The sequence below is a fragment of the Onychostoma macrolepis genome, chromosome 02, assembly GCF_012432095.1.
Source record: "Onychostoma macrolepis isolate SWU-2019 chromosome 02, ASM1243209v1, whole genome shotgun sequence".
In the NCBI taxonomy this organism is placed as follows: domain Eukaryota; kingdom Metazoa; phylum Chordata; class Actinopteri; order Cypriniformes; family Cyprinidae; genus Onychostoma; species Onychostoma macrolepis.
In genome coordinates, this window is record NC_081156.1 from 33,587,827 (window position 1) to 33,652,932 (window position 65,106).

A 65,106-nucleotide genomic window follows, 5' to 3' on the forward strand; every position below is an offset into this window, starting at 1 on the left:
TGGATTTATGATGATTATGATGAGTTAAGATGAATAATTAATCATACTATGGTTAGCCAAAGCAAAAATCGCTAAATCCACAGATCAAACAAACCAGCAACAACACAAACAACAGCACATGAAGGTTTGTCTCATAGTGTCCGATTATTTCCTCGCAGGATATGACTTCACCTGCTCAGGTATCAGGGTCAGACCCCTAATAAATAAATTCGGAAACATGCACAGAATCCTGATACTGGGAACAAGCTACTGTACTGTACTCTTTTATTCATGAAAAAAGGTGAGCAGTCTAATATGATATGGCATAAGAAAGCTCTGTATGTGCTTGTTAGAGTAGCAGTTCATGATTTTCTCTAATTTTAAAGTAGAGACACTGGGAAGTCATGCGGTGCAGCATCTTCTTCATTGTCTTTCTAAGCTTTCTCAGCCTCACACGGACACAAGGTAAAAAAAAACTGCTGTTGCTGTTTTGCTTGTGCTTCAAAAAATCATGTTCCTTTACAATGCTTTCATATTTGTAATGCTAAAGTTTGAGAAAACATACTCATATGTTTGCACATGAGATTAATTGCACATCTATTAAATAAATGTCTCAGATTTGCCTCAAGGATGTGTAGTTTACCGTTTCAAACAATTGGCAATGTTACAAGGCGAACGAGACGTGAGACGTGCGGATCCATATGCAAGGCTTTATTCCAAGATGTGAGCTGTGTCCCAAAGCTCAGTGTACGCACTTTGGAGTGCATGGACTTCGAAGGACCCTTGTAAGTGCTTGAGACGCTCCGCCTTTGCAGGATTTCCTAATTGCGCCACCAGGTGTTCCGGATTGCTGCTCCTGTCACATAGCAACGGTGCGAGAGGAGAGATGCCCTCCTGACAGGACAGGTGGAGCCAGAGTTGATCATGTTTTTGTTTTACGTCATAAGACGGTGATGTACCTCAGGCTTAGCCAAGACCGAGGCCAGGTAAATTACACTGGTTTGCTGCGGCCTTAATTGCCGGATTACAACTTTAAATGCAGGTACTGCTTGGAGATTACTTGAATAATGGAAAAACTACAAAATACACACACATAGCAGTTCAAATGCTGACTGATATCTTACAAAGGTGCGATTTTATATAGTTCATTGTCTTGACCATGCATATGTAGACAGGTTTGCAACCCGGAATTTTTTAGGCAATTATGCATAAAAACAAAATGGTGAAAAATAAATAAATAGGGCATTGAACAACTCAATGTTCAGCAGCAGCTGTGACAGCTGACCAGTGCCCTGCATGGCCAGTCCGAGTCCTTCCGATGCAGCCTCTGATATAGTTAGCATCAACTTGTTAATATTCTGACAAAATGTTGTTGCTTTCATTTTCAAAATAATCAGTGGTGGACTGCGAGGAAGTATATTTAAGTATTCTCGTACAAATTGTTGTAGATTAAACCCAACAGTATATGAAGTAGGCAACTATAAATTTAACAACCTTGAACATATTCTGAAGTAAAATGCAACACACATTAGTGCAGCAGTAATATTAATGCAAAACCATCCTGACTAATTCTTTTTCAGAACAATACTGTAGGCCTATACCTTTACTCTCAATACCTTAAGTATATTAGAGTATGCAAGATAACACTTTTTAGAGGATAGTTCACCCAAAAATTAAAATTCTGTAATCATTTACTCACCCTCAAGTTTTTCCAGGTTTGGAATTTTCATTTTTGGTTGAACTGTCCCTTTAACTACAGTTTTTTTTTTTTTTTAAATGACCAGTAGTTTTTCCCCAGTGTGGTATTAGTAGTTACTACAAGTAGTTTACTAAAGTATCTCAATATTTCTTCTACCAATTACTTTGTCATAGCTCTAAACAATTTCTCTTTTCCTTCTTTCCCTAAATCAGACCAGACCCCCTGTACTGCAGGATAAAGCTGAATGTGCCAGCGCTGGACAGGTTTTTAATGGTTTTGGGCTGGATCTTCGGAGAAGTGCCACAATCCAGACTCTGGTATTTCTCTTCTGTCTGGCCAGTGGTGCATCATACAGAGTGCTCTCCAGAGTGTTTGGCATGCCTCGTTCAACTGTCCACCGCATTGTCCTCTGAGTCGCTGATGAGGTGCTGGGCTGCGCTCAATATCGATGTTGTAAATAGTTGTGAAAAGTACTTTCAGTAATGTATAGAACAACTGGTTTTGATGTGTAAAACATTTATTTACAGGGTAAAAGAAAAAAAAAAAAAAAGTGTATAGAAGAATGTTTTGTAAGCGAACAAATGTACATAATTACTTCCCTTTTATTTACACATGCGAATATGCATAAAAAAAAAAAAAATGTACAGAAAGTACTTGGGTTCATTTACAAATAAATTACATTACAAAAATGAATAATGTATACTACTTACCATTTCGTTTTTAACTTGCATCACAACAATAAACTACAGAAATTGGTTGTTTCATTGACAACGTGACAAAAGAACATACTGAAAAATTTTAATGTACCCGTTTTTCCAGCATTTTCCCTTCTTGAGAGAAGGGTTAATAAATAATTTATTGTCCCTTTGTTCTCCCCCTGCTCTCCTGTGCTCTTCTCTCCTCTGTTTCTCTGGAGTTGGATGTCCTCTCGGAGTAGCTCCACCAGCTTCCACTCACTCCCTCATCTGTCCCAGGACACTTGCAATCCTTAAACAGAGCAAATAAACCATGCCTGTTAACAACGACAGCACAATGAATTTCAGATTATGTCTAAAAAAAAAAAATAAAAAAAATAAATAAAAAACCACACACTTACTTAATATTTTTTAAGTCCTTCCCCAACAGGTTCATTTTTTCCAGAATAGTTCTAAAACAAGAGAAAATGGAAACACTTCTGGAAAATATTTAGACAGTGGTGCAATCTTTGAAAATATGTACAACATATTTAAACATATGTAAAAATTGGTGCAGCATTAGAAAATATGACAGCAGGGCATGCATACAAAATACTGAAGTGCTCAAGTTTGGTTAAAACATTTGTGGACATGTCACCGGTCGGGGTGGGCACTCAAATGACCGGCCGTCACCCCTGACTTCCACACCACCGTGAGGAGCTGCACCACAGGACACAATAGGCGAGACAACAAAGGTAGGTATAAAAATCTCTTTATTCCCTTTAAAACGATTACTACAGTGGCTTCAACGTTCTCTTCAACAGGATCCGGCGGGAAGAAGAAGTGCATATGCTTCCCAGCTTTAGCAGGCTCTTCACTGGACTCAGATGGAGAGAAGGGTACATCTACCTCACAGCTTTAGCAGGCTCTTCACTAGACTCAGACGGAGGGAAGGGTACATATACCTCACAGCTTTAGCTGGCTCTTCACTGGGCTCAGACGGAGAGAAGAGTACATATACCTCACAGCTTTAGCAGGCTCTTCACTCAACTCAGATGGAGAGAAAGGTGAGTATTTTCAACCACATCAGCGGGCTTTCGCAGCTTTTAGCGGCTTCAGTTACTGCATGTAAACAAAGAGAAAGATGAATGCGTTCGCTAGACCCACCAATGACTTCCGCAATTCGATCCCACACTCGTGTTTCACTTCAACCCACACAGGTAATCACACGTGAAATATATATTTCCTCACTCCTTCCTTCAGCCCGACCTTCTCCTTGCCTAGATCCAAATCTCTCTCTTCTTCCCGAATACTCAACCGCCTCCGAACGCTCCGAGCACTTCCAAGTGCTTCTGAGCGCTTCCGAACCCTTCGAATCCCTCCAGCCTTCGAATCCCGAACCTGAATCACAATGCCCTCTTATACTCCCCCACTGCAGCACACGCCCCAATCACCACTCTATTCCTCTCACTCCCGCACCTGATCGCAATTCCCGTCATCAATTCCGTCATCTGCCCACACACCTGGAGCCAGCAGCCTCCTCGGTCCCCCACCGGAAATGCCCCCTGCGGAAACTCGGGCTCCATTTCCAGTTCCTGCCTGTCCGAGATTCGTCACCTGTGACAGACATATCTTACATGACAGCACTACAAAACACAACAAAAGTAAAGACTATTGCCTTATATAGTGGTTGTCGGTTTGTGGGCTTTGTGTTAAAAAATCCCTGGCTTTTAACACTTGTTTCGCTAGGTATTTGAGTAAATGAAAACAACTTACATTTCAATGTGAATTTCCCCACAGAACTCTCAACCCTCCATGTCCCAGAATTCATAGTGTGCGGACACTATGAATTCTGGGACATGGAGGGTGCAAAGTGTCCATCAGATGGACATTTCATTTTCCTGGGAAAAGGAGGGCGCATTTGACGTCGCTTTAGAATTATGGCAGCCTTCGTTGCGCCGCGGTGACGCAATCAGCCTCGGAATGCGGTCTTCGGAGGGCGCGGTCTGAATTGGGACAGCTTACGTCGTGAAGCTGTGACACAATCGTGCTTGAAATACAGCCCTTGGAGTCCACGCACTTCAGTTTGGGACAGCCCACTGTGACACATTCACACTTAAAATGCGCACTCCGAAGTGCGTACACTTAGCTTTGGGACACAGCTGTGGTCACAAAAAAGGCAAGAGTCAAACAATGGCAAACAGGCAAGGCAAAGAATATTCATAGGGCTAGCGTGGGTCTACGATCAGCGAACAATATCCAGAGGGCATGACGAGGTGTAATCCAAATAACACAAGCAATAGTCCAGGAGAGGTGTAAACACAGTCCGAAACAGCAGGCAAAGGGTTAATCCAAGATACACAGGCAGAATATCAGGAACCAGACAACAAGGCAACACAAAATGACTAGACTTAAACTAGAACTAGAAACTAGGACCGGAAACTTGGAATGGCTCCGTAATGTAGCTATTGCTAGAAGAGTGATATACGCTCAACAACACTCAGCCACTTGAGCAGGATCTGAGTGGGTGTTATATAGTGTGTGCAATAGTTTTTAGGGGAGCGTGTGATTGGTATAGCTGTGTGTAATCAGTGCAATGTATGATGGGAAATGCAGTCCAGGGTGATGTGTAACAGTCTGCATGGTGTGAAAGTCAATATAATGGAAGGGCGACCTCAGGTGGCAATCGGACAGAAGGTCACGGACCGGATTCGTTACAGACAAATTGATTTCAAAGGGGGGAAACAAACCAAAAGAATGGAACGATAATGATAAATAAATAATAATGATAAATTGCATGACTTATTTATCACAAATATGTTTTATTAAATGATTTAGTTAAATTGTTTTAAATGTGCATTAAAATCATTCAGATCCTGTATTATTTTTAGTCATAAGTCATATAGGAGAAAGTGAATGATTCATTTTTTTTTTTTTTTTTTTAAATTACACCAGTCTAGTCAAATGTTTTCTGGAGAGAATGTCCTGGAGACTTCACAAAATCTTTTCTTTTTTTTCCCTTCAATTGCTTAAACACATTTCCTGAAATTATGCCTCTCTTTTTTTTTGCAAAACTCTAAACACGAATCCATAACTTCTAACTCAATTCCCCCAAACTGCCTATATGCAGGTCGAAATGAAGCTCTCCACTCAAAACATCTCAATCTTGTGCTATAGCAAGTCTAACTGAGTTTGTTTTCATTGGGTTTTCTGATCATTTGTATCACCTGTTCCTTGTTAATTTATGCCATTAGTTTCTTTCGTTTGGTTAGTATTTATAGCCCTGCCTTTCCCGTTTCTTTGTCCTGTCTTACATTGTTTGAAGAGGTAGTGTTTTTGCATTCTGTGTCGATTTATTAAAAGACTCTGATCATTTGCATACCTGACTCCTTCATGCTGTATTGAGCTTCAAGCCCCAAAAACCCGTGACACTAACAAATTTGTCCCTGATATTTCCGGCTCTTTTGTAAGAAATAAGAGGAGGATCTTTGACTGTGTCCCTAATGGATGCATCATCTTGCAGAAAATGCCAGTATTCTGCAAGAGCAACAAATGATATCAAATCTAAATGTACACCATGTAACTTTTTTTTGTTTACAATTCACAAAATTTATATAACAAGCAAGTACATCATAAATTCTTCTTTCAAACCATTTGTATTTGTAACCATCTGTATTATCCTGAATCATTACGGTATGCCTATAAAAAGTGTTTAAATTCAGACTATAAGAAAAAGTGACTTTTATGTACAGAACAGAAGGTACAAACTAGAAGCTCTGAAAATGGTCTAAAACAAACAAAAAAAAAAAAGGTCAGGTATTACATGTTGTACCACTTATTCACCAAAACCTTTTAATATAAATAATGTGGTGGGAAAATTCTGATATATTCAGAAATATGATCCATCCCTAAAGGATACATTCAAAGATCTTGCTCTTATTGCTTACAATAGAGCCAGAAATATCAGGGACAAACTAGGTAAAGCATGTTCCCCAAATGAGTCTGGAACCAAGACCCTTTCAGGAATAATGTATCTCAGCAAAAATATGAAAAATGCCAAATGCTTTAAACATTAGATTTATAAAGATGATATGAACAGTACATGCTTTATCACATGCAATACTAAAAATGGCAGATATTTAAGCATTTATGAGAAACATCTTATCACTTAAGAGATCATATCACAGAACACAGGAGTTTAAATAAAAAGGTGATATAACAAAACCAGCAGCTAAACCCTTTAAAGAATGCCATCATCCTGTCCTTTTTTTTTTTTTTTTTTTTTAGTATTGAGCACATAATTAATTTAAGCTGATGTGATATTGCTCTAATTTTAAAAGAAAAGAGGCATTTTGGATCTTCTGTTTGAAGAGGTTGTTTTCTACTGGGATGAATAAAGAATTGGCTTTAAAAAAAAAAAAAAAAAAGCTTTTGTTGTTATAAAAAAATACTTTTCATAAAAAAGAGTTCACCTCTCCATATTTCTCTAATGATGCTTGCTGGTTACTGGACATTTTGTGTTTTCTTTGCATTATAAATAGGGATGCACCGATACCACTTTTTCCAGTACTCGCCCGATACCGATACTTTTATTTTTGGTACTTGTCGATACCGAGTACCGATACCGAAATTTTCATTGCATTTGTGCATTTTTTAAATATTGGATACAGAAACCAACAGAGTATGTATAATGTTAGTTGGTTAACTTAATTTATCAAATAGATACAGTCAAACCAACATTTATTCAGACACCTTCAACATTTCTCACATTATCACAGTTTATTTGCTATAGTTTATGGTAGTAAAATATGACAAGAACTCAGAGTTAAACTGTGTCAGAACAAATTCAGCTCGATAATATCAGATAACTTTGATAGAAAGGTATGAAATGGATTACAATCAGCCAAAATTATTCAGACAGCTGTTAGTATGACAATATTTACACAACTATCAATACTTTGTCAGGCAACCCTTAGCCTTAATGACAGCCTGTAGTCTCCTGGGCATGCTGTCAACCAGGTTCATGCAAACCTGAACTTCAGTTTTTTTCCCAGACTCGGTCTGAATAATTTTTGGTCCCAAATTTGTATCAATTTTATTGGTAGTCCAGTGTATGAAGAATTTTTGGATATAATGTGTCACAGTTTACTTTATTTTGCTATCCTCGCTTACATAAATTAACTATAGTGTCCTGCACCCACTAGTAAAAAATATAAAAAATTATATTTGGTCTCTGAATAATTTTTGGTTTGACTGTATATCCTTCGGTTATTTTCACACTTAATTATGCACATCAAAATGTATTTTACAAGTTTTTGTTACTCTCACTGTTGTTGTTTTTTTTTTTTTTTTTGCTCTATGGTACATCATCTTTAATTCAGTTGCATTAGAGCTGCTAAAATCACGCGTTTTGCTGTAATAATGCAGGGAACCACTCGTTATAAATCTCCTAACTGTGATATTTTCAGAAATAGAAGTCGCTTTTTTCTTTGCTTTTCTTTCTAATGCAGAAACACTCATGAAGCAAGCAAAACATGCACAACGCGCGCACCAACATGATCTCACAGAATTCCGTGTAATGTTCACGGACTTAATTAACCTCCGAATCTGTGGTGGCATCACAGAATCGCCGAAAATTCCGTGATGGACTCACAGAAAAAAATCCGTGATGGGCTCATAGAAGTGATACCAATGTAAGTCAGTGACAGGCATCAGCCGGATCCACTGGTTCAACACTTTCAATATGCCGACGCGATAATTTCTCGTCATCATTATTGTTCAGAACTGGGTAGGTTTAGGGTAGCGGTGGGGTCAGGTACTCCAGTGAAAGTATAACTGCGTCGGAGTCACTCTTTTTACGTGGTCCGATGCAGCGCTGGTGTTGAACCAGTGAATCCGTGCATGGACCACGGCTGATGCCTTCTGTGAGCCCATCACGGAATTTTCGGCGATTCCGTGATGCCACCACAGATTCGGGGTTAATTAATTCAGTCTGTCCGTCTGCAGATTTCATGTTTATTGCAAGAATCTCTCTCTCTCTCTCTCTCTCTCTCTATATATATATATACTGTATATATGACCTTGGGTCACAACACCAGTCAGGGTCAGTTTTTAAAAATTGAGATTTATACAAAAAGTCTAAATATTGAGAAAATCTGTCTAAATGAATTCCTTAGCAATGCATATTTTGATATATTTATGGTAGGAATAAATTCGTGAAACATGATCTTTGCTTAATATCCTAATGATTTTTGGCATGAAATTTTTTTTTTTTTGACCCATAAAGTGTATTTTTGGCTATTGCCCGTGCTACTTAAGACTGGTTTTGTGGTCCAGGGTCACATACTGTGTGTGTATGCAGTGTATGATTGGCATGGAGCATGAAATAATTTGTTTTGCTGTAATGAAGATTACTAGGTTGAACATTTTGTTAAACAAATTGTCAAAATATCTTCAAGTTCAGCTGTTTTGGGGCGAGATGTTCTGACCAGTGACAACATGCAAAGCCGTCTTCAATGAAAATGAAGTATTTGAATATCAAAATATTTTGTACCTTGCCATCACAGAAATCAGCATATGTTTTTATTGTGTTTGTCATGTCTGTGGGCAAAAGCATTTAATGCTACAATGTTCTTTACGTAAACAAATAAACATTTTAGACTTGAACTTTTAGAGAAAATAGCATTATATTATGGTGCAGACTGAACCTCCTCATCTAATTCTGATGCTTATTCTGAAGTTTAAATGTTAAAAGGAATATCATTTAGTGAGAGGGAAAATCAGTTAAATTATGTGGATTTAAACATGGTAAAAGGAATTGATCGGTGTAGAATTGAGGGACAGGATTTGTTAGACTAATTGGCTGAAGGTCAAGTCCACAATACAGCTTATTTTGTTCTTCACACTCTCAGAAATAAAGGTACAAAAGCTGTCACTGGGGTGGTACCTTTTCAAAAGGTACATGTTTGTACCTAAAGGGCCCATTTTGGTACCTTAAAGGTACATATTAGTACTTAAAGTGTACATATTTGAACCTAATAGGTACAAAGGTGTACCTTTGAAAAGGTACCGTCCCAGTGACAGCTTTTGTATACCTTTATTTCTGAGAGTGCATGGCCAAGAACTTTTAAGGGTGTGTTTATTGGAAATGGACCAAAAAGAGTGGGGAGTGTTGAATACGCAGTGATTTATAACATCATTAGTTTAACCCCATAACTGTCACCCACAGTTTTGAACATAGACATTATAGTGCACTATCCAAACTTAAATTTTTATAATTCATGAATGAAAACATTTTGTAACATGATTTTGATGTACCATTTCCATTGTAATGCAATGTCTGATTTTAAAATGGGTTTCAAAGGATGAATTTTGAGATTTTAGGTTTTCAACTGATATATAATTTCTTATGATTTCTAAAACGTGATAGAGAAAAAAGCAACTAAGAAGACTTTCTTTGACAAAGGTCAGAACTCCTGTTATGATGTAGATTTTTCAGGTCCACTCTTGTCATAATTTAATCTATTACTTTTCCTACATAATTTTTTAACAAAAAAAAGTAGTAAAATACCTATTTAGGAGTCTTGAACCTTTCCAATGATATATAGTTTGTCATGATTAGATTAGGATTTAATTGTAAAATAGTGAAGTAAACTTAGGCGTCCCACAGAGGGGACAGTGACAGTTAAGAGGTTAACCAATTAGAAACTAGATAAAGGGTTAAACTCACTCCTTTTCATGTCCATCACCCTCCTGAGGTGACAGTAGCAGTTGGAAGACTTACAGGACAAAAATAAATTAGAGGTAAGTAATTAAAACATCACATGTAGCCATAATTTGATTTGTGATCATGTTAATGGATGTTAATTGACAGTTAGTCATCTGAATCTTGAATTCGATATAGAAAAACCTTACTCGTTTGGTCATTTCTTTCTAAAATCCAGCAGAGAGGATCTGTGTGAGCAGCCATGCACGGGAGTCTGTTTGTGCTGCTTGTGTTGTCAGGTTGGTGTGGTCGTTTATAATCTGTATTGATGATGATGTGCTCATGTATTGATGGTTTAACATCTTAATGTGAACAGGGCTCTTCTGGAGCAGTTCGGCTCTTTCTCGTCAGTACCACTATATAAATGCGAGCATGTCGTGGCCAGAGGCTCAGAGTTTCTGCAGAGAGAGATTCACCGATCTGGCTACTGTAGACAGCATTGCTGATGTGAACAGGCTGGTAAATATAGTGGATGCTGGATACAATGGATCAGTGTGGATTGGACTGAAGAAGGGGACACAGAAACGCTGGGGTTGGTCTAACGGAGATGCATTCGGTCAGTACAGTAACTGGGCCAGCGGTGAACCACAGAGTGCAAACGACTGTGCTATGATTTCAGTTATTATATGGAGGAGTTATGGATGCTCATATTCCACTCGCTTTTCATGTTACAATGGTGAGTTAAGAGTTTATGTGAATAAATATATTGTTTAAGTGAAAATAAAGTTGAGATCTGATTGAATGTTTTTTTCACTTCTTCATAGAAAGCACTGGACACCTCAGGATAGATTTGTCGAAGAATTGGACTGATGCTCAGAACTACTGCAGAATGTATCACACAGATCTGTCCACCATGCACAACAGAGAGGATTCATCTCGTGTACATAAACTTGCTATATATCCAGAGGTTATGTGGGTTGGTCTGTTCCAGGACTCTTGGGAATGGTCTGACAACTGTAGCCGCTTCTTCAGATACTGGGCAGCAGGTCAACCATCCAAGAGTTCAGGATCTGGTGACTGTGTTGGCATGTCAAGAAATAATTCTGGGAAATGGACTCAACACAGATGTGATCTACGGCAGCCTTTTGTCTGCCATGGAGGTGAGTTTCCCCAGTTCACAGAAGCAGATTATTCAAATAAAAGGTTTGTAGATCACTCTTGAAACAAATATTACAAACAACTGTGATATGTTTACATGTATTTTATATGTTGAGGATGACTTTAGCTCTGTATTTCTCTAGATGAAAAGTTTGCTAGAAAACAGACTGTCAAACTGAAATTGTCCTGTAATGGAAAATGCGCATTGAATGATCATTCAGTACAGACGGCCATTCTGAATGAGGTTTGTATCTGCCTTTAACACTGTGTGTAGTGTCATTGTCAAATTCTGGTGCAGAGTATGTACTGGGCTTTAGGAAAACAATAATGTGTTAAAATACATTACATTACAGCTAGCCAGCACTGCTCATATCATCAATATTGTTGCAGCTTGAGCTTAATGTTGATATGTAGCCTGACATGATTTTTCATTTTTCATTATTTTTAAAAAATATTTCTTTCTTGCTGGTCTTCCAGATAAGAGAAAAGCTGAAGAGCATGGGGCTGGGAAATGACAGCAAAATAAGCTGGAGAAGGTTTGAAGGTGAAGAGGTGTTTCATGAAGAGATCAACCGTATGCCCAATTCTAATAATACATATAGAAAACCATAATCTTCAATGCAAATCTTTTAAAGTAAACTATAAAACTGACTTAAAGAATGTAAAGTTAAGTGTGAACTATATTGTTTAGAGGAAATGGGAACTGCTCATAATTTAAAAATCATGAATGGTCATATTATGTAAAGTTTAGTTCAGTAATTACTGTACATTAATGAATCTAACTTAATTTTAACTACAAACAGTTGCATTCTTACAATAATAAACTTTTATTTGACTAAATTTACCATTTAATGCTCTCTTTTTTCTAAAATCATTAAAAGTATAAATAGGACCTTTGAGATATGTAATCTAGTGATTATCTGTATTTGATATGTACTGTAATGCCATTCTAATAATACATTTTGAAGGGAATTAGCATATTATTCCCATTTTCATGATTGCTAGATATAATACAATGATGTGTATGCAGTACATTTTATGCTTTTGATTATGCCCAAAATATTTGAGGAAAATCAGATTTGTATTGTAAAATCTGGAGAACTAAAGGATCGGATTGATTTCATTATGGAAGTAACACTTTTCACATTTAGACTAACTAATAATAGTGAATGTACGGCGGAAAATGTTTATTCTGATTCTGCCCAATAAATTACTAGCATGGAGCATGAAATTATTTTAGATTTACTGAGGGTTAGATTATTCAGTGTCAATATCTTCTATATCAAGATGAGACATTTAGGACAAGATGTTCTGCCCAGTGACAACATGCAAACATGTCTTCAATGAAAATGAGTTCTTTGAATATCAAAATGAATCACGTCTTGTGATTAAAAAATGTGCATATAATTTTATTATGTTATGCCTACATGTGGGCAAAAGCATAAAATGCAACAATGTTCTTTTGGTAAACAAATAAACATTTTAGTTTGCTCTCCTGTTTCATCAGGAGAGCAAACATCTGATGAAACTAAAATAGTAAATGTAATAAACAGTAATCTATGTACCTCTTTCAAGTGAACTTTTTAAAACAACTTATCCTGAATGATCCTGACTTAAACTACAAAATAGCTGCATTCTTAAGTCAAATGTATAATTAAATTTTTATGTGCACTCTGCGTACAGTGCGCATTAATCAAATTTCATAATCTGCATAGTACTCATACTGTAAATTAACTATTTTATTAAATAAAACATTAAATAAAGAAGTAAACTGCAGTTGAAATCTTCCAGGGTATGTAGAGAGGGGTTTGAGCTAGTGTGTGCAATATGTAAAGTATGATCATATTATTCTTATAATAGATTTCATTAAAATCAAATTTAAATCAAATCGTGCATTTTTCCCATTTTCAAGTGATGCCTAGACATGACAAAATGTGAAATTTGGTTTTAAAAGTGATGACTAATAGTATGACTTAAATATAATATTTTTTTGCATGCCTTTAACATTTGAGGGATTTCTACATTTAGATGTAAAAGCTTGAAAATAAGTTTAATAGAAAACTCCTTAATTGATTGTTTTATTTAGTAGTATTTCTTTTACGAAGTACTATTGTTGACTACCTGAACAATGCACATTGCTTTTTTCATTTCAAGGGCAAACAAACCACAATGGCTACTTAAACAGTGTTGTGATTGTCTAGACCTTCGCTACAGTACAACTCGTAATAATTTAGAAAAAGTGGTAACACTTTACAATAAGGTTCATTAGTTAAACATTAGTTAATGTATTAACTAACATGAACTAACCATGAGTAATACATTTGTTACTGTATTTACTAATCTTCGCTAACGTTAGTTAATAAAAATACAGATGTTCATTGTTAGTTCATGTTAGTTCACAGTGCATTAACTAATGTTAACAATATTTTAATAATGTATTCGTAAATGTTGAAATTAACATTAACAAAGATTAATAAACGCTGTATAAGTGCAGTTTATTATTAGTTAATATTAACTAATGTAGTTAACTAATGAACCTTATTGTAAAGTGTTACCGAAAAAGTTTTTCATTCGTAGTAATAATCATAATCTCTATAGTAGATGTAGGCAATAATTATAAACATTTATGATGCATCTTCATTAGGTGATGGTCACATGAAGTTTATTTAATTAGTGATATGATTATTTGTTCAGAAGCGTACCTCCTTACACATTCTGAAGTTTAGTGCTTAAGGTTTGTTCAGATTACTCCACTGTGACATAATACATTTGAAATATTGAACTAGTTTTATCATACTTTTTTATTTTTGTGTGTGTTCGAGATATTCTTGACAGTTACATTGACAGTGTAACTTAGTCAACAAAATTGTGAAAACTGAAAGAATATATGCAGTTCATGGTTTCATTTGAAGCTGAAAGAAACTTTGCTTGACCTAGGATTACTCTAGGATTACACATCCAATCCACATGTGCCTTGCCAGTAGTATGCGTTCGGAAAAAAGATGGCAGTTTGCGCCTGTGTATTGATTATAGGGAGTTGAACCGGAAAACGCATCCTGACAGGCAGCCTATTTCACGCATGCAAGACATAATGGACGGCTTGGGTGGAAATTCCTGGTTTACGCTTCTCGACCAGGGGAAAGCGTATCATCAGGGCTTCAAGGCAAAGGAGAGCAGACCCTTAACAGCCTTTGTGACCCCTTGGGGGTTATACGAGTGGATTAGGATACCGTTTGGCCTGATGAACGCACCCTCAGCTTTCCAGCGTTGCATGGAGGAGTGTCTTGGTGAACTAAGGGATACCATCTGCGTTCCTTACCTAGATGACACATTAGTTTTCAGTCGAACCTTTGAAGACCATGTGGATGATGTATGGAAAGTCCTGCAAAGATTGAGACAACATGGGATAAAACTGAAGTGTGAATTGTTTAAACGTGAGGTGCGATACCTTGGGAGGATCGTCTCTGCAGAAGGTAGTAAGATGGACCCGGCCGATACAGCTGCTGTGCGAAATCTGAAAGACAAAAGACCAAACACAGTGGGACAGTTGAGAGTGGTCATGGGTCTGTTGAGCTACTATAGACAGTATATAAGAGGTTTCTCCAAAATTGCGAGTCCGCTGTACGACCTGCTGAAAGAAACGGAGACAGGGAAGGAGGAATGTAAGGAGACAAGAAACCGACAGGCTAAAGGAAAGAAAAGAGGAGTGCCTTCTCACAGACCGATTGTGTGGACAGACAAGCACCAGGAAATATTGGAGGGGCTGATAGATTGTTTGGTTGAGCCACCAGTACTTGCATTTCCGGACTTCTCACAGCCGTTCGTGCTCCATGCTGGCGCATCAAATCAAGGTCTCGGGGCAATTCTATATCAGAAGCAGGGTGGAAAGCTTAGGGTTATTGCTTATGGGTCCCGGGCACCGACGGCTGCAGAAAAGAAGTATCACCTCCACTCAGGGAAACTGGAGTTTCTTGCCCTGAAGTGGGCGGTCAAGGAAAAATGTAGGGATTACTTGTACTATGCCCCTATGTTTACCATGTATAGCGACAATAACCCGCTCACTTACGTCTTAACCAGTGCAAAGCTAAATGCGACAGGATGTAGATGGGTGGCAGAACTGGCGGATTTTCATTTTAATATCAAATACCGACCCGGCAAAGAAAATGTGGACGCAGACAGCCTATCAAGAATGTCTTTGGATATCGAGACACTAATGAAAGAATGCACAGAGGAATTACTATCTGACTGCGTCGAAGCAACCATCCAATCAGTAGAGGTACCGCATCCCAACTTGTCCTGGACTGCAGTGATTTCTCTTGATGACACCGTGGCAACCGAGCATGCAGGTGAGCCATTACCTGTAGAAGAGATCATACAAGCACAGCAAAATGATGATCACATTGGACCTGTCTTACAGTTTAAGCTTTCAGATGAAAAGCCAACAAGACATTTGTTTAAGACCATGAGTGCCAAAAGTAAATGCTTACTGTGTAGTTGGGACAAACTTTTCCTAGGAGACGATGGCATCCTCCGTAGGAGGACGAACACCCAGACACAGCTAGTTCTACCTACGAAGTACAAGCAGTGTGTTTTGAGAGAACTACACGATAACATGGGTCATCAAGGTCTTGATCGAACCATGTCTTTAATCAGAGAAAAGTTCTATTAGCCACAAATGCACAGTGATGTTGATCACTACATCACCAAGAGTTGTGTTTGCCTGAAACAGAAGAAACCGGGTAAGGAGACCAGAGCACCACTCCAGAACATTGTTACTACTCACCCGTTCGAGCTAGTTTCCATCGACTTCTTACACCTGGATAAATGTAAAGGAGGGTATCAGTATATCTTAATCATTGTTGACCACTTCACACGATTCGCACAAGCCTACGCAACTACCTCAAAATCGGCTAAAACTGTTGTTGACAAGTTGTTTAATGACTACGCTCTGAAGTTTGGGTTCCCTCAAAGAATCCATCATGACCAAGGAGGGGAGTTCGAAAACCAGCTGGTTGCTCAGTTGAAGAAGAGTTGTGGAGTTGTTGGATCAAGAACCACGCCGTACCACCCTCAAGGAAATGGGCAGGTTGAACGTTTCAACCGAACGTTACTTCAGATGTTGAAGACGTTGACTGAAAATCAGAAAACAAATTGGAAGGAATCCCTAAATAAACTAATTTTTGCATATAACAACACAAAATGTGAAGTTACAGGATTTTCACCATTCTACTTACTGTTTGGAAGATCCCCAACACTACCTGTTGATCTACTGTTCGGTTTTACATCTGGAACAGAAACTATTGATTATAAGGAGTATGTGAAGAGATAGAGACAAGAGATGCAGGAAGCATTGGAAATCACCAGACAGACTGCAAAGAAGATGGCAGAAAGGAACAAGAGGAACTATGATGGAAAAGTGCGAGGTTCTCTGTTATGTCCTGGGGATCGCGTCTTAGTGAAGAACTTGACACCTAGAGGTGGAACTGGGAAGCTTCGAAACCACTGGGAAGATGTTGTACATACAGTAGTCCATCAAGTGGGAGGAGAGGGCCCGATTTATGAAGTGAGACCAGAACAGGGTAAAGGAAGATCACGTATTCTCCACCGTAACCTCTTGATGCCTTGTGAGTATCTTCCATTGGAGATTGATCTTGATAAAGAAGGAAAAACAAAGGGGCCAGTGAAAAGATCAAAACCAGTAAAAAGATGTGAACCAGGTCCAGAAGAAGAGGAGGAAGAGGATGAAGATTATCCTTACTATGGTTACTTACCTGTCATCCAGCCTCAGAACCCTGGGCAAGAAAGCGTCGAGCTCGGAGATGAAAATGTATCTGAAGTCCAGTTTCAACAACCTGAGGAAGGAAACAGAGGGTTAGTAAATTAAGTGTAATATTTGTAAGGTTTTATCCTTCATTTATAAATTTTAGCTTTAGGGAACCAAATCATAGAAATTCGGTTTTGATCTGATTAATTGATATTAATCAAAATTGTATAATTTATACCTTATTAACGACTCGTCCAGCGAGTATTAATACGGTATAATTCAGCAATGCTTCTTATTGTTGATAAGAATACAGAATTGATTGGGAAATTTGCCTGAGCAACAGGTAACACGATCTATGGCAAATAATTTAAGATTTGAAAATCAAGGCACCAGACTATTCATTAAAAATGAATCGAGCGTTTATTTACTATTCTAGGGTACAACACAAATAACCAAAACACATACACACACATACACATATTATGGCAAGATCAAAGCAGTTTGAAGGAAGGTAACTATTCTCTTTTCTAGAGAATTAAGGACGACCTTATTGGGACGTCACAAACGGAAGACTCAGTTATTGTTATCTTTTAACGATTCATTCAATTCAACCAGCTTCAGTGAATAAGAGATTTGTCTGTTTTACTTGATGTGAGTTGAAGTTGAAGGCTGTACTTAGGGGTTGCTGGAGGGAAACCCAGGACTTTTCCTGCTGACGTGTTGTCGCGTGACATCACTCGGGATTCCTCCTTTGGATTGGATGACTCTCTGGCAGCGCGCGAATAGTGAGTTTGAAGTTCTTACGCAGCAGCTTTGCAAGTTTTTCTTTGGTCAGACGTGGCCAGGGTGTCGAAGTCTTTTGATGATCAGCCAGATGTTTCACAGCACGATCGAGGGGCAACGCCCAGACTTTCAGCCATGTTTCTTGCAGTTGCACCAGTTGTTTCACCCCGTTCTTTGTTCTGAGCACTGTTCAAAGTTGGGGTGTCTGTTTTATCGGACAGAATTAAGTCCATCCTAGTCACTGTCTGACCCAATCACATTGTCTCTGTAGGGCGGAGCCCCGCCCCACATGGCTAATATTTAGTGCATACATTATCTGCTCATAAATATGTCACCTGAGCCACAATATACTAGCAGATTTCTACAAAGTGTTATAATCATACCTTGTGAGGCTAAAAGTCAACATTCATCTATTTCAATGTACTGGAATCAGCATAACGTGAAATTTAATACCAAACATGAGATAGTTATATATTGAATACCTATAATTTTACCTACTAAATGGTTTAAGTCACAGATTAAAATATCCTAAGTTCTGATAACTACAGTCAGATTTATGAAACAAAATACCACATTCATATACAAATATCGTCTCTTGAGTATATTGCTTTTTAATAGCAGCAGTCTTTTCCGGATTGTCCTTTTGAAAGAAACTCTGTGTGACTAGAGTTTCTTTGTTGTCCGAGCACAAGAGGCGGCATCGTCTTGGAATGCAACTTGGAAAAGGGGGTTTGCTCTGAGGTCACCAGGATGTCTGTGCTGTAGGTTTGTTCAAGTCTGGTTAACATATATCTGTCTTTCCTTGTTGATACCATCATTGAATTATGGTCAAAAGCAGTCAGGGGACTTAGGGAGGGTCTGAGCTGGAACATGTCCAGATCCCACGTGCTTTGTACTGTCTGTTTATTCGACTTTATTTATGGTAAACTGGTCAAGACCAACATTGAAAATCCTGTGCTTCAAAGAATGGCCAGATGTTCTCCTCCCAGCTTCATGAGATGATAAGGAGAACAGACAGGAAGCTTAGTCAGATACCTTGGCGTTGGGTTGGTCATTTGTAACTTTTACGAGCTGATGAAGGAAGGACTCAGGAATGTTCTTGAGTTAAGATTATGCGTGTGCGTTCTTTTCGACCAGGTTCTACAGAAGACTTACCATTTATCCAGTCTGGTGAACCTGAAAAGGAAAGAGAAGAAATTAGCCAAGAGGCAGAAAAGGATCATGGAAAAGAAGTCCAAATGGAAGAGGAGGAGATACCTCAAAAGGAAGTTGATGTGAAGGATGGAGGAGGAACAACCTGGAGGGAGATTTGATGACATGGAAGATGAACATGTAACACCATGTGAGAATAACAGGGAGGCAGGACAGGAAAACAGATGGCCTCAGAGGGAAAGGAGACCTCCAAAGACATTTACTTATGATTGTTTGGGCACTCCGGCATGTTATAATGTTGGCCGTGCAAACACAATGGTGTTCCAATCCATGCCATATGGGATGCAGAACTTAACTCCATGGATTTACCTAGCACAACAGTATGAGCCAGTGTACTCGTATGTATATTGAAGAAACTGAGGTAATGGAGAAAAAGAATGACATTAAAGAAGAAGAAAGACTGTGTAGTTCCCAACATATGCCTCTATTCATAACATGCAGTGCACACAAGCAGTGAGACATTGCATACAAACAGTAGGGCATTGATATCACAAGATATTGTCAAGAGAAATAACATTTCTTAGTTGGGTTAAGAAAAGGGAGAGTAATGTCGGGACGACATTTATCTTGACGGGGAGAGTGTAGTAGTTACAAATAATAGAAAAAATAGAAAAGAAAAAGAAAATTGATTTCTTTCTAAATATGTCGTTGTTGTCACGAAAAAAAAGAAAAGAAATTAAATGTCATTAATGTGTGATCTATATTGTGTATTAACTAAGTATGATCTTTGTGGACAACGATTAATACTCCCTGCCGAGAATGGTATGGACGATCGATTACTTCTGTCTTTGGACTCGTTCACCTGCTGGGGAAGGGGGGCGCGCTGCTCAAACAATACACAGACTCAGAAGGTGAAGCAGTAGCTCCGTGCCTTTATTGTCTTAATATCTTCCCTCACCGGGTATGAAAATGTATAATGTCATAGAAATTCATTTTATATATGTTAGTGGTGTGAAAATGGCAAATGTCATACACTAAAGTGTGTAAATAGTCCTAAATAGATGTTTAAAAGTTCGGTTCAACCACACGTGTACCACGCGCTCCACATGTGAATGCTAAGCTAATGGCGGATACCGTGATCACAGAAATGTGAAAATGGAGTGAATTTACTGATATATAATGTGTTTTGACGGTTAATATAACACATAAGAGGTATACGTTTCAAGTGAAAAGTGTTGAAAATAGAAATCAGTTGTTTCAGGAGAAAGTGTAATGAGCAAGTAGTGTATAAAAAGATATAATTATTTTTGCTAACATGTGCAATAATTCCAGGGCTCATTTAAGTACTTTAAGAGAGTTGAAGACATGGAACTTGGTACATCAGTTAAGATGTTAAGCAGTATTCATAATGTACTTTGCATTCCAACTGTTTACTAAAATGATATGTTTAATTGGTGGAAAACAGTACCTGATGAGAATCTGTATTTGAGTAATTTCTGATTTTTCTGCATATTGTGACTTTTGCTAAGGAGATGTTCCTGTGTTCTATGTTTATTAATATATGAAAATGTAGAAATAATTGCATTAATGAAAAAAAAAAAAACAATACACAGACTCAGAAGGTGAAGCAGCAGCTCCGTGCCCTGTGTCTTTATTGTCTTAAAGGGGTCATATAATAGTACATGCACTTTTACAAGTTGATTGTACTGAAATGTGTGTTAGCAGTGCCTGTACACAACCATCATAAAATGATAAAAATCCATCCAGTGTTTTTTTTTTTAATCTCCTTATTTGTTTTACCCTGTCTCAAATCAAGCCGTTCGACCGTGTGACGCCACACGGTCGGATGCCCCTCCCACGATGGTTGATTGACAGCAGTGTTTCAACACAGACCCGCCCTTGCTCGTGAGCGAACTGTCAATCATAGTCCGCGCGTCATTGTTGATATACGCTGGAGCTGTCTATGAGCAGAATGGCGTCTAAGCGATTGTGGTGTTCTGTTCTCGGGTGCAATAATGAACACAGCAGTCATTTTGATGTTCCTAAGTCCGAACCGCTGAAGACACAGTGGCTGAGTTTCGCTTTTGAAGGGAATATTCCCCACGAGCAACGTCAATGTTTTCATGTTTGCGCGAATCATTTTTCACCAGACTGCTTTATAAATGAAGGTCAGTATAAAGCTGGTTTTGCTAAGAAGCTGCTCCTGAAAAAAGAATCGGAACCAACTATTCGTGTTCCTGCTGAACCTCCAGAAGAAGTGAGTGTAACGTTTAATTAACCTTTATATTAATCTTTATATTAATCTTTGCAAATCGCTAGCACGCTTCACGATGTATGTGGCTAATGTTTACATTCAGGGTACATGCATGTTTTCTATTTACGACGTTCTCAATATAATTAATAATCCCACGTTTTTAATGAACAAAACGTTACGGTTGCACAGTATCCTCAGAGACTCCCGCTGCCATTCTTCAAAATATACCCTCAACTGTTGTCAAGGCAACACTCCAAGTGTGTTGTGTCAAAAACGCCCCACAGAACAGAGGGGCGGGGCGAGCAAAGCTCATTAGCATTTAAAAACACACGCACTAAAACGGTGTGCTGAAAACAGAACTGTTTGTGAGCAGGTAAAATGAGTGTTTTCTTACAATACTAATGAGAATTTTTAATTAAAGTATATTACAAACTTTCAATTTAGACCCTAAAGAATCATATTAGCTTGTACAAAAATGGCATTATATGACCCCTTTAATATCTTCCCTCACCAGGCCGTGAGGGCGCTACATACGCACTTTGGAGTGCATGGACTTCGAAGGCCACGCCTCTGAAGTGCATGAAGGACCCTTGGAAGTGCTTGAGACGCTCCGCCTTTGCAGGATTTCCTAATTGCGCCACCAGGTGTTCCGGATTGCCGCTCCTGTCACATAGCAACGGTGCGAGAGGAGAGCTGCCCTCCTGACAGGACAGGTGGAGCCAGAATTGATCATGTTTTTGTTTTACGTCATAATGGAGGAGACTGCCAGGTAAATTACACTGGTTTGCTGCGGCCTTAATTGCCGGATTACAACTTTAAATGCAGGTACTGCTTGGAGATTACTTGAATAATGGAAATACAAAATACACACATACACATAGCAGTTCAAATGCTGACTGATATCTTACAAAGGTGTGATTTTTATATAGTTCATTGTCTTGACCATGCATATGTAGACAGGTTTGCAACCCAGATTTTTTTAGGCAGTTAAGCATAAAAATAAAACGGTGAAACATAAATAAATAGGGCATTGAACAACTCAATGTTCAGCAGCAGCTGTGACAGCTGACCAGTGCCCTGCATGGCCAGTCCGAGTCCTTCAGATGCAGCCTCTGATATAGTTAGCATCAATTTGTTAATATTCTGACAAAATGTTGTTGCTTTCATTTTCAAAATAATCAGTGGTGGACTGCAAGGAAGTACATTTAAGTATTCTCGTACAAATTGTTGTAGATTAAACCCAACAGTATATGAAGTAGGCAACTTTAAATTTAACAACCTAGAACAAATTCAGAAGTAAAATGCAGCACACATTAGTGCAGCAGTAATATTAATGCAAAACCATCCTGACTAATTCTTTTTCAGAACAATACTGTAGGCCTATACCTTTACTCTCAATACCTTAAGTATATTAGAGTATGCAAGATAACACTTTTAATTAGAGGATAGTTCACCCAAAAATGAAAATTCTGTAATCATTTACTGCATCCTCAAGTTTTTCCAGGTTTGGAATTTTCATTTTTGGTTGAACTATCCCTTTAACTACAGTTTTCTTTTAAATATGACTAGTAGTTTTTCCCCAGTGTGGTATTAGTAGTTACTACAAGTAGTTTACTAAAGTATCTCAATATTTCTTCTACCAATTACTTTGTCATAGCTCTAAACAATTTCTCTTTTCCTTCTTTCCCTAAATCAGACCAGACCCCCTGTACTGCAGGATAAAGCTGAATGTGCCAGCGCTGGACAGGTTTTTAATGGTTTTGGGCTGGATCTTCGGAGAAGTGCCACAATCCAGACTCTGGTATTTCTCTTCTGTCTGGCCAGTGGTGCATCATACAGAGTGCTCTCCAGAGTGTTTGGCATGCCTCGTTCAACTGTCCACTGCATTGTCCTCTGAGTCGCTGATGAGGTGCTGGGCTGCGCTCAATATCAATGTTTTTCTGATGTTAAACCTAGGCTATGTTGTAATTAGTTGTGAAAAGTACTTTCAGTAATGTATACAACTGGTTTTAATGTGTAAAACATTTGACAGGGCAAAAAAAATAAGTGCATAGAAGAATGTTTTGTAAGCTGCATTAAAAATGAACAAATGTACATAATTACTTCCCTTTTATTTACACATGTGAATACGCATAACGAAAAATACAAGATGTACAGAAAGTACTCGGGTCTCATTTACAAATAAATTACATTATTCATTTTTGTAATGTATACAACTTACCATTTCGTTTTTAACTTGCGTCACAACAATAAACTACAGAAATTGGTTGTTTCATTGACAACGTGACAAAAGAACATACTGAAAAATTATAATGTACCCATTTTTTTCCACCATTTTCTCTTCTTGAGAGAAGGGTTAATAAATAATTTATTGTCTCTCTGTTCTCCCCCTGCTCTCCTGTGCTCTTCTCTCCTCTGTTTCTCTGGAGTTGGATGTCCTCTCCGAGTAGCTCCACCAGCTTCCACTCACTCCCTCATCTGTCCCAGGACACTTGCAATTCTAAAACAGAGCAAATAAACCATGCTTGTTAACAACGACAGCACAATGAATTTCAGATTGTCTCTAAAAAAAAAAAAAAAAATGTCTAACTTCCTTAGTATTTAAGTCCTTCCCAAACAGGCTAATTTTTTCCAGAATAATTCTAAAACAAGAGAAAATGGAAACACTTATGGGAAATATTTAGACAATGGTGCAATCTTTGAAAATATGTACAACATATTTAAACATATGTAAAAATTGGTGCAGCATTAGAAAATATGACAGCAGGGCATGCATACAAAATATTGAAGTGCTCAAGTTTGGTTAAAACATTTGTGGACATATCTTACATGACAGCACTACAAAACACAACAAAAGTAAAGACTATTGCCTTATATAGTGGTTGTCTTATTGTTTGTGGGCTTTGTGTTAAAAAAAAAAATCCCTGGCTTTTAACACTTGTTTCGCTAGGTATTTGAGTAAATGATAACACAAAACTTACATTTCAATGTGAATTTCCCCACAGAACTCTCATCAGTGCATTATGAATTTTGGGATATGGTAGGGTGCGAAGTGTCCATCAGATGGACACTTCATTTTCCTGGGAAAAGGAGGGCGCATTTGACGTCGCTTTAGAATTATGGCAGCCTTCTTTGCGCCTCAGTGACGCAATCGGCCTTGGAATGCGGTCTTTGGAGGGCGCGTTCTGAATTGGGACAGCTTACGTCGTGACGCTGTGACACAATGGCACTTGAAATACACCCCTTGGAGTCCACGCACTTCAGTTTGGACAGCCCACTGTGACACATTCACACTTAAAATGCACACTCCGAAGTGCGTACACTTAGCTTTGGGACACAGCTGTGGTCACAAAAAAGGCAAGAGTCAAACAATGGCAAACAGGCACGGCAAAGAATATTCCTAGGGCTAGCGTAGGTCTATGATCAGCAAACAATATCCAGACGGCTTGACGAGGTGTAATCCAAATATCACAAGCAATAGTCCAGGCGAGGTGCAAACACAGTCTGAAACAGCAGGCAAAGGGTTAATCCAAGATACACAGGCAGAAGATCAGGAACCAGACAACAAGGCAACACGAAATGACTAGACTTAAACTAGAACTAGAAACTAGGACAGGAAACTTGGAATGGCTCTGTAATATAGCTATTGCTAGAAGAGTGATATACACTCAACAATACTCAGCCACTTGAGCAGGATCTGAGTGGGTGTTATATAGTGTGTGTAATAGTTTTTAGGTGAGGGTGTGATTGGTACAGCTGTGTGTAATCAATGCAATGTATGATGGGAAATGCAGTCCAGGGTGATGTGTAACAGTCTGCGTGGTGTGAAAGTCAATATAATGGAAGGGCGACCTCTGGTGGCAATCGGACATGATTTATTAATCACAAACCTGTTTTATTGAATGATTTAGTTAAACTGTTTTAAATGTGCATTAAAATCATTAAGATCCTGTATTTTTTTTTATTTTTTATTCATTATTTTTTCATTATAGTCAAAGGTTTTCTGGAGAGAATGTCCTGGAGACTTTTACAGTTTTTCTCAATTGCTTAAACACATTTCCTGAAATTATGCCTCTTTTTTTTTTTTGCAAAACTCTAAACATGAATCCATAACTTCTAACTCAGTCCCCCCAAACTGCCTATATTCAGGTCAAAATGAAGCTCTCCACTCAAAACAACTCAATCTTGTGCTAAAGCAAGTCTAACTGAGTTTGTTTTCATTGGGTTTTCTGTTCTACCTGCCCTGACCTAGTTTTCCTTAGTTCCCTGATTATCATTTGTATCACCTGTTCCTTGTTAATTTATGCCATTAGTTCCTTTCGTTTGGTTAGTATTTATAGCCCTTCCTTTCCTGTTTCTTTGTCCTGTCTTACGTTATTTGAAGAGGTAGTGTTTTTGCATTCGGTGTAGATTTATTAAAAGACTTTGTTCATTTGCATACCTGACTCCTTCATGCTCTATTGAGCTTCAAGCCTCAACAACCCGTGACACTAACTAGTTTGTCCCTGATATTTCCTGCTCTTTTGTAAGAAGTAAGAGGAGGATCTTTGACTGTCATCACATCATCAAATATGCCAGTATTCTACAAGAGCAACAAATGATATCAAATCTAAATGTACACCTAAATGTAACTTTTTTTGGTTTACAATTCACAAAATTTATATAATAAGCAAGTACATCATAAATTCTTCTTTCAAACCATTTGTATTTGTAACCATCTGTATTATCTTGAATCATTACGGTATGCCTATAAAAAGTGTTTAAATTCAGACTATAAGAAAAAGTGGCTTTTATGTACAGAACAGAAGGTACAAACTAGAAGCTCTGAAAATGGTCTAAATTAAAAAAAAAAAAAAAAAAAAAGGTCAGGTCTTACATGTTGTACCACTTATTCAACAAAACCTTTTAATATAAATAAGGTGGTGGAAAAATTCTGGGATATTCAGCAATATGATCCATCCCTAAAGGATACATTCAAAGATCTTGCTCTTATTGCTTACAATAGAGCCAGAAATATCAGGGACAAACTAGGTAAAGCATGTTCCCCAAAGGATTCTGGAACCTCGACCCTTTCAGGAATAATATATCCCAGCAAAAATATGAAAAATGCCAAATGCTTTAAACATTAGATTTATAAAGATAATATAAACAGTACATGCTTTATCACATGCAATACTAAAAATGTCAGATATTTAAGCATTTATGTCAGAGAAACTTCTTGTCAAGTAAGAGATCATATCACTGAACACAGGAGTTTAAATAAAAAGGTGAACCCTTCAAAGAATGGTCATCCTGTCCTTTTTTTTTTTCTTCTTTTTTTTTTAGTATTGAGCACATAATTAATTTAAGCAGATGTGATATTGCTTTAATTTTAAAAGAAGAGAGGCATTTTGGATCTTCTGTTTGAAGAGTTTGTTTCCTACTGGGATGAATAAAGAATTGGCTTTAAAAAAAAAAAAAAAAGGACTTTGTTGTTATAAAGAAATCCTTTTCATAAAAAAAGTTCACCTCTCCATATTTCTCTAATGATGCTTGCTGGTTACTGGACATTTTGTGTTTTCTTTGCATTATACAATGGGGCAAAAAAGTATTTAGTCAGCCACCAATTGTGCAAGTTCTCCCACTTAAAAAGATGAGAGAGGCCTGTAATTTTCATCATAGGTATACCTCAACTATGAGAGACAAAATGAGAATAAAAAAAAATCCAGAAAATCACATTGTAGGATTTTTAAATAATTTATTTGCAAATTATGGTGGAAAATGAGTATTTGGTCAATAACAAAATTTCATCTCAATACTTTGTTATATACCCTTTGTTGGCAATGACAGAGGTCAAACGTTTTCTGTAAGTCTTCACAAAGTTTTCACACACTGCTGCTGGTATTTTGGCCCATTCCTCTATGCAGATCTCCTCTAGAGCAGTAATGTTTTGGGGCTGTCGCTGGGCAACACGGACTTTCAACTCCCTCCAAAGATTTTCGATGGGGTTGAGATCTGGAGACTGGCTAGGCCACTCCAGGACCTTGAAATGCTTCTTACGAAGCCACTCCTTCATTGCCCGGGCGGTGTGTTTGGGATCATTGTCATGCTGAAAGACCCAGCCACGTTTCATCTTCAATGCCCTTGCTGATGGAAGGAGGTTTTCACTCAAAATCTCACGATACATGGCCCCATTCATTCTTTCGTTTACACGGATCAGTCGTCCTGGTCCCTTTGCAGAAAAACAGCCCCAAAGCATGATGTTTCCACCCCCATGCTTCACAGTAGGTATGGTGTTCTTTGGATGCAACTCAGCATTCTTTCTCCTCCAAACACGACAAGTTGAGTTTTTACCAAAAAGTTCTATTTTGGTTTCATCTGACCATATGACATCCTCCCAATCCTCTTCTGGATCATCCAAATGCTCTCTAGCAAACTTCAGACGGGCCCGGACATGTACTGGCTTAAGCAGGGGGACACGTCTGGCACTGCAGGATTTGAGTCCCTGGCCGCGCAGTGTGTTACTGATGGTAGCCTTTGTTACTTTGGTCCCAGCTCTCTGCAGGTCATTCACTAGGTCCCACGTGTGGTTCTGGGATTTTTGCTCACAGTTCTTGTGATCATTTTGACCCCATGGGGTGAGATCTTGCGTGGAGCCCCAGATCGAGGGAGATTATCAGTGGTCTTGTATGTCTTCCATTTTCTAATAATTGCTCCCACAGTTGATTTCTTCACACCAAGCTGCTTACCTATTGCAGATTCAGTCTTCCCAGCCTGGTGCAGGTCTACAATTGTGTTTCTGGTGTCCTTTGACAGCTCTTTGGTCTTGGCCATGGTGGAGTTTGGAGTTGGACTGTTTGAGGTTGTGGACAGGTGTCTTTTATACTGATAACGAGTTCAAACAGATGCCATTAATACAGATAACGAGTGGAAGACAGAGGAGCCTCTTAAAGAAGAAGTTACAGGTCTGTGAGAGCCAGAAATCTTGCTTGTTTGTAGGTGAACAGATACTTATTTTACCGAGGAATTTACCAATTAATTCTTTAAAAATCCTACAATGTGATTTTCTGGATTTTTTTTCTCATTTTGTCTCTCATAGTTGAGGTATACCTATGATGAAAATTACAGGCCTCTCTCATCTTTTTAAGTGGGAGAACTTGCACAGTTGGTGGCTGACTAAATACTTTTTTGCCCCACTGTAAATCTTATTAACTAATTTAGAGTCGCAATAAAAATAAATGTATTGCATATGGATTTGGATAATGCATGTTGATTCATTAAATGTCTTTGTTGTGTATCTCTTAGAAGAGACCTGCTGTCTGCTGTATGTCAGTGGAGTTAGACTGTCCATAAAGAAAGAGTAATCAGCTACAGAAGACAAGAACTGGACGGACGCTGCAACATCCCAGCTGTTGTGTAAGTGACATCAGTCTGTCCGTCTGCACATTTCATGTTTATTGCAAGTCTCTCTTTCTCTCTCTCTTTCTCTCTCTCTCTGTGGGAGTGCATGGTGAGGGTGAGTGTGTTTGTAGCTGTGTGCTAAAAACTTTTCTATCTTCTATCTTTTTTATGTGTGTTTGTCTTTTATGTGTTGGTTTGTTTGGTGATTTTTAACATTTAGGGGTGTTTGTGTCTGCAACCAGCATTGTGCTGGGAGGCATGACGAACCAAAACACAATGAGTTTTAATGATTTAACCCGCCGTTATGGAGTGAAGGTGGAGTCTAAAATCAATGTGGAACAGTGTTGTTTAGCGGTGGGAGAGATTGTGGGACATGGGCAATTGTTCTTTTTTTCGGTTGAAAAGGCAAATGACGCTGTACAAAGTGGCGTGGTGTTGAATGGTTCACTTGTGCCTGTTTTGCCTTTGAGTAGCCCGTCTAGAAAGGTTGTACTGTCCAACGTACCTCCGTTTATTAAGGACGACGTATTGGTGCAAGAGTTATCTCGTTATGGGAAACTGGTTTCCTCTATCAAGAAAATCCCTCTCGGGTATAAGTCGCCGTTGGTGAAACATCTAGTCTCATTTAGAAGACAAGTTTTCATGGTGTTGAAAAATGGAATAGATGAGATCGATCTGGTTTTCAAGTTCAAAATTGATGGGTTCGACTATACAGTGTTTGCAACATCTGATACAACAATTAAATGTTTTAGTTGTAGTAAAATCGGACATCTTGTTCGTGATTGTCCTAATAAAAAGGACAGTGTGGGAACGAACATAAACTCGGAACGAGTAGGTTCTGCTCTTTCTCCGGCTGAGATCGCGGGTGACGCGGAGACTGCCGGTACGTCTGCAGTAGAAGCCGATGAACATGAGCCGATTGAAGTTTTACCTGCTGAGATTGAATCTGATACAACAGAGATTAATAAATCTAGTAAAAACGATACTCTCCTCCTGATGTTTGATGAGCAGGTTGAACATTCTGAAAAGTTGTGTGTGGCAGACGCTGATGAAATAGATGTCGAAGACATTGTTGTTGATTTTGAGAAGGAAGCAGAATCTGTCTTTAAAATCCCAATAAAGAAAGAAAGAAAAAAAACTGTGGAAAGGCTATTAAACAAGTCAAGAAAGATGATGGTGGTAGTGAGAATGTGGGATCAGACAGTGATAGAGATTGCTCCGATTCAAATATATCTCAGTGTTCAAATTTGTCTAGTTCTCAAAACGAAAACTTGATTTGTTTGTATAGAGCTGAAGACATTAGCAGATTTCTGCAAGAAACAAAGGGAATGAAAGGAGTGCAAATTGAAGATTTTTTCCCTGATTGTAAACAATTCGTAAATGATGTGACATATCTAATGAAAGAGGGTGCTTGTCAAGATGTAGAGGTTTACCGTCTTAGAAAAATTGTGAACAAACTTAAAAAAATTACTAAGGATGATGATGATGTCAACTTCTAAAATTATGCCAAAAATAGTTTCTTTGGCAGCTTTTCTAATCTTCTTCTTTTTTTTCTTTTTTTGTTTTTGTCTCTAAAATAAATATGACAAATTTTAAAATCGGAACTTTAAATTTAAATGGTGCCAGAGATGGTCATAAAAGAATGATGTTATTTGAGTTTATTAGACAAAAGCAAATTGATATTGCATTTCTACAAGAAACACATAGTGATTCTAAAAATGAGATTGATTGGAGAAGAGAATGGGATGGACAGATTATCCTAAGCCATAAATCCTCTATTAGTGGAGGTGTTGCTGTTTTGTTTTCAAATAATTTTTTACCTTTATCCTGTGAAGTTGATGAAATAATTTTTGGTCGGTTTTTAAAGATTAAAGTTAAATTTGAGAAAACTACAATAGTACTTATGAATTTATATGCAACTTGTAATGTCAATTCCTAATTCATCTGATATGCGATTCCCTGATCAATCCTCTAGCAGACACGTGAAGAAGAGGTCAGATAAAATAGAAGTTGATTTTGATGATTTTTTAGTTCAAGGGATACAAAGAGACTGGAGTAGGGAGGTCAAGAAACAGGAGAAGAAGGAACGCCGCAGAAGGGCCCAAGAGAGAGCGAGAGGACCAGAAGATCATCTTCAAAATGAAAGCAATATTGAAACTGATGAGAAAACAGGAAACGACGAATAAGAGAATAATGAAACTGATAAGAGAGATGATTAAATTATGTCATTTTTCAGCTGAATTGCAAAAGTTAACAAATGAATTAGAGACAGTAAAACTTTAAACTTCTGTTATAAAAATATGAGTGTTGAAAGCTGTGTATAAATATATCCTATGTTGAAACCATAGATGATGATAACTGTGTATGTTTAACGGTTATATAGTTGCTGTGCTTATTTTGTAACTTAACGGTTAAAAGCAAGAAGATGCATCTTGCAAAGATATGCGAGATGGAATTTCTAGCTAACCATGGCATAAAATGCTCATAATGCCTGCTAGAGGTGTTAAATTGTGGTTTAGGTATATAGGCTTATGTATGGCTTATGTTATAGAAAGGTGTCACAATTTTTCCTATAGTTTAAAATAGAACCAGACACCTGCGCTATCTAGAGATGTAGTAATATTTCCTTTTGAACTTTTGACATTACTTTGTGCAGACTCTGACTTAAAAGGTCATGCTTCCTGCCTGGGATGGAGGAGGCAGTTACAAGCAGTAACGGAGAGAACTATATAAATGCTTGTTAGACTTTTGGTCAGGGACGACATTTCGTGGTGAAGACTATTCGCTATTATTTTGTTGTTATTTGCTTATGAGTTATTTGTTTTTTAATAAAACGAAACCAATGCTTTGGTGATTCGTTAACCTTTTTAAACAAGTCTCTGAGTGATTAATTAATAATAATAACTTGTTATCTGAACCTGAATACATTCTAAACGAGCTCCAAGAGGTACGAATTTGACTGAGCCAGGACGGTCACCGGCGGGGAAGCATCCAGAATCATTAACAGCATCCATCCAGATAAGAGGTAAATATGCATTCGCTATTTATGAGGTGCTTATGGATGACGAAGATGTGAATTATGAATTTTTGGATCTTTTAACCGGTATAGAAGCACGACAAACTACAAAAGGTTTAGAAAGAGTTCTTTTCTTTAGAAAGGTAGATGCTGTTTTGAAAGAATTAAATCCAGATGAGTTGTTATTTGTAGGTGGAGACTTTAATTGTAATGCTAATGATAAGTTGGATAGAAATCATATAGAACCACATGCTGCTTCTCAGAAAACACTAATACAACTGATTGAAACCCATGATTTATGTGATATATGGAGAAGTATGAATCAAGATGTCAGACAGTATACATGGGCTCATAGTACTGAACATTCTATCTCTTTGGCACGACTTGATAGAATTTATAGTGTTCAGTATCAACGTAATATTTTTAAAGTTTGTAAAATTATTCCAGTGGGGTTTTCTGATCACAGTTTAGTTTTGTGTAGTGTGTTAATTAAGAGTGTTAAGTGTAAGAGTGCATACTGGATTTTTAATACTTCATTATTAAGTGATAAAAATTGTATAGATAATTTTAGTTTTTTTTGGGAAACTTTTAAACAGCAAAAACATTTTTATGTTTCTTTACAACAATGGTGGATTGTGGTAAAGTTCTTATAAAAGATTTTTGTCAAAAGTACACTCTGAATGTTACTAGAGATATAGCCCAGTCAATGAAGATTTTAGAAATGGAAATTGTTGCCTTACAAGGTGTAATAGCATCTATAAAAAAAAAAAAAAAGTATATTGATGACCTGTTGGGAGTTAGAGCGCAAGGAGCTTTAGTTCGCTCACGTTTTCAAACTGTGGCTCAAATGGATGCTCCTTTGAAATTCTTTGAAATTCTTTGAAATTCTTAATTTGGAAATGAAAAAAGGTCAAAGTAAAATTATTCATTCTTTACGGTCAGCTACAGGACAAGAATTTACTGAGCCTGTTGATATACGTTGCTGTGCTGTAGATTTTTATTCTGACCTTTATAAATCTGAACTTGTGGTATTCCTAACAGGTCTATTTTTGATAATATTGCTTTAATTAGAGATGTTTTGGATGCTTCAAAACTTTTGGGAATGAACTCTGGGTTGATTTCTCTCGATCAAGAGAAAGCTTTCGACAGGGTTGAACATCTGTTTTTATGGAATACTTTGGAGGCTTTTGGATTTAGTCCTTCTTTTATTTCAATGATTAAGGCTATGTACTGTAACATTGAGAGTGTTCTTACGATTAATGGTGGTTTGAGTGCTCCTTTTATAGTTCAGAGGGGAGTTAGGCAGGGATGTGCCATGTCTGTATGCTGTATTCCCTAGCCATTGAACCTTTACTTCAAAAGTTGCGAGATAATTTAAAAGGTCTGGTTTTTCCTGGTTGTTATAATCCATTATATCTTTCCGCCTATGCTGATGATGTTATTGAGAGTGGGAAATATGGAAATGGATTTAACATTGATTTTAATGGATCATAAAAGATTGAATTTTACTGGAATTCCTGCTTTTTATCAAAGCTTATTTAAAGTGTGGGGTCTTTTTAAAAATCGATGGATGGAACCAGCAATTTCTCTTTATTGGTTGCTGGAAAAACCACTCATTTTTGGAGCTCTGTTTGATGTTTCGGGAGAAGATCTTCCTGGCTTAACAAATTTATGGAATAAAAAGATTTTTAAGCTAAAAAATATTATAAATGAATCAGGATATGATTTACACAGACCTGAACAAATTGCTACCCTTTTAGGGGTTCGATCAATATGTTTTGCTAAGAAGTATCTCAATAAATTGAATATGATTTTAACTGATGAAGAGAAGACACTTTTAGAAGAGTTTGGTGCAGGAACTTTAATTCCTGACAGTAAAGATATTTTCCCAGATATTGAAATCTCCCCCACTATAGATGGGTCTTGTTTTATTAGCCCTCTGTTAAATTTAATAGTTAATGAACACATTGATTTTTGTACAGTAGAAGGGAAAATGCTGTATAAATGCATTGTGAAAGTTATTCATCAACGCAATTTAAGTATTAAAACAGATACAGTATGGAGAGAAAAATTAGGGATTAATTATGAAATAAAGCCTGTTTGGAGAGCAATTTACAAACCACCATTAACAAAACAACTTGGTGATTTACAATGGCGGATTTTACATGGAGCTATTGCTGTGAATGCTTTTGTATCTATTTTAAACCCCACTGTAAGTGACAAATGTCCTTTTTGTTTGGAACGAGAGATTATTTTTCATTGTTTCATGGACTGTAATCGACTTAACCCTCTTTTTGATTTGTTAAAGTTTTTTTTTTATTATTTTAACATTTGTTTTACAAAGCAAGATTTTATTCTTGGCTTTTTTTACAGTCCAAAACAAAAGTCAAAATGTCATGTTATTAATTTTATTGTGGGACAAGCAAAATATGCTATCTGTATTACCAGAAGAAATAAGATGTTGTTTTTATTTTTAAAAATATGGTAAAAGCAAGAATTATTATTTTAATTTTAATTTTAATTTTAATGAGTACGACGAATGTCTTTGAAATTCAGTGGTGTTGTAACACTTTATGTTCAGTTGTTAATGGGAAAATTGTTTTTATAGGAGAGCTGATATAAATATGTCCTTTTTTGTAAAGTGATGTAAATGGTTGAAGAACAGTTGTTTTATTAAAGTGAATGTAAAAATAAAAATCTCTCTCTCTCTCTCTCTCTCTCTCTCTCTCTCTATATATATATATATATATATATATATATATATGACCTTGGGCCACAACACCAGTCAGGGTCAGTTTTTCAAAATTGAGATTTATACAAAAAATCTAAATATTGAGAAAATCTGTCTAAATGAACTACTTAGCAATGCATATTACTAATAAAAAATTACATTTTTATATATTTATGGTAGGAAATTTAGAAAATAAATTTATGAAACATGATCTTTACTTAATATCCTAATGATTTTTGGCATGAAAAAAAAAAAGATAATTTTGACCCATAAAGTGTATTTTTGGCTATTGCCCGTGCTACTTAAGACTGGTTTTGTGGTCCAGGGTCACATACTGTGTGTGTATGCAGTATATGATTGGCATGGAGCATGAAATAATTTGTTTTGCTGTAATGAAGATAACTAGGTGGAACATTTTGTTAAACAAATTGTCAAAATATCTTCAAGTTCAGCTGTTTTGGGGCGAGATGTTCTGACCAGTGACAACATGCAAAGCCGTCTTCAATGAAAATGAAGTATTTGAATATCAGAATTGTTCGTACCTTGCCATCACAGAAATCAGCATATGTTTTTATTGTGTTTGTCATGTCTGTGGGCAAAAACATTTAATGCTACAATGTTCTTTACGTAAACAAATAAACATTTTAGGCTTGAACTTTTAGAGAAAATAGCATTATATTATGGTGCAGACTGAACCTTCTCATCTAATTCTTATGCTCATCCTGAAGTTTAAATGTTAAAAGTAATGCCATTTAGTGAGGGGGAAAATCAATTAAATTATGTGGATTTACATTTACATTTATCAGACGCTTTTATCCAAAGCGACTTACATTGCATTCAAGTTACAGTTTTTACATTTGATCAGCTCTTGCTTTCCCTGGGAATTGAACCCATGATCTTGGCGTTGCTAGCGCCATGCTCTACTATTTGAGCTACAGGAAAGCCCTGTAGCTCAAATAGTAGATTTAAACATGGTAAAAGGAATTGATCGGTGTATGCGAGGGACAGGATTTGTTAGACTAATTGGCTGAAGGTCAGGTCCACAATGCAGCTTATTTTGTTCTTCACACTCTCAGAAATAAAGGTACAAAAGCTGTCACTGGGGTGGTACCTTTTCAAAAGGTACATGCTTGTACCTAAAGGGTCCATTTTGGTACTTTAAAGGAACATATTAGTACTTAAAGTGTACATATTTGAACCTAATAGGTACAAAAGTGTACCTTTTGAAAAGGTACCGCCCCAGTGACAGCTTTTGTACCTTTATTTCTGAGAGTGCATGGCCAAGAACTTTTAAGGGTGTGTTTATTGGAAATGGACCAAAGAGAGTGGGGAGTGTTGAATACGCAGTGATTTATAACATCATTAGTTTAACCAATTAGAAACTAGATAGAGGGTTAAGCTCACTCCTTTTCATGTCCACTGCCCTCCTGAGGTGAAAGTAGCAGTTGGACGACTCCAAAGGATTTACAGGACAAAAATCAATTAGAGGTAAGCAATGAAAACATCACATCTAGCCATAATTTGATTTGTGATCATGTTAATAGATGTTAATTGACAGTTAGTCATCTGAATCTTGAATTTGATATAGAAAAACCTTACTCGTTTGGTCATTTCTTTCTAAAATCCAGCAGAGAGGATCTGTGTGAGCAGCCATGGACGGGAGTCTGTTTGTGCTGCTTGTGTTGTCAGGTTGGTGTGGTCGTTTATAATCTGTATTGATGATGATGTGCTCATGTATTGATGGTTTAACATCTTAATGTGAACAGGGCTCTTCTGGAGCAGTTCTGCTCTTTCTCGTCAGTACCACTATATAAATGCGAGCATGTCGTGGCCAGAGGCTCAGAGTTACTGCAGAGAGAGATTCACCGATCTGGCTACTGTAGACAGCATTGCTGATGTGAACAGGCTGGTAAATATAGTGGATGCTGGATACAATGGATCAGTGTGGATTGGACTGAAGAAGGGGACACAGAAACGCTGGGGTTGGTCTAACGGAGATGCATTCGGACAGTACAGTAACTGGCTCAGCGGTGAACCACAGAGTGCAAACGACTGTGCTATGCTTGGAGTAAATACATGGAGGAGTTATGGATGCTCATATTCCACTTGCTTTTCATGTTACAATGGTGAGGTAAGAGTTTATGTGAATAAATATATTGTTTAGGTGAAAATAAAGTTGAGATCTGATTTAATTTTTTTTTTCACTTCTTCATAGAAAGCACTGGACACCTCAGGATAGATTTGTCAATGAATTGGACTGATGCTCAGAGCTACTGCAGAATGCATCACACAGATCTGTCCACCATGCACAACAGAGAGGATTCGTCTCGTGTACATAAACTTGTTATATATCCAGAGATTATATGGTTTGGTCTGTTCCAGGACTCTTGGGAATGGTCTGACAACTGTAGCCGCTTCTTCAGATACTGGGCAGCAGGTCAACCATCCCAGAGTTCAGGATCTGGTGACTGTGTTGGCATGTCAAGAAATAATTCTGGGAAATGGGCTCAACACAGCTGTGATCTACGGCAGCCTTTTGTCTGCCATGGAGGTGAGTTTCCCCAGTTCACAGAAGCAGATTATTCAAATAAAAGGTTTTTAAATCACTCTTGAAACAAATATTACAAACAACTGTGATATGTTTACATGTATTTTATATGTTGAGGATGACTTTAGCTGTGTATTTCTCTAGATGAAAAGTTTGCTAGAAAACAGACTGTCAAACTGAAATTGTCCTGTAATGGAAAATGCGCATTGAATGATCGTTCAGTACAGACGGCCATTCTGAATGAGGTTTGTATCTGCCTTTAACACTGTGTGTAGTGTCATTGTCAAATTCTGGTGCAGAGTATGTACTGGGTTTTAGGAAAACAATAATGTGTTAAAATACATTACATTACAGCTAGCCAGCACTACTCATATCATCAATATTGTTGCAACTTAAGCTTAATGTTGATATGTAGCCTGACATGATTTTTCATTTTTTTTTTTTTAATATATTTCTTTCTTGCTGGTCTTCCAGATAAGTGAAAAGCTGAAGAGCATGGGGCTGGGAAATGACAGCAAAATAAGCTGGAGAAGGGTTGAAGGTGAAGAGGTGTTTCATGAAGAGATCAACCGTATGCCCAATTCTAATAATATATGTAGAGGACCGTAATCTTCAGTGTAAATCTTTTAAAGTAAACTATAAAATAGACTTAAAGAATGTAAAGTTAAGTTTGAACTATATTGTTTAGAGGAAATGGGAAATAGTAGTAGAAATTCATGAAATTTAAAAATCATGAATGGTCATATTATGTAAGTTTTAGTTCAGTAATTACTGTACATTAATGAATCTAACTTAACTTTAACTACAAACAGTTGCATTCTTACAATAATAAACCTTTCTTTGACTAAATTTACCCAATTTAATGCTCTCTTTTTTCTAAAATCATTAAAAGTATAAATAGGACCTTTCAGATATGTAATCTAGTGATTATCTGTATTTGATATGTACTGTAATGACATTCTACGTTTTGAAGGGAATTAGCATATTATTCCCATTTTCATGATTGCTAGATATAATACAATGATGTGTATGCAGTACATTTTATGCTTTTGATTATGCCCAAAAGTATTTGAGGGAAATCAAATTTGCGTTGTAAAATCTGGAGGACTAAAGGATCGGATTGATTTCATTATGGAATTAACACTTTTCACATTTAGACTAACTAATAATAGTGAATGTATGGCGGAAAAAGTTTATTCTGATTCTGCCCAATAAATTACTAGCATGGAGCATGAAATTATTTTAGATTTACTGAGGGTTAGATTATTCAGTGTCAAAATATCTTCTATATCAAGATGAGACATTTAGGACAAGATGTTCTGCCCAGTGACAACATGCAAACATGTCTTCAATGAAAATGAGTTCTTTGAATATCAAAATGAATCATGTCTTTTGAAAAAAAAAATTTGCATATAATTTTATTATGTTATGCCTACATGTGGACAAAAGCATTAAATGCAACAATGTTCTTTTGGTAAACAAATAAACATTTTAGTTTGCTCTCCTGTTTCATCAGGAGAGCAAACATACGGTGAGCTCAAATAGTAAATGTAATAAACAGTAATCTGTGTACCTCTTTAAAGTGAACTTTTTAAAACAACTTATCCTGAATGATCCTAACTTAAACTACAAAATAGCTGCATTCTTAAGCCAAATGTATAATTACATTTTCATGTGCACGCTATGCGTACAGTGCACATTAATCTAATTGCATCATCTGCATAGTACTCATACTGCAAATTAACTATTTTATTAAATAAAACATTAAATAAAGAAGTAAACTGCAGTTGAAATCTTCCAGGGTATGTAGAGAGGGGTTTGAGCTAGTGTGTGCGATATGTAAAGTATGATAATATTATTTTTATAATAGATTTCATTAAAATCGAATTTAAATCAAATCGTGCATTTTCCCCATTTTCAAGTGATGCCTAGATATGCCAAAATGTGTAATTTGGTTTTAAAAGTGATGACTAATAGTATGACTTAAATATAATATTTTTTGTATGCCTTTAACATTTGAGATGTAAAAGCTTGAAAATAAGTTTAATAGAAAACTCCTTAATTGATTGTTTTATTTATTAGTATTTCTTTTACAAAGTACTATTGTTGACTACCTGAACAATGCACATTGCTTATTTCATTTCAAGGGCAAACAAACCACAATGGCTACTGAAACAGTGTTGTGATTGTCTAGACCTTCGCTACAGTACAACTCGTAATAATTTAGAAAACATTTTTTTATTCGTAGTAATAATCATAATATCCATAGTTCACGATGTCAACATATTTTCTAGATGGGCTTTTGGGCACAAGATGTTGTGATCAGCAACAATGTGCTGAAACAGCAATGAAAATTAGCTATTTGAATATCAAAGTTATTCATGTTTTGTCATCACAAAAAAACAGCATGATTGACCGTGTTAGACATGTATACAGGCAAAAGCATTTAATTCTAAACTGTTCTTTACGAAATGCCTTTAACTGAAAATTTAGTGTTTAATCTTTGATACTGTAAAGTGCTTTGACACAATCTGTATTGTTAAAAGCGCTATATAAATAAAGGTGACAACTTTACATGAACAGATAGACTTTTACTTTCAGAGAATAGTGACATGTTATGGTGCAGACTGAACCTCCTCATCTCATTCTAAATACAGGTGCATCTCAAAACATTTAAATATCTTGAAAAAGTTCATTTTTTCTTGTAACTTACTGTATTTCAAAAAGTGAAACTTTCATATATTCTATATTCATTACATGTAAATTAAAACATTTCAAAAGTTTTGTTTTGTTTTCATTTTGATGATGAGAGCGTACAGCTCATGAAAGACAAAAATCCAGTATCTCAAAATATTAGAATATTTACATTTGAGTTTCATTAAATGACCATCCCTACAGTATAAACTCCGGGTATCTCTTGTTCTTTGAAACCACAATAATGGGGAAGACTGCTGACTTGGCAATGGTCCAGAAGACTATCATCGACACCCTCCACAAAGAGGTCATTACTGAAAGGGGTGGCTGTTCACAGAGTGCTGTATCAAAGCATATTAAATGCAAAGTTGACTGGAAGGAAGAAATTGGGTAGAAAAAGGTGATGACCGCAAGCTTGAGAATACTGTCAAGCAAAGCTGATTCAGACACTTGGGAGAGCTTCACAAGGAGTGGACTGAAGCTGGAGTCAGTGCATCAAGAGTCACCACGCTCAGACATCTTCAGGAAAAGGGCTACCAAGCCACTTCTGAAACAGAAATAATGTCAGAAACATTTTACCTGGGCTACAGAGAAAAATAAATGGACTGTTGTCAGTGGTCCAAAGTCCTTTTTTCAGATAAAAGTAAATTTTGCATTTCATTTGGAAATCAAGGTCTGGAGTCTGGAGGAAGACTGGAGAGGCACAGAATCCAAGCTGCTTGAAGTCAAGTGTGAAGTCTCTGAAGTCAGTGATGATTTGGGGTGCTGTGACGTCTGCTGGTGTTGGTCCATTGTGTTTCATCAAGTCCAAAGTCATACCATAGCCGTATACCAGGAGATTTTGGAGCACTTTATGCTTCCATCTGCTGACAAGATTTATGGAGATGCTGATTTCCTTTTCCAGCAGGACTTTAGCACATGCCCACAGTGAAAAAACCACTTCCAAGATCCAAATACACACACATAAAAAGAAAACAAGTGTAACGTCACGTGTCAGCTAAAGAGGCGCACGACGATGAATAGAACAAATGAAAGTCTTTTATTAATATTCCACAGTTGAATTCCAGGAGAAAGGAGTAGCAAAAAACGTGGTTAACTCAATAGCAGACAAAGAGTGGAGGGAGAACACAGGCTTTAAATAACCAATGTAATCAAAGGGGAAACAGAAACAGGTGAGGAGCTAATTAACCAATAAGGGAACTAAAGAAACTAGGTCAAACATGTGACATAACACCCCCTCACGGAATGGCACGTCCCCACGCCGACAAATATAGTCCAACAGAGGAGGGAGGGTGGGGGTTCTGGAGGTGGGCGTGGAGCAAGAGGAGGGCAGGCAATGGGAAAGGGGCAAAACCAAAAGTCAGTCCAAGGGGGAGTGGAGGGTGGGAGGAGCCTGAAGCAGGAGAAGCCAGGTGGTTATCCAGAGGCCAGCCAGGATGGCGGCCCATGGTGGAGTTGACGGTGGGAGGAGCCATGGTGGAGAATGGGCCGACGACACCAGGGGGCCAACTGACGGAGACTGCACTGCTGGAGAAGGAGACCCAGGTGGAACGGGGCAGGCGGAGAGCCGGGGTGGAACTGAGGATCCGGAGGGCCAAGGCGAAGCTGAAGGCTCAAGCGACTGTGGCGGAGGCGGGGATCCGGAAGACCACGGTGGAGCCGGTGCGACTGAGGATGCAGGTGGAGCCGGAGGGAAGGAGGAGCCTGACAGAGCCGGAGGGATGGAGTGACGAGGCAAAGCCAGAGGAGTGGAGTCCTGATGGCGGATGGTCGACGACTGACCAAGGTGGAGCCGGAGCCAGTGGGAGCCAATGGGTCGGAGGACCGAGGTGTAGTCGAGGGCTCGGAGGCTGGGAGTGGAGACAGGGGATCCGCACGTCTGGGCAGAGCTGGAGACTGGAAGTCCCGAGGCGGCAGAGCAGAGCGCATGGCAGGCGCTGACTGAGGGTGAGCTGAAGGACTGACAGGCATCAGCGGAGCTGGAGGCGAGGAACTGGCTGGCTTGAGAGGAGGCGGGAGAGGGAGGCTGGGAGGGAACACAGGAGATTCAGGGCTGGACGGAACCAGCGGAGACGCAGGAGATTCGGGAGCACAGGTCAATTAGGTCCATCTGGAAGATGTCCTTCCGTTCCTCTTCATAACATCCAGAAACCAGTTGTAGCTCACCCTCAGTTGTAGGAGTGTGGCCGGGGGCTTCCCTCCAGGTCCTCGAGCACCACTAAGACTCCCTCGACGACGGACGATGTTGCCGGCTCATGCACTTGGTCAGTGGATGGTAGAGGCTCAGTCGCAGCGGGCTCAGGCTCTCCGTCTGAAGTGGGCTCAGGCAGTATCTCCGTAGATCGGGGTGACGGCTGGCTGGTCTCTGGTTCAGGAGTGGGGCTGGAGTCGTCCTCGGCAGGGCAGACAGAGAAAAACAGTCCATTATTCTCCAGCACCCACTCCACACAAGCGGCGAAATCCTCTTTGGGACCGTTCGCTGGCAGGCCAGATCGAGAAAGTCCCTTGTATGGTCCTCCAGTGAACGGTCCATCTGCTTCAGGCATAGGAGTTGGACGGCGGGCAGATCCATTCCGGGAGAGGACAGAAAAAAATAAAAAATAAACAAAGAAAAATGCCGCTTAATTATTCACTGTTTCGGTCTGCTATTCTGTAACGTTACGTGTCAGCTAAAGAGGCACACGACGATGAATAGAACAAATGAAAGTCTTTTATTAATAATCCACAGTAGAATTCCAGGAGAAAGGAGTAGCAAAACACATGTGGTTAACTCAATAGCAGACAAAGAGTGGAGGGAGAACACAGGCTTTAAATAACCAATGTAATCAAAGGGGAAACAGAAACAGGTGAGGAGCTAATTAACCAATAAAGGAACTAAAGAAACTAGGTCAAACATGTGACAACAAGTAGACAGAATAGAAAAAGAATATAGAAAGCTAGTGTTAGATTTTTATTTTTTAAGAAAAACAAGCAGTTGGAAAACTAATAGAGAGTGCAAGTGATAGAAGGTCAAGTGTTTTTTTTTGTTTGTTTTTTTTAATAACAGCATTTACAGAAAATTATGCTTTGTTTTTTATTTGTATTTTTTTAGTAACTTTAGATCTTGCGATTTGGGTAGCGTTTCCCAAAAGTATCCTAGGTATTTAAGTCTAAATTTAACATAAAAACCATTGTCACCTATGGCTGCTATGTTCAACTTAGGCTTTACTTTTGCTTCTCTCTTGTTAGACAATATCTGTCTATTGGTCTTGATAATGTAATCTATTCTTTTTGTGCATATAAAAATAATATGGCTGTAATCATGTAACATTAATCACACTTTACAAGAAACCTTCATGCTTTTTATTTTTCCATGTTTTGTTTCACAGGCAGATAAAACCATAGAGCAATACAATGAGGGGAGCATCGTCTGTGCTTTCTTTTTATCTTAACAACATTTCAGCATTTTTAATAAACGCCCTGAAATGTTAATGTAATGTCAAATTAAGCTAGCCTACTGTCAATTGCGTTAACTACTTCTGAAGGTATAGTTACAGTATTAGTTATAGTTACAGTACAGTATTAAGATGGCACGAGGCAAATTAGAAATACTTTTGTCTAACTAAATGTTTTAAATTGTAGGCCTACTTTAAAAATCACTTTATAAAACTACAAGAGGCAAATGTTTGATAAAACATGTTTATAGCAGTAGCCTAAATAATGGCATATAGTCATGAATCAAATTAGACCATTAAAGCGTTTCATCAAAAATGTTCTAATCATGCTGACAAGAACTCTTCATAGTTCAAAAGGGTAGGTTTAACATAGATCTGATTTTTTTTTTAAATGCATTAACTCCTGAGGTGCTAAATAGTTGATCACCTGGAAGTTATTTACAGATTTAAATTAACATGCTGCCAAAAAAAAAAAAAAAAAACCTTATCAAACTTGGAAAACATGGCAGCATCAGTTTTCATCTCCCGTAAATTACTTTCATAACACTTTTTCAAGACCCTTCACATTCCATTCCATGTTGTTCTTTTAGTCAAAAATTCCATCACAAGGTGAATAAATGTGGTGGTACTCCTTGCACTTCAAAAAACTTGCTGCATTGGCTTCTTATATCTCCAAAAAAAAAAAAAAAAAAAAAAGATAGTTCCATGCTATTGTTTTGTTAGTTAATATAAACTGAGCTTTTACATCACAAGTGATGTGTTATAGTTGTACTAATTGATGTTTCATTGCTGGTGCTGTTTAGATCAAATGATGCTGGAAGCCTTACATCTTATTCACAACTTCCCCTATATGATCAGGAAACGAAAGTAGTGATTCATATTTTTGTCTCGTATTTTGACACATCTATGTGCAACGGATTGTCGGGAAATTGTACATCTGTAACAAACAACAACTGTTGGACAGGGACTTGGTTCTGTCAGCTGCTGTTGACGGGAATTCGAGATGTGGGCGGCCGCGTTACCCTCAAATATATTTCAGACTTTTCCTGTAATTTGTCAGAATTTTCACATTATTGTAAGACACAATACATCAGCATTACTTAATTTTTTTGGTTAATTAATAATTTCTTTCACATTAACAACTTAATTAGTTAATGCTGGTTAATGCTAAAAAATATTAAGTAATGCTGAACAGATATGTTGTTCATTGTTAGTTCATGTTAAGTAATGCATTAACTAACATTAACTAATATAGCCCTATTGTAAAGTGTTACCAGTTTGTTTTACTGCAAGTAATGATAATGCTAACATAATTAACTAACATTAGATAACACAAACTTATAGTAAAGTATTACCAATAAACTCTAACTGAAATAAGCTTATTTTATTTTAGCTAGTTTAGGCTACATTTCTCATTTTCATTCAGTTTAACTTAATGTACTAATTAACTAAATCTAAAACTGAAATAAAAATAATAAAATCTATATAATCTATATATCTATAATCTATATATAAAATAGTAATAATAAAAAGACAAAATTCTAAGTTCTAATTCTAAAATTTTAACTAAAACGGAAACTGTTAAAAATACAATGAATTCAACATTTTAATAGTATCTTAGTGATACTAAATAACACTTGATTTGAGGTCATTGCATGTTAATATCTGTAATGTCTTTGTCAATTAGATGAGCACTGCTGCACGCATTATGTCCAGAGTTAGACTCTCCATAACAAAATGACCAGCTACAGAGGACAAGAAGCAATTAAATTATGACAGTCTTTAAATTAATATAAATGATTAAATTATACTTCTTTCTCAATTGGAGACCACTTATAAAATAATAATAATAAGATAAGAATATGTTTTAAAAATTGGTCTTGCTGTTGCTGAACATTTTGTGTTTTCTTTGCAATGTAAATCTCAGCAACTCTCCAACATGCATGTAGCCTACTTTAAATAGTCACTGAATTCCATTCGACTTCTGTGAAAATCATCTGGAGGGGGTGGGTTCTGCTAACAATAGGCTACTTATGATGATGAACATCTGTTGGTTTTCAGTCTTTTCACAGTTCTCTTTTCACCTTCCACATGGCACATGTGTGATATGTGATAGGAACGCGTTAGAGAGTCAGACTCATAACCCAAAGTTTGCGGTGGGGGGAGTGAATGTACAGCGCTCTCTTCCACCCTCAATACCATGACTGGGTGGAGACCCTTGTGCAAGGCACCGGACCCCAAATTTAAAAGACATTTTGAACATGTAATGCATGTTAGTATACATGTTACTATAACATGTTTAATGTTACTATTTTAATGTTTATGCAAACAAAAAGTGCATAGTGCTGCTAATTTTTTTTATTATTTGTTGGTTTTTAACATAAAATTTGGTGAAGTGATTTTTGGAGAACTTCTCCAATTCCAGCGCATTTTAATAATACTATGACATATGGATAACTGTGATAATTTTGGTCACTATAATGGTGAAATTAAATTTTTGTACAGTTTCATTTCTAGTAAGTCATTGTATTTCATTTGGATTTGCGTCAATGCATGTCAGCTGTCACGATCTGTGCAGGGAGGAACGAGGAGATGTGGAATACATGAAACAATCTTTAATGAAGTCCATAAACAGGGTACATCCAACAGTGGGAATCGCAGGAAACACACGAACTGAACAAGTAGACCTGACAAACATGATCTGAATGGACTAGGGCTTTAAAACACATGACAATCAGGGAAAAACGAGACACACCTGGAATCATTCTAGCAAGATGGAGCCGGTGTACATGGCGTGCCGTCTACCTGCTCTGTGTGTCTTTGTTTTGTTCGTCAGTTGTTAGTAAACTGGCTACACAATATGATCGTTTTTTAATTTTAGGCGATTTTAATGTACACTTGTGCTGAGGGCAGGATGTGATGTCTAGAGAACTGTTAAATGTGATTAACTCTTTTGATTTGACACAATGGGTTAAAGGACCAACTCATAATTTGGGACATACATTAGACTTAATTTTATCTTTTAACCTGCAAATTCAGAATGTTGTGATTGATGAGGTGTTTTTTTCTGACCATAAGCCAGTGTTTTTTAATGTCTGTTTTGATAAGAAGTTGAGAGTGATTGTACCTGAAAAAATATGGTCTAGAAGAATTAATTCCGTGACTAGTGGAGAGTTTGCCTCATTATACAGAAATCATTGTGAAACTACTCTATTTGAAGAGGCTTTGAGGAATTTAAGTGTAGATGAACAGGTTAATCAGTTTAATGCTGTTTGTGCTGAAATTTTGGAAAGTGTTGCTCCTCTTAAAGTTAAAACATGTAAAGGCAAATATCAGCCATGGGTAAATGATTCTATACGGATACTTAGACAAAAGGTTCGTCAATCTGAGAGGAGATGGAAAAAACATAAATTGCAGGTCTATTATGACATCTTTAGAGAGTCTTTATTGACGTTTCAGAAGGCTGCTAGATGGGCTAAAAATAAAAATTACTCTGATGTGATATCGCAAAATGTCAATAACCCTAAAATTTTGTTCAAAGTTTTAAATGCAGTCATAAATCCTGCACAATCTAGGTATCTTGATTCTTCCACTACTAAGTGTGAAGAATTTCTTTTTAATAGGAAAATTGTCGATTTACATTCCAAGATACCAAAATCGCTAGCAGTTCTAAAAGAGACCAAGGAGGTGACAAAGGAGGGAGGAGCCAGGGAAGAGACAGGAGGGACCCAGAGCAGCAGGAGTCCAGCTGGACCCAGGCCACAGCCATGATGTCGACCCAGGGTGGAGCCGACAGAGGGAGGAGCCATGGAGGAGGGATGGCCGTCAACTCCAGGGGACCGACCGACGGCGGCAGAGCAGGTGGTGGAGGAGCCCGAGACGGAGATGGAGAGCCGATGAGCCGGAGCGACGGGGAGGATCCAGGGGACCAAGGCAGAGCAGATGGCGCCAGCGCCCGAGGCGGAGACGGGGATCCAGATGGCCGCAGTGGAGCTGGAGCGACAGAGGACAGAGGAGGAGCCGAAGGGATAAAGGAGCCTGACGGAGCCTGACGGAGCCGGAAGGACGAAGGGACGAGGGAGCCTGGAGGATGGCAGTCCCACGGGGTTCGGACTATACTGATAGGGGGCTGAGGGCGAGCAGAGGGGCTGCCAGACGACATGGTGAACTGTCTGGTTCAGCTCAGCTACCAAATCTGCCCTCAGTAGACTACAGAGGGTAGTCCGGACTGCTGAGCGAATCATTGGTATAACCCTCCCCGCTTTCCAAGAACTGTACTCATCCAGAGTGAGCAAAAGGGCTGGCAAAATCACTCTGGACCCCTCACATCCAGCACACTCCCTCTTTGAACTGCTGCCGTCTGGTTGACCCTACAGAGCTCTGAGCACCAGAACGGCCAGGCACAGGAACAGTTTCTTCCCTCAGGCAATCCATCTTATGAACACCTGACAATAATTGTGGAACACACAACACTATTCATACACTTATTTATCTACATCCTCAGTTTACACTTTGAATTTGCACATAATATACCTGTACATACAAAACTGTCCATTGTAATATACCTGTACATACAATTGTCAATTTGTATATTGTTATTCCCTATTTACTTGTTCTATTTTTATTCTTTTATTATCTGTGTTTTTGTCCTGTCACTGTCCTTCTGTTGCACTGTGGAAGCTTCTGTCACAAAAACAAATTCCTCATATGCGTAAACATACCTGGCAATATGTGGCATTCTGGCATTCTGGCATTCTGATTCTGATTCTGACAAGGCTTGCAAACAATGGTATTCTACCACCTTCTATTACATTCTATACATCTTGAGAACAGATTTGAAGCATTAATGAATGTGGGTGAGGAATCCCCAAATGGGTAAATGTTGTATTTACCCTGTAACTACATGGAATAAGGGAGGAACAAGTTGGGCTTAAACACAGAAGAAGTGTATATTTGCACATTAATTACAAGAAAAATATTGCACTAGATTTAATTTAATTGTTTGATGGCCAAAATAAACCCTCTTTTTTTTTTTTTTTTTTTTTGCTATAAAAACATCACAGTATACATCCACTGAAATACAAATGTTGTATCATGTATTTTTTTTCTGTGAACAGCTGGACAGAGGTAAGCTTGTTTTAAGCTGCATTGAACCTTGATGGTATAACATGCAAAGTTATTTGGTGATAGTGGTGTTGGGAAGTTGCTGGTGTGAAGTTGCTGAGATCGACGAATAAGCTTTCATAAGGTATGCTGACTTGTGAATTATAAATCATAGCTGAAACTCATTAACTCATTTCACTAGATGTCCAGTTTTGTTGTTCAGTAATCTCCATCATGTTTCCTTTAATAATAGAATGGTTAAAAATACCTAGGCCTATAATAAAATACAAGTATAAAATATCGTCTTTCTAAATCACTCCCAAACAGAAGATTATTGTTTAGGCCATACATACCACGTAATATTAGAATAGGTACCCCTTAGTTTCAAAATACTTAAAGTATAAATGATTTGTAATTTTACAGGCTGTTACCCCTTTATTTCCCAAACATCGCCATATTATTCCCCTATACCTACATGAAGGTACACTATAATTACAAAAAATTGAACGCAGTTCTTTGCAGGTCGCATATCTGGTTGTTACCTCCTTATTACCCAAACGTAACACATTGTTCCCTTATACCTACACGTACGTTCTTTATAGGTAAACTATAATTACAGAAATGTACACTGTAAATTCAGTATACTTATGCAGTTCTTTGCGGGTTGTAATCTAAAGCGTTACCTGTCTATGTTGAGTGACCAGTTACAAAAAACAAGGCCTGGACGGAGGCTGCAACCTCCCAGATGTTGTGTAAGTAACATCTGTCTGTCTGTAAATTTAGAACTATTAAAGTTGTTTGAAACTTGTACATACAGGCATGTATGAATCAAATCAAATCAAGTAATGTAAAGATATGCTTCCCAGAATAAGTTTCATTTTTATTATTATTATTTTTTATCAACTGTATGATTATAGGACACACACATCCACCATTTGCATTTGAGTTATAACTATCCAAAACCAGAAAGTTTTAGGATAAAAAAAAATCAACTTTTTATTCAGATTGTTACACAGATAATATAATTTGTAATAAATTGTTTATCTGAAATTAGAATTTGACCCCACAGTATGGAAAAACTTCAAAGTGCCAATTATTAATTTTGTATGTTTTTTTCGTACGAATTTTAATGATACTCATATTCATGCATATCTTACAAATAGGAAGTGTTTCCAATAAATGTTTGCACACCGAGTGTCTGTCTTTGAAATAATTACTAGATAAATGGATTGACGTCGCTGGAGAGGAATGGAGAAACAGTACACACACTGATGCAATAAAATGCCTTAAACTGTAGTGAATATAAGAAGCTCTATATATGAATCTTTCAGACATCACAGTTAATAATTAATGATGGTTAATGTAATTGTCTCTCTGTAGATTCACATTGGACAATGACCATGAGTTCTGTGCTGATCCCAACGAAACATGGGTCCGTGAACTCATGCAGAGGGTAAACAGACTGCCAGATTTATGGTCTGGGTGGCCTTGGGTGTCTGAAACACCTCAAACATATGAAATGCCTCAAACTCCTGAAATGCCACAAACACCTCAAACATCTGAAATGCTTCATACTCCTGAAATGCCACAAACACCTGAAATGTCTTATATGCATAAAATGCCTGAAATGCCTCCAAGACCTGAAATACCTGAAAAGCTTGGAACACCTGAAATTTCTGAAATGCCTCAAACGTCTGAAATGCCCAAAACATCTGAAATGCCTCAAACGTCTGAAATGCCTAATTCTTCTGAAATGCCTCAAACATCCGAAATGCCTTATACTCCTAAAATGCCTTATACTTACGAAATTCCTCAAACATCTGAAATGCCTCAAACACCTGAAATGCCTCATACTTCTAAAATGCCTCGAACATCTGAAATTCCTCCAACATCTGAAATGCCTCATACTTCTGAAATTCCTCAAACATCTGAAATGCCTCATACTTCTAAAATGCCTCGAACATCTGAAATTCCTCAAACATCTGAAATGCCTCATACTTCTGAAATTCCTCAAACATCTGAAATGCCTCAAACACCTGAAATGCCTCAAATGTCTGAAATGCCTCATATTCCTAAAATGCCTCAAACATCTGAAATGCCTCATACTTCTGAAATGCCTCAAACGTCTGAAATGCCTCAATCACCTGAAATGCCTCAAATGTCTGAAATGCCTCATATTCCTAAAATGCCTCAAACATCTGAAATGCCTCATACTTCTGAAATGCCTCAAACATCTGAAATTCCTCAAACATCTGAAATGCCTCATACTTCTGAAATTCCTCAAATATCTGAAATGCCTCAAACACCTGAAATGGCATGAACATCTGAAATGCCTCAAACATCTGAAATGCCACATACTTCTAAAATGCCTCATACTTCTGAAATTCCTCAAACATCTGAAATGCCTCAAACACCTAAAATGCCTCAAACGTCTGAAATGCCTCAATCTTCTTAAATGCCTCGAATGTCTGAAATGCCTCAAACATCTGAAATGCCTCATACTCCTAAAATGCCTCATACTTCTGAAATTCCTCAGACATCTGAAATGCCTGAAATCCCTCAAACGTCTGAAATGCCTCATACTTCCGAAATTCCTCAAACATCTGAAATGCCTCATACTTCTGAAATGCCTCAAATGTCTGAAATGCCTCATATTCCTAAAATGCATCAAACATCTGAAATGCCTCATACTTGAAATGCCTCATACTCCTGAAATCCCTCAAACGCCTGAAATTCCTCAAACATCTGAAATGCCTTATACTTGAAATGCCTCAAACGCCTGAAATGCCTGATACTTGAAATGCCTCGAACATCTGAAATGCCTCATACTCTAAAATGCCTCATACTGAAATGCCTCAAACACCTGAAATCCCTGAAACACCTGAAATGCCTCTTACTCCTGAAATCCCTCAAATGTCTGAAATGCCTCATATTCCTAAAATGCCTCAAACATCTGAAATGCCTCAAACGTCTGAAATGCCTCATACTTCTAAAATGCCTCGAACATCTGAAATTCCTCAAACATCTGAAATGCCACATACTTCTAAAATGCCTCATACTTCTGAAATTCCTCAAACATCTGAAATGCCTCAAACACCTAAAATGCCTCAAACGTCTGAAATGCCTCATTCTTCTAAAATGCCTCGAATGTCTGAAATGCCTCAAACATCTGAAATGCCTCATACTCCTAAAATGCCTCATACTTCTGAAATTCCTCAGACATCTGAAATGCCTGAAATCCCTCAAACGTCTGAAATGCCTCATACTTCCGAAATTCCTCAAACATCTGAAATGCCTCATACTCCTGAAATCCCTCAAACGTCTGAAATTCCTCAAACATCTGAAATGCCTCATACTTCTGAAATGCCTCAAACGTCTGAAATGCCTGATATTTCTGAAATGCCTCGAACGTCTAAAATGCCATGAAATTCCTCAAACGCCTGAAATTCCTAAAATATCTGAAATGCCTCAAACACCTGAAATGGCACGAACGTCTGAAATGCCTCATTCTTCTGAAATGCCTCGAATGTCTGAAATGCCTCAAATGTCTGAAATGCCTCATATTCCTAAAATGCCTCAAACATCTGAAATGCCTCATACTTCTGAAATGCCTCAAACATCTGAAATGCCTCATACTCCTGAAATCCCTCAAACGTCTGAAATTCCTCAAACATCTGAAATGCCTTATACTTCTGAAATGCCTCAAACATCTGAAATGCCTGATACTTCTGAAATGCCTCGAACGTCTAAAATGCCTCATACTTCCAAAATTCCTCAAACATCTGAAATGCCTCATACTCCTAAAATGTCTCATACTTCCGAAATTCCTCAAACACCTGAAATGCCTCATACTCCTGAAATCCCTCAAACATCTGAAATGCCTGAAACACCTGAAATCCCTCAAACACCTGAAATGCCTCTTACTCCTGAAATCCCTCAAACATCTGAAATGCCTGAAACACCTGAAATCCCTCAAACATCTGAAATGCCTCATACTTCCGAAATTCCTCAAACGCCTGAAATTCCTCAAATATCTGAAATGCCTCAAACACCTGAAATGGCACGAACGTCTGAAATGCCTCATTCTTCTGAAATGCCTCGAATGTCTGAAATGCCTCAAATGTCTGAAATGCCTCATATTCCTAAAATGCCTCAAACATCTGAAATGCCTCATACTTCTGAAATGCCTCAAACATCTGAAATGCCTCATACTCCTGAAATCCCTCAAACGTCTGAAATTCCTCAAACATCTGAAATGCCTTATACTTCTGAAATGCCTCAAACGTCTGAAATGCCTGATACTTCTGAAATGCCTCGAACGTCTGAAATGCCTCATACTCCTAAAATGCCTCATACTTCCAAAATTCCTCAAACATCTGAAATGCCTCATACTCCTGAAATGTCTCATACTTCCGAAATTCCTCAAACACCTGAAATGCCTCATACTCCTGAAATCCCTCAAACATCTGAAATGCCTGAAACACCTGAAATCCCTCAAACACCTGAAATGCCTCTTACTCCTGAAATCCCTCAAACATCTGAAATGCCTGAAACACCTGAAATCCCTCAAACATCTGAAATGCCTCATACTTCCGAAATTCCTCAAACGCCTGAAATGTCTCAAACGTCTGAAATGCCTCATACTTCCGAAATTCCTCAAACGCCTGAAATTCCTCAAATATCTGAAATGCCTCAAACACCTGAAATGGCACGAACGTCTGAAATGCCTCATTCTTCTGAAATGCCTCGAATGTCTGACATGCCTCAAATGTCTGAAATGCCTCATATTCCTAAAATGCCTCAAACATCTGAAATGCCTCATACTTCTGAAATGCCTCAAATGTCTGAAATGCCTCATATTCCTAAAATGCATCAAACATCTGAAATGCCTCATACTTCTGAAATGCCTCAAACATCTGAAATGCCTCATACCCTAAAATGCCTCATACTCCTGAAATTCCTCAAACATCTGAAATGCCTTATACTTCTAAAATGCCTCAAACGTCTGAAATGCCTGATACTTCTGAAATGCCTCGAACGTCTAAAATGCCTCATACTCCTAAAATGCCTCATACTTCCAAAATTCCTCAAACACCTGAAATGCCTCATACTCCTGAAATCCCTCAAACATCTGAAATGCCTGAAACACCTGAAATCCCTGAAACACCTGAAATGCCTCTTACTCCTGAAATCCCTCAAATGTCTGAAATGCCTCATATTCCTAAAATGCCTCAAACATCTGAAATGCCTCAAACGTCTGAAATGCCTCATACTTCTAAAATGCCTCGAACATCTGAAATTCCTCAAACATCTGAAATGCCACATACTTCTAAAATGCCTCATACTTCTGAAATTCCTCAAACATCTGAAATGCCTCAAACACCTAAAATGCCTCAAACGTCTGAAATGCCTCATTCTTCTAAAATGCCTCGAATGTCTGAAATGCCTCAAACATCTGAAATGCCTCATACTCCTAAAATGCCTCATACTTCTGAAATTCCTCAGACATCTGAAATGCCTGAAATCCCTCAAACGTCTGAAATGCCTCATACTTCCGAAATTCCTCAAACATCTGAAATGCCTCATACTCCTGAAATCCTCAAACGCCTGAAATTCCTCAAACATCTGAAATGCCTCATACTTGAAATGCCTCAAACGTCTGAAATGCCTGATATTTCTGAAATGCCTCGAACGTCTAAAATGCCATGAAATTCCTCAAACGCCTGAAATTCCTAAAATATCTGAAATGCCTCAAACACCTGAAATGGCACGAACGTCTGAAATGCCTCATTCTTCTGAAATGCCTCGAATGTCTGAAATGCCTCAAATGTCTGAAATGCCTCATATTCCTAAAATGCCTCAAACATCTGAAATGCCTGAAATCCCTCAAACATCTGAAATGCCTCATACTCCTGAAATCCCTCAAACGCCTGAAATTCCTCAAACATCTGAAATGCCTGAAATCCCTCAAACACCTGAAATGCCTCATACTCCTGAAATCCCTCAAACATCTGAAATGCCTCAAACACCTGAAATGCCTCATACACCTGAAATGCCTCATACTTGAAATTCCTCAAACATCTGAAATCCTCAAACACCTGAAATGCCTCATACTTCTGAAATTCCTCATACTCCGAAATTCCTCAAACGACTGAAATGCCTCATACTCCTGAAATGTCTCATACTTCCGAAATTCCTCAAACACCTGAAATCCCTCAAACACCTGAAATGCCTCAAACACCTGAAATGCCTTATACTTGAAATTCCTCAAACATCTGAAATGCCTCATACTCCTGAAATCTATCAAACATCTGAAATGCCTCATACTCCTGAAATGTCTCATACTCCGAAATTCCTCAAACACCTGAAATGCCTCATACTTGAAATTCCTCAAACGCCTGAAATGCCTGAAACATCTGAAATGCCTCATACTCCTGAAATGTCTCATACTCCTGAAATGTCTCATACTTCCAAAATTCCTCAAACATCTGAAATGCCTCATACTCCTGAAATGTCTCATACTTCCGAAATTCCTCAAACACCTGAAATGCCTCATACTCCTGAAATCCCTCAAACATCTGAAATGCCTGAAACACCTGAAATCCCTCAAACACCTGAAATGCCTCTTACTCCTGAAATCCCTCAAACATCTGAAATGCCTGAAACACCTGAAATCCCTCAAACATCTGAAATGCCTCATACTTCCGAAATTCCTCAAACGCCTGAAATTCCTCAAATATCTGAAATGCCTCAAACACCTGAAATGGCACGAACGTCTGAAATGCCTCATTCTTCTGAATTGCCTCGAATGTCTGAAATGCCTCAAACATCTGAAATGCCTCATACTCCTAAAATGCCTCATACTTCCGAAATTCCTCAAACATCTGAAATGCCTCAAACACCTGAAATGCCTCAAACGTCTAAAATGCCTGATACTTCTGAAATGCCTCATACTTCTGAAATTCCTCAAACATCTGAAATCCCTCAAACGTCTGAAATGCCTCATACTTCCGAAATTCCTCAAACATCTGAAATGCCTCAAACATCTGAAATGCCTCATACTCCTGAAATCCATCAAACATATGAAATGCCTCATACTCCTGAAATGTCTCATACTTCCGAAATTCCTCAAACACCTGAAATGCCTCATACTCCTGAAATCCCTCAAACATCTGAAATGCCTCAAACACCTGAAATGCCTCATACACCTGAAATGCCTCATACTTGAAATTCCTCAAACATCTGAAATCCTCAAACACCTGAAATGCCTCATACTTGAAATTCCTCATACTCCGAAATTCCTCAAACGACTGAAATGCCTCATACTCCTGAAATGTCTCATACTCCGAAATTCCTCAAACACCTGAAATCCTCAAACACCTGAAATGCCTCAAACACCTGAAATGCCTTATACTTCTGAAATTCCTCAAACATCTGAAATGCCTCATACTCCTGAAATCTATCAAACATCTGAAATGCCTCATACTCCTGAAATGTCTCATACTCCGAAATTCCTCAAACACCTGAAATGCCTCATACTTGAAATTCCTCAAACGCCTGAAATGCCTGAAACATCTGAAATGCCTCATACTCCTGAAATGTCTCATACTCCTGAAATGTCTCATACTTCCGAAATTCCTCAAACACCTGAAATGCCTCACACTCCTGAAATCCTCAAACATCTGAAATGCCTCATACTTCTGAAATTCCTCAGACATCTGAAATGCCCGAAACACCTGAAATCCTCAAACGTCTGAAATGCCTCATACTTCCGAAATTCCTCAAACATCTGAAATGCCTCAAACATCTGAAATGCCTCATACTCCTGAAATCCATCAAACATATGAAATGCCTCATACTCCTGAAATGTCTCATACTTCCGAAATTCCTCAAACACCTGAAATGCCTCATACACCTGAAATGCCTCAAACATCTGAAATGCCTCAAACACCTGAAATGCCTCATACACCTGAAATGCCTCATACTTCTGAAATTCCTCAAACATCTGAAATCCCTCAAACACCTGAAATGCCTCATACTTCTGAAATTCCTCATACTTCCGAAATTCCTCAAACGACTGAAATGCCTCATACTCCTGAAATGTCTCATACTTCCGAAATTCCTCAAACACCTGAAATCCCTCAAACACCTGAAATGCCTCAAACACCTGAAATGCCTTATACTTCTGAAATTCCTCAAACATCTGAAATGCCTCATACTCCTGAAATCTATCAAACATCTGAAATGCCTCATACTCCTGAAATGTCTCATACTTCCGAAATTCCTCAAACACCTGAAATGCCTCATACTTCTGAAATTCCTCAAACGCCTGAAATGCCTGAAACATCTGAAATGCCTCATACTCCTGAAATGTCTCATACTCCTGAAATGTCTCATACTTCCGAAATTCCTCAAACACCTGAAATGCCTCACACTCCTGAAATCCCTCAAACATCTGAAATGCCTCATACTTCTGAAATTCCTCAGACATCTGAAATGCCCGAAACACCTGAAATCCCTCAAACGTCTGAAATGCCTCATACTTCCGAAATTCCTCAAACATCTGAAATGCCTCATACTCCTGAAATCCCTCAAACATCTGAAATGCCTCATACTTCCGAAATTCCTCAAACGCCTGAAATGCCTCAAACATCTGAAATGCCTCATAGTCCTGAAATGTCCCATACTTCCGAAATTCTTAAAACATCTGAAATGCCTCATACTCCTGAAATGCCTCATACTTCCGAAATTCCTCAAACGTCTGAAATGCCTCAAATATCTGAAATACCTTGGACACCTGAAATGCCTCAAACGTCTGAAATGCCACGAACACCTGAAATGCCTTGGATGCCTCCAACGTCTGAAATGCCTTGGACACCTGAAATGCCTGAAACCTCTAAAATGCCTCAGATGCCTCAAATGCCTGAAAATCCTGAAATTCCTCGGCCATCAGAAAGGTTTCCAACGCCTGGAAAGGCACAAGGTAAACACCACATGTGATGATGCTGCAGCTATTGTAGGCTACATTATGCAGAAAATGAAAATAAATCACATTGTTTAAGTTTACAAAACATACTGGAACATACTGGGCAATAAAATAGTTATATTGCGATTGGTTTGGGGCAGCATAAGTTAAAACTAAAACTAAAACCATAAAAAAAATGTATATTTGAAATAAAGTAAACTTTACCTGAAATAAGAAAATTAAACATTTTATTTAATCATTCTCATTTTCATTTAGTTTAACTTGATGTATTAAAATAACTAAAACTAAACTGAAATAAATTAAAACCTATATAGACATATTTTACAAAAATAAGTAAATAATATAAAACTATATTTCAAATATTTTAACTAAAATTAAAACAAACTAAAGAAAAACTGAATTCAAATTGCATCTCATTGCATGTTAATGTTTAATGTGTTTGTTTTGTCTCCTAGATAAGTACTGCTGCACGCATTATGTCGATAGAGTTAGACTCTCCATAAGGAACAGAGTGACTAGCTACAGAATACAAAAGCCAAATGAATATTGCAACATCCCTGCTGTTGTGTAAGCAAAACCTGTCAGTGAATATCAGAGGCTTTTATTTGTAATTCTTTCAAACATCATAGTCCATGATGTTTAACACAGCTGTCTCTCTGCAGCTTCAGAGTGGATCGTGACCATAAGTTTTGTGCTAACCCCCAAGAATATTGGGTCCGCAATCTCATGGAGAGGGTGAATGAAATATTCCGAGGGTCAATTAAAGGTAGGAAGTCGCACAATTGTGCAGATTCAAGTCTTGGCAAGAAACTCGTAATGATATTGAAAGAGTGTTTGAGATTGAAATATATCACAGTGATGTCGCTGCATGAAAGATATTTTTCTAATGGAGAAAAAATTGTGGAGTTTTTTTTTTTTAAACTACAAAAATATACATCAGGGCCCGTATTCACAACATTTTATCTTACCACTAAAAGTTATCCTAAATATCAGTAAAAATGTTTAGCTGCGGACTTCCAGTTTGAGTAATGTAGACAGAGGACGCGGGTGTGTGAGCCTCCCGGCAACTTCAAACTAAATATCAGTAATTACAATCTATAACAGGTCAGACACGTACTAAGGGGCAGTAATAGAAGTGAGGTAACAAAATGCCTAACTCTAAAACGAAAACCGATCAAGATACAAAGAAAACTTCGATAAGCAACAAGTTAGCTAAAATGGCGGCGGCTGCTTCGGAGGCTAACGAGGAATTCTCTATGAGTATGCTGACTATTGAGCTGGAAAAACAGCATGAATACCTCAAAGAGTACATGAGTGCGTTAATCAAGTCTTCCTTGGCACCAATTCAGCTTTCCATAGAATCGTTTCAAGAAACTATGGATGCGTTTGGAAAGCGTCTTAGTACCGTTGAAACAACGGCTGGGGAAAACTTCGAAGCCCTAGCTAAGGCGGAGGCAGATATCTTTGCATTAAAAACAACCAACGAAGCGCTGCAAGACCGTTTGGATGACCTGGAAAATCGTTCACGCAGGGCGAACCTTCGTATCATAAATGTCCCAGAGGACAGTGAAATCGGAACGGACATGATCAAGTTTACTTCGGATCTGCTAAAAGAAGTCATGGGAGACCCGGTATTCGAGAAACCACCAGAACTGGAGAGAGCACACCGCACACTGGCACCCAAACCCAGAGACGGTCAGCCTCCAAGACCCATCATCGTCTGCTTTCATCGATTCTAGGAGAAGGAACGAGCTTTGCGCTGGGCCAGGCAACACGAGCTGCAGTACCGAGGGAAGACGCTCAGATTCTATCCTGACCTAAGCGCGGCACTTTCTAAGAAACGCGCCGCCTTCAAGAACATTAAAACAATGCTCTATCAAAAAGGTATCCGTTTCAGATTTCTCTACCCCGCCCGCTTGCGATTCACATATGATGGGGAAACCTTCACTTTTGAGTCAGCATTTGAAGCCGAATCCTTTTTCAAACGATGGATCAACATGACTGCCGTTGCCGGGGAGTAAGCTTCGCTAACTACAAACTATTTCTAAATGACTGATTTAAAGGCACGTACACGTCTACTACTGTTGCAGTTTTTACTTTACATTTCTTGTCGTTGTATGGGAGGACACTGTTAATAATATACACCGGTGAATGGACTAATCAAGACGGTTTACGTCTCTGCTTGAGACTGTACAGTTAAAAAAAAAAAAACATCGGAAGACGGACTATAACCGACCTCCCCCAAACTTTTCTTTATTATTTCCCCTCCCCCTTATTATATAATTATTTATTTATTTATTTATTTTTTCTGCCTGTCTGTCTATATTTGCACAAGGTTGTGATTTTCAAGGAATAGGTTGCCGGTGGGCTCAGCAATTGAGTAGTTAATTGAGTTGGTGGGAGTACAACTGGGTTATAGGAGCCCTGCTGTTTACCTCAATTGGGGAGGTAAACATAGGGAAGAGTGTTCTAATAATGTTCATGGGTTGGTTTACTGCCTTTTTTATTATTATTGTTTTTTTTATTATTTTTATAATATATATATGGATGCTTTTACAATGGGTGGTTCTGTTTTGAATTGGACGAGAGATTTTGTTTTTTTGTGTGCCACAGGTGCATTGTTTATCCTTTCATAGTGAACTATGTCCAATGTTTTGAGCAGAGGAGGACTGACAGGAAAACCAAGTATTAGATTTACATCATGGAATGTTAAAGGTCTTAATGGTCCTATAAAGAGATCAAAAAATTGTTCTCATCTTAAACGTCTTAAATCCGATATAATCTTCCTTCAAGAGACACATTTACTCAATTCAGATCATCTTAGGTTACAGAAACCTTGGGTGGGACATATCTTCCATTCCAAATTTAATGCTAAGGCAAGAGGAACAGCTATAATAATACATAAAAAAATTCAGTTTTCTCCATCTAATGTTATTGCTGACCCTCAGGGTCGCTTTATCATGGGTGTCTGGAAAACTATTTCATAACCAGGTCTTGCTTGTGAATGTCTATGGCCCCAATTGGGATGATAAGAATTTCGTAATTAAGTTGATCGCGGCTTTGCCTAGCTTTAACTCTGATTACCTGATTTTAGGTGGTGATCTAAACTGTGTAATGGACCCAAATTTGGACCACTCCAGCCCGAAGCCACAGGTCCCTTCTAAAATGGCAAATGAAATCTCAGCCTTTATTAATCAGACTGGTTGTGTAGATCCCTGGCGTTTCTACAATCCTCATAATAAGGTTTTTTCTTATTTTTCACATGTACACCATTGCTATTCGAGAATTGACTATTTCTTCATAAACAAAAATCTCCTTCCTCTGGTAAAGGGAGTGGAATACTCAGCTATTGTAGAATCTGATCATGCTCCCTTGCTGTTAGATCTCTCCTTTCCATCTAATTTCACAAACTACATATGGCGGTTAAACCCATCGTTGTTGTCAGACGAATTATTCTGCCAACATGTTTCTTCTTCAATTGACAATTTTTTGGAATTTAACTCAACAGAGCAATTCTCCCCCACTATCATTTGGGAGACGTTGAAAGTAGTACTCAGAGGGGACATTATATCTTATACTTCTTTTATTAACAAAGAGCGGGAAAGGAAAAGACAACATCTAATTGAGACAATATCCAAAATTGACAGTCAGTACTCTTCTTCTCCTACACCAGAACTTTATAAAGAAAGGATTGACCTTCAGACTCAATATAATTTAATTTCATCAAACCAAGCAGAACAACTTATTCTTCGGTCACGGGTTTTTCTATGAACACGGAGATAAGGCTGGCCGACTCTTAGCCCATCAACTTAAATTTCCCAAATTGCAGATGATGCTGGGGACTTAACTATTGATCCCCTTACAATTAATAACATCTTTATGAACTTTTACTCTAGCCTTTATAAATCAGAAACCCCTAAGGATCAGTCTAAATTGGTAGAGTTTTTTGATCAAATAAATGTCCCATCTATTTCATCAGAATATAAAAAAGACTTGGAGCATCCCCTTCAGCTGCAAGAAATATCTGCAGCCATAGCAGCCTTGCAAAGTGGCAAAGCTCCGGGACCTGATGGCTTCCCGATCGAATTCTATAAGAAGTTTTCTACAAAATTATCTCCACTCTTGCTCAATATGTTTGAACATTCTTTGTCTCAAGGAACTCTACCAAAGTCCCTTACTGAAGCAATGATTACACTGTTGCTGAAGCCTGAGAAAGACCCAACACAGTGTAGCTCATATCGACCAATTTCCCTGCTAAATGCAGATGTCAAAATTTTAGCAAAATTACTAGCTATTCGATTAGAGCTTCCCTTAGTCAGTATAATTTCAGCTAATCAGACTGGTTTCATAAAAGGTCGGCACATTTTCTCTAACATCCGTTGCCTCTTAAATGTTCTTTACACCCCTCCATCCCAGGACACTCCTGAAATTGTAGTCTCATTAGATGCCGAAAAGGCCTTTGATCGGGTGGAATGGGACTACCTTTTTTTTGCTATGGAAAGGTTCAGATTCGGCCCCAGATTTATAGAGTGGATCCGTCTTTTGTATACTTCCCCAGTTGCTTCAGTGGTTACTAATAAATGTTGATCCAAAAATTTTTCTTTATCAAGGGGTACTCGGCAGGGGTGCCCATTAAGCCCGCTTCTGTTTACAATCGCAATCAAACCATTATCTCTAATATTAAAATCCACACCTTCATTTCATGGCATAAACAGGTGGGGTGTTGAACATAAGCTCTCATTATATGCTGATGACTTGCTTCTTTACATTTCAAATCCTTTATCATGTATCAATGATATTATCAAAATTTTGAACAATTTTGGGACTTTCTCGGGCTACAAATTGAATATTTCTAAAAGTGAATGCATGCCTGTTAACACACTTGCTAGGAAAATGCCCGATTCTGTGTTCCCCTTTCGCTTGGCAAGATCTGGGTTTAAATATCTGGGTATCAATATTGCACATACCTTTAAAGGACTATATGAAAGTAATTTTACTCCTCTTTTGATTAAACTTAAATCTGATCTTCAAAAATGGAGGATCCTTCATCTAACTCTGGTTGGCAGGGTGAACTGTGTAAAAATGACAGTTCTTCCGAAATTCTTGTATCTATTTCAATGCCTTCCCATCTTTCTATCCAAAGCCTTTTTCAACAGATTAGACAAAACTATTTCCAGTTTTATATGGGACGGGAAAACCCCTAGGATTCGGAAAGAGTTTCTCCAGAAAAATAAGAGCGATGGAGGGTTAACTCTCCCTAATTTTTTATATTATTATTGGGCGGCTCAAGTTCAAAAAATTGTCTATTGGATGCACTTATCAGGCACTAATGATTGGTGTGAAACAGAATCTAAATCCTGCACAGTGACCTCTTTACAAGCCCTAGTAACATCTAGCTTACCTATTAAAATAACACAATATACACTGAATCCGGTTGTTCATTCTACTCTAAAAATATGGACTCAATTATGCCAGAACTTGCAGTTAAGACAAATACTCCTGTCTCAGAGTCCAATATGCAATAATGACGAATTCCTCCCTGCCAAACTGGACTCTACATTTAAACATTGGCAAGAAAAGGGCATTGCTCAGTTTAGTGATCTTTATATTGATGGTCTTTTTGCTAGTTTTAATGATCTATGTTTCAAATTCAATCTTAATCAAGCTGACCTTTTTCATTATTTTCAGATACGTCATTTTGTAAATTCCCAAAGCCCATCATTTCCATACATTCCATCCAAGTCTCCTGTAGACACTTTGTTTGAAGCCCCCCTCCATCTACAAGGTTTTATTTCAAGAATATATACAATTCTCATGTTCTTAAAAAGTGTAGGAACAGACAAGATTAAAAGTAATTGGGAGAAAGAGCTTGGAACAGTATTCTCAGAGGAATTTTGGAGCAGTGCCCTACGTAGAGTGAATGCTAGTACCTCCTGTGCCCGACTGAATTTAATACAGTTCAAGGTTCTGCATCGTGTGCACCTAAGCAGAGCTCGGATTGCTTCTTTTAATCCTACTTTTGATAAGACCTGTATAAGACGTCACAATGGGGAAGCAGATTTGACTCATATGTTCTGGACATGCCCCAAACTTACTACTTATTGGTCAACCATATTTGATACACTCTCTAAAGTATGTGAAGTACAGCTGAAGCCTTGCGCTGAATCTGCTATTTTTGGTGTTCCAGATGATGAATCATATCTGACTCAAAGACAACTAAACATTATCGCTTTTGCATCCTTATTGGCACGCAGACGGGTTCTATTACATTGGAAATCTATAAACCCACCTAAAGCATCGCATTGGCTTCAGGATCTGATGTTATATTTACACTTGGAAAAGATTAAATATTCAATCAGAGGTTCTCATAAATTTTCTTACGTCTGGCAACCATTACTATCATATTTCTCGGCCATAAATGTACTCCCTGGGGAGTAATGGGTTTTACATTGACACTGTAACCTTTCCTTTTTCACACACCTCTTTACATGGTGGTCCCATGGTGTCTGATGCTTGGCACTTTTACAAATGTAAATATGTAAGGTTTATGCCACTTATTATCATACCATTGTTACACTTTTGAATATGGTGTCCATTTTTTTTTTTTTAAATCTATTAGGGCCCGAGCACCGATGGTGTGAGGACCCTCTTGGAATTGCTTTGTTTATTATTATTTATTTATTTAATTTTATTTTATTTTTTTATATGGGTGTATATACCTATACATATATTGACATTGTCTTAACTATTGCATTTTTATTACTATCTACTATTATCTATATTATCTATTATTTATTTTCATTATTGTTTATATTTTAACTTTAATTATCATCATCTAAGGCAGTTTGTTCTGGGGTGGATGGAGAGGGGTTTAAAATGTTAAAAAATAATCTCTGTACAAATAACAGCATTTATCTTTGGAAAAAACAAATAAAAACAAATAAAAAAAGTGTTTAGCTGAGAGTTTTCTCTTAAAACCTATTCACAAAGTTGCTGAGACAAACTTTTACTAAAGAATAGAGAGAAGTCTTAAGCTAAGAGTAAGGGGGCATGGTTGACCTCGTTGCTATGGATGATGTCAGCATGCTTATTAACTATACACACAGTGATTGGCTGATAGTCTCTGTCAGAGTTTTATTCATAGAAATATTGTAGAGCGCAATATAATGTTGCCATATTCAAATAAAGGTTTAAAAATAAAAATGTTAATTGCCACATTCAAGTAAAGCAATAAGCCCCAAGAAGCCGTGGTTTACAGTGAATTTATAATAGCTAAAGGGCGTTGTTAGGGATGACACGAAGCGGAGTGCCTAAAACTCCCTTAGCTGTTATAAATTCACTGTAAACCACGGCTTCACGGGGCTTATTGCTTTTATAAAACGGTTATTTCATATATGTAGTAAGGTTTCACAAAATAAAATAGAGCAAATAAAGTGCAATGATATTAATAAAAACAATATTCTTCCACCAAACAATGTAGTTCCTCAGAACCAGTTGTGGTTGGAACAAAGTGGTTGCCAAGCAACACACAAAGTAAACAAAGGTGTATGTTTATAAAGTAATTTACAGCGGCTCAACCAATCAGAATCAAGGACCAGAACTATCCGTTTTATAATAAAGATTTTAAAATGCAGGCTAAGTGTCACTAATTAAACAATATAGTATATATGTATATGTTCAGGTAATTGTCAGCCTGTATGCTTCTCGTAAAAAAAAAAAAAAAAAAAAGAGTGAGTATGCAAATAAACAGCCTTTTAATTTACAGAGTAGATTAATCATAGCTGATAGTAAGACATGCAAACAAAAAAGAAAACCAAACTGGACGCAAGAACAGCTGTTACTTCTTGCCCAACTGGTTAATGAAAACAAGCATATAATCAAAGGAAAATTTGGAGTTGGGATAACCTCCAAAACCAAAGGGTATACCTTTTTAAAAGCACATTATCATCAAATGTTTCACAAATGTTTACGTTTCGAGGCAGATTGCCAGCAACAGCCATTTTAGGATAGATTGTGGTTTGGTCTTAGTGACTTAGGAGCCCTCTT

The 65,106-nt window shown here is 37.8% G+C and overlaps 1 protein-coding gene across 1 annotated transcript; it reads left to right on the top strand.

Moving 5' to 3' along the window:
- Positions 1-10,319: 10,319 nt before the first annotated feature.
- Positions 10,320-37,452, top strand: LOC131528774 (macrophage mannose receptor 1-like). Its single transcript, XM_058758143.1, has 8 exons — positions 10,320-10,356; positions 10,434-10,797; positions 10,886-11,221; positions 24,031-24,046; positions 36,097-36,325; positions 36,511-36,846; positions 36,988-37,088; positions 37,318-37,452. The coding sequence occupies exons 1-8, from the start codon at positions 10,320-10,322 to the stop codon at positions 37,450-37,452; spliced, it is 1,554 nt and encodes a 517-aa protein (XP_058614126.1).
- The last annotated feature ends 27,654 nt before the right edge of the window (positions 37,453-65,106 follow it).

Excerpts from the sequence above, each read along its gene's own strand:
- LOC131528774 (XM_058758143.1), top strand. The coding sequence starts at position 10,320 with ATGCACGGGAGTCTGTTTGTGCTGCTTGTGTTGTCAG. Across the intron at positions 10,798-10,885 it reads TTTTCATGTTACAATGGTGA|CACTGGACACCTCAGGATAG; the intron begins GTTAAGAGTTTA and ends CTTCATAGAAAG. Across the intron at positions 36,326-36,510 it reads GTACAGTAACTGGCTCAGCG|AAAGCACTGGACACCTCAGG; the intron begins GTGAACCACAGA and ends ACTTCTTCATAG.